Source organism: Pan paniscus, chromosome 11 (assembly GCF_029289425.2).
Source record: "Pan paniscus chromosome 11, NHGRI_mPanPan1-v2.0_pri, whole genome shotgun sequence".
NCBI classification, from domain to species: Eukaryota; Metazoa; Chordata; class Mammalia; order Primates; family Hominidae; genus Pan; species Pan paniscus.
The window spans coordinates 45,572,044-45,644,132 of NC_073260.2; the positions used below are offsets into that span (position 1 = coordinate 45,572,044).

At 43.4% G+C, this 72,089-nt stretch overlaps 1 long non-coding RNA gene across 2 annotated transcripts; it reads right to left on the bottom strand.

Moving 5' to 3' along the window:
- Positions 1 to 320: 320 nt before the first annotated feature.
- Positions 321 to 50,608, bottom strand: LOC134728592 (uncharacterized). 2 transcript variants are annotated; one of them, XR_010109182.1, is made up of 4 exons: positions 50,393 to 50,608; positions 13,554 to 13,669; positions 1,430 to 1,672; positions 321 to 549 (listed from the first exon to the last, which is right to left on the bottom strand). It is a non-coding gene; the product is annotated as an uncharacterized LOC134728592 (long non-coding RNA). The 2 variants fall into 2 exon arrangements; XR_010109181.1 differs by lacking the exon at positions 13,554 to 13,669 and adding an exon at positions 32,351 to 33,155.
- Between the last annotated feature and the right edge of the window lie 21,481 nt (positions 50,609 to 72,089).

Consider the following 72,089-nt stretch of genomic DNA (forward strand, 5'->3'; position numbering starts at 1 on the left):
TCATTTCACACTCCTCCCCTGACCTTGGGCACCTCTATCACTGGGTCCTGAGCTGAGTCCTGCAGGAAGGGTTTCCTGCTCTAGAGGGAGAAAGGGGCCAGCTTGCAGTGACTTTGCTGGAAGTTCTTCCTGCCCTACCCTGTCTTACTTTGCTTTCAGAGCTATTCACCATCTGAAATGTTTGGGTTTACCAAACATGTCTGTTCAGAAGTCCAGAAGCAGAACCGGCCTTAGCACATCTGGGGGATGGTCAGGAGGTCAGTCTGTATGTCTGGGCACTGGTGTGAGGGCTCTGATGGAAGTGGCAAGGTCACTGGGGCTGTGGGCACAGTGAAGAGTTGAGATTTTATTCTAGGGAGCCATTGATGGGTCTATATCAAACATGGTGAAATATAGAGAGGAGTACAGAGAGAAATCTGATGGACCAGATCTGTGTCCTCAAGCAGCATCCAGGTGGTGAAGGTGTGCAAGTAGAACAGATACATTTCTTGGCAATGTCTGTGGTTGTCCAAATACAAACACACAAGGTATGGACCTGTCTTCAAAGACCTAAGATTCTAAGGAGGAAGACAGATAGGCAAATAGAATAAACATTAATTAACTCCCACATTGACATATCCACCCACCCATCCATCATCCACCTATCCATCCACCCACTCATCTATCCATCCACCCATCATCCACTTACCCATCTACCTACCCACTATCCATTATGCACTGATCAGCTCTCCTACCCTTCCGGGTCAGGGTTCCCAGCTGAACATTTGAAAATGGAAAAGATATTGGGCCCTTTTCTCAATGGGCTCACAGTAGAGGGAAAGATTGATAAATAACCTCACAGTTCCCTTTCAGCAGGATTGCTGTGATGACCATGAGAAGGAAGGGCCAAGGGTGGCAAAGAAGAGGAATGACTCACTTTGCCTGGCTTATCAGAGGGCAGAATGGAGCATGGTATATCAGAACAGGGTTTTGAAGGATGAATAGGAGCTTGTCAGATGGACATTGGAGGGAATTTTTTCTGTGTGGTAAAACATATTGTGCAAGCCTGAGAAGGCAGGAAAGAACCAGAAGTGTTCACACAAAATGTTTAGCTTTGGAAGGGTGGGGGCAGAGGCACATGAGATCAGTGGAGGGAGAAGGCACTGGAGATGGAGTGAGACCAACTTATGGAGAATGTTGTGCTCTGGGTGAGGAGCTTGGACCTTGTCCTGTCAGTAGTGGGGAGCTGGGTGGGGGCATGGCCAGGGAATGGGCAGGCTTACATTTTACAAAGGTCATGATGGGGGCTAACAGGCAGAGACCAGAAAGGACAAAACAACATAAAATCATCCTTCCCAAGCATGTTAATAAATGACCTCTCATTTTTATCCTCAAGGAACACATTTCCCCATTCTGTGATAAGAAGACAGTTTTAACAGGAATGAGATACCTAAGGTAGCAAAGGAGTAGAAGCAGCACTGAGATTGGAAGGCAGATTCTGTGAGTCCAAATGCACCCATCATGGCAACTCCTAACAGCTTCCTGGAGGCTCCCAGGCTGTACTGAAGGACTTGGCTTCGCTGGCCTCCTGGCTGTCTGGACAATCCCCTGCGCTTACTCTTCCAAGATGGGAATTCCAGTGGGCAAAAGGCAACATCCCAGGCTCTGGACCAAAGGTTCCGTTACTGTAGCACTGAGTGGGGAGGACAAAAATAAAAAAACATTTTTGAGCACTTACATGATAGTATGGACTTGTAGAAGGCACTCTAGAGGAGCAATTTCATTCAATTCTCAAAGCTGTCTTATGAGGGAAGGATTATCCTCTTTATTTTGCCTGTAAGAAACTGGAGATCAGAGAGATTAAGTCAGCTTACCCAAAGTCACAGAACTAGTAAGTGGCTGAGCCAGTATGCACACCAAGGGTTAGTTCATTTCAAACTCTCAGACCCCTGGTGAGAGGGAGAGGGAAAGGGAGAGTGGTTGGCAGGCTGTGAGGCGGTAGTGCATAAGCTGAACAGGCAAGTCAGGCACTGCCTGCACTGGGGATGTTTACACCAACATTTGAAGAAGTTAATATAAAAATAATATATACACAAGGTGAAAAATTTAAATATAAAATTTGAACAATAAAGAGGGAGTTTGTACCTCCAGCTATGGTCACGATGGAGTACAGAGTATCAGATTTACCCTACCCGTAAGCAGCATAAGCAGCTGTAAAACTAGACCAAATATATATGAAGCAACTACCTTCAAGCATTGGGCAGCAGAGAAAGCAGAGCTGTGATTCTCGGGAGAAGGAAACACACAGGCGAGCCCTGCATTTGCTCTGGCTTTTTGCCTGGGAGCATTTTTCAAACTGTGGCACAGGGATATAAACCTACAAAGCGAGCTCCATGGTCAGAGGAAAGACTGGAGGTTGGGACTTCTGAGGCAGATGGAGTTTGAAGGGCAGAGTACGGGGAAGGAGGAAGCTATGCAGAGAAGTAGTAGAATTCTGTACAGAAGAACTGAGTCTCTAGCAGAATGCTAAGCTGCAAATGCATTAAGGTGAGATTCTGCGAGATTTAGCAGAGAACCACTGCTAGATGGTTGAGAGGTAAATGGAGTTTCTAGAGGCTGGACAATTCTTGGAGACATTGGAATTCTGCCCAGCCAGTGTGAAGGGCTATTCTAGGCCCACCATAAAAAGCCTAACAAGTACCAATCATTTTCCAGTAAACTAAGTGCCTGTCAGAAAACTAGTCAACACTCTTTAAACAACACCCAGGCTCTCAATATCATAGCATCCACAATGTTTAAAATGCAACAAAAAATTACCAGATATGCAAAAACAAAACCAAAAAACAGGGAAAGGGGAACCCAAAACCAGGAGGAAAAAAAGTCAACATAAAGAGATAGAAATAAATCGTTTGTTGGATTGACAGAAAAAAACTTTAAGTAATCAGTTATACTATGCTCAAGAATTTAAAGAGGGGAATGGACACAATGAGTGAACAAATGAGAAATCTCAGTAGAGAAACTGAAACTACAGAAATGGATCAAGTGGAAATTCAAGAACTGATAAATAACATATTTGCAAAGTGAAATTTGGACACGTCAGAAGAAAGGACCAGGCTTGAACTTGAAGACAAGGCAATAGAAGCTATTCAAAATGAAGCATACAGGGGGAAAAGACCAGAAAAAAACAATCTAGAGCCTCAGAGATATGTGGGACAATGTCAATCAGTCTAACATGCATGCAGCTGAGGTCCCAAAAGAAGCAGCAAGAGATTGGGACAGGAAAAAATATTTGAAGAAATATTGGAGAAAATGTTTGAAATTGGATGAAAACTATAAACCCCACAGATGCAAGAAGCTCAATTAAATTCCAGCAGAATAAATAGAAAGAAAACCATACCAGGACTCATCATATTCAGATGGCTAAAAAGCAAAGTTAAAGAGAAACATTTCAGCCAGGCAAAAAACACAATTATAATATGGGGTAGCCAAAGACTTAAAAAACAAAAACAAAAACAAAAAAACACCAAAACACTGCTGAGTATCAGAAACAAGGCAAGTCAATAGAATGATATCTCTGAAATTCTAAAAGAAAAAAAAACTTGTCAATTTAGAATTCTACAGACTGCAAAAACACCCCTTAAAAATAAAGGAAAAATAAAGATATTTTCTTATGAACAAAAGCTGAGAGAATTCATAACCAGTAGATTTGACCTACTAGAAACGTTAAAAGAAGTTTCTTTGAATTGAAAAGGAATGACATCAGGTGGAAACAGACTTGTATGAAGAAATGAGGAATGTCAGGAATGGAACTATGGGAAAATGTAAAAGACATGAAAACCAGAGAAAGAGAATCAATTTATAATGCTAAGAGTTAATTCTATAAAAAGACATATTGACGCTAAACACAAACACAACTAATAACAGACACTCAAAATGCAGAGAAGCATCTTGACAGAACTAAATGACAAAACTAATGACAAATAGAATTAACAAACATAGTTGGAGAGTTAACCTTCCTTTCTAAGTAACTGATTAAGAAATAATTATGTAAAGATATAGAACAATTGAACAACATTAAGAACCAGTTACTCGGGAGGCTGAGGCAGGAGAATGGCGTGAACCCGGGAGGCGGAGCTTGCAGTGAGCCGAGATCGCGCCACTGCACTCCAGCCTGGGCGACAGAGCGAGACTCCGTCTCAAAAAAAAAAAAAAAAAAAAAAAAAGAACCAGTTAACCAAATTGACATTTACAGAAAACTATATTGGAAATATGCATTTTTTCCAAGTGTACTTGGAACATTCACCAAAACAAGTCTTAATAAAGTAAAATAATTTAAAGCATATAGGATATGTTTTCTAGCCTTAACAGAGTTAAATTAGAAATCTATAACAATAAGATACTAAGGAAACCCTCAAATATTTAAATGTGGCACATTTCTATAGCCTACAGATCAAAGAGGAAATCACAAGGGAAATTAGAAAATGTTCTGAACTAATGAAATTAAAACAGAACATATCAAAATTTGTGGAATGCAGGTAAAGTTGTGCTTAAAGGGAAATTTATAACTTTACATGCTTATATTAGCAAAGAAGAAAGGCCTAAAATCAATTATCTAAGTAACCAACTTAAGAATCCAGAAAAAGAAGAGATCAAATTCAAAATAGAAAGAAGGAAATAAAGATAAGAACAGAAATCAATGAAATACTGCAAAGCAAAAAATAAATAAATAAATAAAATAAAATAAAGAGTAAACAGATGACCTATAAAATGGAAGAAAATATTTGCAGATTATGCCTCCAACAAAGTACTAATATACAGAATCTACAGGGACTTAAACAACTCAACAAGAAAAAAAAACCTCATTAAAAACTAGGCAAAGGACATGAATAGACATTTCTCAAAAGAAGAAATACAAGTGGCCAACTAACACATGAAAAAATACTCATCACTAATTACCAGAGAAATGCAAATTAAAATCGCAACGAAATATCATCTTACACCAGTCAGAATGGCTATTAATTAAAAAGTCAAAAAAAAACACAAAAAACCACAAACAGATGCTGGTGTAAATGCAGAGAAAAAGGAAAGTTTATACACCACTGGTAGAAATGTAAATTAGTTCAGCCTGTAAGGAAAACAGTATGGAGATTTCTCGAAGAACTAAAAATAGAACTGCCATTTGACCCAGCAATCCCACTACTGGGTAACTACCCAAAGCAAATCATTATGTTAAAAAAAGACACTTGCACTTATATGTTCATTGATTGCAGCGCTATTCACAATAGCAAAGTCATAGAACCAACTTTTAAGTGTTCACTAATGGTTGACTGGGTAAAGAAAGTGTTACACACACACACACACACACATCACAGAATACTATGCAGCTATAAAGAAGAATGGACTCATGCCTTTTGTAGCAACATGGATGGAGCTGGAGGCCATTATCCTAAGTGAACTAACTCAAAAACAGAAAATCAAATACCACATGGTATCACTTTGAACTGGGAGCTAAACAATGGGTACACATGGACATAAAGATGGAAATAATAGACACTGAGGGTTCCAAAAGTGGGGAGGATGAGAGGGGGAACAAGGGTTGAAAAATTACCTATCACATTCAAGGTTCACTGTTTGGATAATTGGTGCAGTAGAAGCCCAATCCCCACCAGTATGTAATATACCCATGTAATAAACATGCACATGTACCCCCTGACTCTAAAATAATAAAATAAAAAGTGAACAAAAATAGAGCAAATCAATGAAATGGAAAGTTGGTTATTTGAAAAGATCTATAAAATTGATCTCTTTCTCTATCTCAACTGTGAATATATCCAATATAATGAACCATTACAACTCAATAAAAATAACCCAATAAAAATGGGTAAAAGGCTTTAAAAAAGAAAATATACTGATGGTCAGCAAAAATGTGAAAGTGCGCCTCACTTTAAAAACAACATGAGATACCACTACTACACACCCACCAGAATAGCTAAAACTAAACAGACAATACAAAGTGTAGGCAAGGGTGTAGAGCAACTGCATACCTCATATATTGCTGATAGGAATGTAAAACAGTAAAATCATGCTGGGAAAGGTTTGGCAGTTTCTCATAAAGTTAAAAGTATATTTACCACATGATTCAGCAATCGGCTTCCAAGCATTGGCCCAGAAGAAATGAAATCACCTATCCATCCAAAGACTTGTATAAAATGTTCATAGAAACTTTGTTAAGAATTCTCCTGTGTTGGAAACGACTTATATTCCCATCAGCAGGAGACTAGATAAAGTGGAGTGCACCCACACAGTGCACCCAGCAACAAAGAGGAGCCAGCCAACTGCTGACACATGCAGCAACAGGGATGAATCTCAGAAAAATTGTGTTGAGGGAAAGAAGCCAGATACAGCGGATTCCATAATGTATGACTCCATTTACATGAAAGTGAAAAATAGGGATTTGCATGGCTTGATGCAATGCAGCATGTGTTGAACTCTGTCTGCACCTAGTCTTTTCCACCTCACAATACATCCTGGTCACTGGTCCCTATCAGGATGTTTGGATCTGCCTCTGCCTCTTCAACAGCAGCATGGTGTTCCGTTGGGTAAAAGGAGCATAAATTATTTACTGCTGCTATTGGAGGACACAGATCGTTTTCAATCTTTTGTTCTCATGCCACCATAGTGAAACTCATTGTAGGTTTTCTTGTGATTGTTGACAAGTCTAGCTAGCTGGGGACAAACTCCTAGAATGGATGTCTGAGGTCAAAGAATGCACTGACTTTTTCCTTGGGAAGCCAGAACACAGTCCCAGGCAATCTGGGAAGCAAGGGCTCCCCTGGGCCATCTCAAGGTTACAGCCAAGGGCCCTGCATCCAGAACTGCTAGTATGAATAGGCATTATGAGTCACTGACAGCCACCAAGATCATGCTGGCAGCCTCCGGTGACTGCTGAGGTGTACTGGTAATACCCAACTATGGCTATATCATGTACCAGACCTCAGGTGCTCCTGCCCACCTGCAGGTGAGCAGGTAGGAAATGGGCACAGACACATGGGACAGGATATGCCTAGGGCAGAGCCTTGTCTGGACACCAAAGGGGTCTGAGAGGAGTCACAGGTGCCCTACCCCAGAGAGGAGGCAGCCAGAGCCCTATGCAGAGCCCTTCCTGCCAGGTCTCCAACCACCCTGGGCCACAGGGCTGGAGCAGTGACCATGAAAGCCTCCACACTTGTCTCTAGGTCTGGTCCTGCTCCCTCAAACTCTAGCCTTCCAGTCCACACCCACATACCTCCCCAAGGCAGTCATTCTTTATACAAATAAACTTATGAAATTAAATTATAAAAAGCCTTCATCTTCTGGGCAAGATGGAATGATAGTACGGATCTACCTTTCTCCCTGAAACAACCTAAAGAATAAACAGGATGTATGAAACAATGGTTTTTCAAGACACTGGACATCAGGCATTGAAGGACAGTGATCTATAAGAGCCAGGAAATAAAGGAGACAAACTCTACAGTTACTCCAGATCACTGCCTTTGAGAGTTTCCAGGCCATGGTATAGAGAGAGGGAACTGCATGGAGTCTCAAGGTCTCACTGACTTGAGAGACAGAGCTAAGAGTCTGGAGAGACTAGGTGGCTAGAGTTTGTAAGACACAGTACTAGAGAGTAGAGAGGTGCACAGATAGAGAACTCCAAAGAACTGTGGAGAGTCTTTCCGAAGTATTCAACAGAGTCTGGATCAGCACATGCATGTGAAGAAACTACTCAAGGATGGAAAAAGAATCACCTGAAAGGATTAGCAGTAACAATACCCAGTACTCACACAGGACCAAGAATAGTGCCTGTACCCACCAGACAGATTGGAAAACGTCATGATTAACAGGGCATTACGTAGACTATGCAGGAAAGTCTTGCCTCATTAGTAGGGAATAATTTGCTCTAGACTGAACACTGCCCTGTCTCCACCTAAGAAAGCTTAAAAGCTTTCTTAAATCATCACACTGTTTCCAAGTAACTTTACTGTGTTTCAGAACAAAGCTTAATCTTTGCAGGAATAAAAAATCACTCAGCACCCAACACGGTAAAATTCACAATGACTACCATCCAATAAAAAATTACCAGGCATGAAAAGAAACAGGAATATACAACCCATAATGAGGAGAAAAGTTGATCAATCAAAACTGACCTAGAAGTGACACAAATGCTAGAATTAGCAAAGAAGAATATTAAAACAGTTATTGTAATTGTATTCTGTATGTTCAAAAGGTTAAGACATGGAAAATATAAGAAAGACACCAAATCAAACTTTTTTCTGAAAAAGAAAAACAAAATTGGGGGACAAACACTATCTGATTGCAAAACTTATCATAAAGTCACAGTAATCAAAAACTCTGTCACTGGCAAGAGAGAAAATACATCAGTGGAACAGAAAATGTCCAGAAACAAATTCTCACAAATATATTTAGCTGAATTTTGACTACAGATAAAGGCAATTCAGTGGAGAAAGGACAATCTTTCAACAAATGGCGCCGGAAAAATTGGATCAAGTAGGCAAAATACTGAAATTCAACCCAAAATTTATACCCCAAATTTAGTCCTCATATAAAACATACTGAAATGTAAACCTCCAAACTATAAAATGTCTAGAAGAAAACATGGCAGAAAACTTTGTGACCTTGGGCTAGGCAAAGATTTACTAGCTACAACAGCAACAGCACCATACATAAAATAAGACATTGATAACTTCAGCTTCATCAAAATTAAAAACTTTTGCTTTGCAATAGACACTGTTAATAGAATGAAAAGACAAGCTACAGATTGGGGAAAAAAAACTTTGCAAAGGATCTCTCAAAACTAAATAAATAAGAAAAGTTCTAATTTAAAAATAGGCAAGAGCTTTGAACAGGCAGTTCACCAATGAATATATGTGGATAGCAAATAGGCACATGAAAAGGTGCCCAACATCGAACTCATCAGGAGATGCAAATCAAAAACACAATGAAGGTCAGGCAAGGCGGCTCATGCCTGTAATCCCAGCACTTTGGGAGCCCAAGGCGGGCAGATCATGAGGTCAAGAAATCGAGACCATCCTGGCCAACATGGTGAAACCCCCTCTCTACTAAAAATACAAAAATTAGCTGGGTGTGGTGGTATGTGCCTGTATTCCCAGCTACTCAGGAGGCTGAGGCAGGAGAATCACTTGAACCCGGGAGGCAGAGGTTGCAGTGAGCTGAGATTGCACCACTGCCCTCCAGCCCGGTGACAGAGTGAGATTCCATCTCAAAAAACAAACAAACAAACAAACAAAACAAAACAAAAAAACAAAGAAACACACACACAATGAGATACTACTATACATCTATCAGCTGAATAGACTCCATTGGGTATATGTACCACATTTTCTTTATCCATTCATCTGTTGATGGACACATAGGTTGCTTTCAAATCTTGGCTATTGCGAATATTGCTACAATAAACATGGGAGTACAGATATCTCTTTGATATACTGATTTCCTTTCTTTTGGGTCTATACTTAGCAGTGGGATTGCTGGATCATATGGTAGCTCTTTTTTTAGTTTTTTGAGGAATCTTCAAACTGTTCTCCATAGTGGTTGTGTTAATTTACATTCCCACCAACAGCATATGGGGGTTCCCTTTTCTCCACATTCTTGCCAGCATTTGCTATTGTACATTTTTTTGGATAAAAGCCATTTTAACTGGGGTGAGATGATACCTCATTGCATTTGATTTGCATTTCTCTGATGATCAACAATGTTGAGCACCTTTTCATATACCTGTTTTCCATTTGTGTCTTCTTTTGAGAAATGTCTCTTCAGATCTTTTGCCCATTTTTAATCAGATTATTCTATGTTTTCCTCTTGAGTTGTTCGAGTTGTTTAATTCTGGTTATTAATTCCTTGTCAGATTATGTATCTATTAGAATGGCTAAAATGAAAGAGGCTGACGATATGAATTGTTGGTAAGAATGAGGAGAAACCAGAACTGGTGGGAATGTAACAGGGTACAAACACTTACAAAAACAATTTGTCAGTTTACTGAGAAGCTATAGAGGGATGTTAGAATATGAATCTTTGCAGACTCACTTCCAGTGAAAAAAGCAAAACTAGACCAGGTATGGTGGCACATGCCTGAATTCCCAGCTACTTGGGAGGCTGAGGCAGGAGGATCATTTGAGCCCAGGAATTCAGGCCTGTAGTGCACTATGATTGCACCTGTGAATAGCTACTTTACTCCAGCCTGGCAACATTGCAAAACCCCATCACAAAAAAAAAGGAAGACTGTCAACAGCTATTTTTTAAAAAAACATTTCTTTAAGAAGTCATTAAAAGTCTCTGGAAATTGTCCTGCAGCATACAGCAAATAAAGAAATATTTATTCAAGAAAACATATTAAAACTCAGTAAGAATAGCAAGAATCTGTGGCATTGAGCCATGGCCCATTCCCTCCCCGTGTCCCCCCACCCCAGCTTCCTCTCTATTCAGCTTCACAGAAGCTCCACTCTGAGTGAGTGTGATCAAAATATGGTGCTCCCTCTCCCTCTTCCTCCCAACCAAGTCATTCCATGCCTTACTGAGAAGGGCAGACCACTAGCATTTCTAATTCCTTTCAATTCCATTCCAAGTTTAAGAGTTCCTGGTGAATGTGACTGAGAGATACGGAGCTTCCTTCCTCTACCGATAGGACAGAAGCTATACCCTAGCACATCAGGCCAAGGATACTGGCACCCTAACCACCGTTGCCTCAGCTGAAGGCAGAGTGTTTACACCAAAACAGGCAAGCAATGAAGACAGAGGCCATGGCCCATTCGGGGCTCAGAGACTGTGCCAGGGGAGAGGCGGCACATAGAAAAAGCTCTCCACAAAGGACCTGACATTATTTGAAAGAGACTGGAGAAGTTTAAGCCTAAGGATGCTCTCAAAATCAATAGTTGCTCTTAATTAGGAGGAACAAGCTAAACCATAGGCCATCTAGGTCACCAGGGAGAATATGGGAAAGAGATAGCTAAGAAGACTTCCACTGGGTACAGAATAAACCTTAAAGACTGAGCTCACAATCTAGCCCTCTCCAAATTTAATTGGATTGGGCTGCTCAGAAATTAATGTTTCAGGGCATTGTCAAAAAAGACATAAAGCAATCAGTTGGTAATTTGTGGAGTCTAAAGGATGGAGAGTAATACCAAATGAAACAGACAGCTTAACAGAGAGATCAGAAAAGAGACAAAGACAGTATGCTAAAACCACCCTCATCCCAAGGTAACTGTGTGCATGCCCCAGGCTGTGCCTTTTGATGAGCAACACCAAAGACTTCATTCTGTGTGAAATGGACTTCACTAAGACAGTCTAGCCAAGTCATAAAACACACAAGCAAACAAAATTAAGCTTCAGAGAGGGAGAAGGGCAATCAGTCTCCAAAGTTGCTATATTACCAGAAATGTTCTCATTTCCAACAAAATATTATAAGACATGCAAAAAAACAGGAACATGGACCCGTACACAGGAAAAATGTAGGCAACAGAAACTGCCTGTGAGAAACTCCAGATGTTATACTTAATAGACAAAGTCTTCAAAGTATGCGTTATGAATATGTTTGGAAAACTAAAGGAAGCCATGCTTAAAGAAATTATAAAAGATAGGAAGATCATGTTTCATCAAATGGAGAATATTAATAGAGATAGGAACTATAAAAAAACAAAAGTTCTGTGGTTTAAAAGTGTAATAAATAAAATGAAAAATTCATTAGAGGGGCTCAACAGTTTAGCAAAAGAAATACACAGTGAACTTAAAAATAGATCAATAGAGACCATGCAATCTGAAGAACAGAGTAAAAATAGACTGAAAAAAATGAGCAGAGCCTCAGAGTAATGTGGGACACCTTTAGACACACAAACACACATGTAACAGAAATACTGGGAGGAGAGAAGAAATGAACAGAAATAATATTAGATGAAATAATGGCTGAGGCCAGGCACAGTGGCTCATGTCTGTAATCCCAGCACTTTGGGAGGCCAAGGCAGACAGATCACCTGAGGTCAGGAGTTCGAGACCAGCCTGGCCAACATGGTGAAACCTCATCTCTACTAAAAAAACAAAAACAAAAACAAAAATTAGCCAGGCATGATGGTGGGCCCCTGTAATCCCAGCTACTCAGGAGGCTGAGGCAGGAGACTCGCTTGACCCCAGGAGGCGGAGGTTGCAGTGAGATGAGATCACACCACTGCAAGCCAGCCTGGATGACAGAGCGAGACTGTCTCAAAAAAAAAAAAAAATTGTAGCTGAAAACTTCCAATTGCTGAAAAACATTAATCTGCATATCCATGAAGCTCAGCAAAGTCTGATTAGGATGAATACAAAGACAGCCACACCCAAACACATAATAAAAATGCTGAAAGCCAAAACCAAAGATAAAATCTTGACAGCAACAAGAAAAAATTACATGCAAGGGAACCCCAATAAGATGAACAGCTGACTGCTTAGTAGTATGACACACTTAAAGTGCTCAAAGAAAAATATTAACCATGAGTCTTATATTCAGTAAATGTATCTTTCAAAAATGAAGGTAAAATACAACCATTCCCAGATAAACAAAACTTGAGATAATTTACTGCTGTCAGGTTCACCTTATAAGAAATATTAAAGGAAATCAGTCAGGCTCAAAGCAAGTAAACCCAGATGAAAATTTGAACCCACATTAAAAAAAGAGCCCTGTTAAAGGTAGTTATGCAATTATTAATAAATAAACAAATGCATATTTTCTTCTTTCTTCTCTTACCTGATTTTAAAAGCAATTGTATGAAACAGAATGTATATATGTATACATATGTATATACATGTATACATATGTATGACACTAACATATAGGTATTGTTAGGCCTATACATGTGACATGTTTGACAATAACAGCACAAAGGAGTGGGTAGGTACTGGAGTAAGGAAATGATCCCAGATGGTAACTCAAAACCACAGGAACCAATAAAGAGAACAAGAAATGATAAATAAGAAGGCAAATATAATAAGCTAAAAAAATATTTACTTGCTCTCTATACAGAAGTGTCCATATATAAAGTAACAATTATAACAGTGTATTGGTAGGTTTATGACATATTCTGATGTAATATGTATAACAATAGTAGCACAAAAAGGAAAAGAGGACATAGAGTTTTCTAGAAGTAACATTTCTATAGTTCACTGAAATTAAATTAGAAGAACTCTAAGTAGATTCTGATAAATTTAGACTCTATGGAAGCCCTAGACCAACAACCAAAGAAATAACTCAGAAAATATAGAGATTTGGAGTACTTCTGTTTCCAAAATCATGGTGTAGAAGTAAGCTGGCTTCACCTCCTCCCACAGAAAACTAAAAACAAATAGACAGCATGGACATTATCACCAGCAATATCCCAGAACTCAAATATCAGGAGAATATATGTGGTTCCCTGGGCCACAGAGAAGTGAACAAACTCTGAGCAGATAGTAAGAAAATTGGATTTTCATATCCACAATGCCCCTCCCCACAATCCATCCAGCACCTAGCACATAGAAAATTTTCCCCAACTCACAGTTGGAAAAATACTGGAAAAAATAAGATCAAGGTGGTAAACCAACTTCCTCATCCTCTTGGGTTCACTGGCAGGAGACCCATTTCTGTTTCAACCATGGCAAGTATCAGGAGTGCCTGAAAGAAGAAAGATCACTGAGGATAGCCAGAGACAAAAGAGGGAGGCTAGACTATTAGCCCCAGCCTTGGAAACTTAACCCTGTAACTTGATCAAAGGAGACACCAAATCACAGTGGCTGTTCGCCAGCACCATGCTGTAGGAGGTTCATCCCACAGGTCCCCAGGGCATGAGCCTATAGCCAGCAGTCCCACACTACTGAGTCATCCCCTTTGAGACCTCCCCTATTTGAGACCAGTGACACTAATTGTTTATTAGAACTGAGGCAAACCTGGGCTTAAGGCACCATCTAGTACAAAGAAGGAGGCAGAAACCTAGCAGAAAAAAAAAGAAAGAAAATCAATGGGTAAACTACAAAGAATCTCTGAGGAAACATATCCAATAAACAACAAAACGAGCCTGATTAGACTGGGACAAATAACTAAGCCTTCAATGCAAAGATATAGGCATACATCAACAAGAAACAACAGCAAACAGGGACCCAGGATTTCTCTAGATTTACAAAGCAAGAAATCAGAAACTGACCCTAATGAGATGGCAATATGTGAACTCTCTGATCAAAAATTCAAAATAGGCCAGGTACAGTGGTTCACCCCTATAATCTCAGCACTTTGGGAGACCAAAGTGGGAAGATCACTTGAACCCAGGAATTTGAGACCAGCCTGGGCAACATAGTGAGACTTGTCTCTACAAAAAAATTTTAAAAATTAGCTGAATGTGGTGACACATACCTGTGATTCCAGCTGCTCAGAAGGCTAAGGTAGAAGGATTGCTTAAGCCTGCAAAGTCAAGGATAGAGTGAGCCATGATCATGCCACTGCACTGCAACCTGGGTGACAGAGCAAGACCCAAATAAAACTATTCCAATGCATAATCAAACCCTCAAAGGTCAAGGACAAAGAGAGGATCCAAAAAGTAACAAGAGAAAAGAAGCAAATAACATACAAAGAAAACCCAATTTGTCTCGCAACAGATTTCTCAATAGGAACCATCTAGGCCAGGAGGGAGTGGTATAACATTTTCAAAGTGCTGAAAGAAAAAAAATAACTGTCAGCTAATAATACTATATCTAGCAAAGCTGTCCTTCAAGTATGAAGGAAAGATAAAGTCGTCCTCAGACAAACAAAAACAGAATTCACCACCATCAGATCCATCTTCCAAGAAATGCTAATGAGAGTTCTTCAATTTGAAAGAAGAAAAACACTAACGAACAGAATGAAAACATTTCGATGTATAAAACTCACTTGTAAAACTAAGTATACAGACAAACCCAGAATACTCTTAATACTCTAATTGTGGTGTGCAATCCACTCTTAACTCTAGTATAAAGCCTAAAAGACAAATCTATCAAAAACAACAATAGCTATAGAAACCTGTTAAGAGATAGGCATTATATGTAAATTGAGACAACATAAAGTCAAAATGTTGAGAGAATGGAGTTAATTTGTAGAGTTTTAAAAAATGTTTTATTTGTTTCTATTCTTCTCTGTGTTCTCTCTCTCTCTCTCTCCCTCTCTCTCTCTCTCTCTCTCTCTCTCTCTCTCTCTCTCTCTCTCGACAGGGTCTTATTCTGGCCCCCAGGCTGCAGTGCAGTGGTATGATCATGACTCACTGCAGCTTTAAATTCCAGGGCTCAAGTGATCCTCCTACTTCAACCTCCCAAGTAGCTGGATTACAGGCACACATCACCATGCCTGGCTAATTTTTTAAAAAGCATTTTTTGTAGAGACAGGGTCTCACTGTGTTGCCCAGACTGGTCTCAAACTCCTGGACTTAAGCAATCCTCCCACCTCAGACTTCCAAAGTATTGAGATTACAGGCATGAACCACTGTGCACAGCAGTTGTCATCTCTTCAAAATAATTTGTTATATAGCTATGATTTTTTGTAAGCCTCATGGTAACCATAATGCAAAAACCTATAATAGATTCACTAAAAATAAAAAAAGAATTAAAACATAATGCCAAAGAATATCACTTAACCACGAAGGAAGACTGTAGGAAAGGAAGAAAGGATGCGGAGTTACAAAACAACCAGAAAACAAGCAACAAAATGGCAACAATAAGTCCACATTTAATCAATAATAACATTGAATGTCAACAGACTCAATTCTCCAATTAAAAGGCATAGTGTGGCTGAATGGATAAAGAAATAATACCTAACTATATGCTACCTACAAGAAACTCACCTCATATATGAAAACACACATAGACTGAAAGTGAAGGAGTGGGAAAAGATATTTTATACTAACCAAAAATGCTACACATGCTAACCAAAAAAGAGCAGGAGTATCTACAGTTATATTAGATTGAATAGAGTACAAATCAGAGACTGTAAAAAGGGACTAAGAAGGTCACATATGATGATAAAGGGGTCAATTAAGTAAGATAATATAACAATTATAATTATATATGCACCCCATTAACTGTAGCTTCCAAGTATATAAAGCAAACATTAGTAGATCTAAAGGAAGAGAAGGATTGCAATACAATAATGGTAGAGGATTTTAACACCCTACTCTTAGTAATGGGCCAATTATCCAGACAGATAATTCACAAAGAAACATCTAAGTTAAAAAAATACAGGATATCAATGAAATGAAAAGTTGATTTTTTGAAAAGATAAACAAAATCAACAAAATTTTAGCTAGACTAAAAGAGAGAGAAAGAAGTCTAAATAAATAAAATCAGAAACAAAAAAGAACTCATAACAACTGAGACCACAGAATTACAAAGAATCATTAGAGGCTACTATAAACAACTATATGCCAACAAATTGGAAAACCTAGAAGAAATGGATAATTTCCTGGACACATACAATCTACTAAGATTGAACCATGAAGAAATAGAAAACCTCAACAAACCGAGAATAAGAAACAAAATTGAAGATGTGATAAAAAGTCTCGCATTAGAGAAAAGCCCAGGACCTGATGGCTTTACTGCTGAATTCTACCAAACATTTAAAGAAGAACCAATACCCTCTTTTTCTATTGATTGGAATAGTTTCAGAAGGAATGGTACCAGCTCCTGCTTGTACCTCTGGTAGAATTCGGCTGTGAATCCATCTGGTCCTGGACTTTTTTTGGTTGGTAAGCTATTAATTATTGCCTCAATTTCAGAGCGTGTTATTGGTCTATTCAGAGATTCAACTTCTTCCTGGTTTAGTCTTGGGAGGGTGTATGGGTTGAGGAATTTATCCATTTCTTCTAGATTTTCTAGTTTATTTGCGTAGGTGCTTATAGTATTCTCCAATGGCAGTTTGTATTCCTGTGGGATCAGCTTCTGAAACTATTCCAATCAATAGAAAAAGACAGAATCCTCCCTAACTCATTTTGTGAGGCCAGCATCATCCTGATACCAAAGCCTGGCAGAGACACAACAAAAAAAGAGAATTTTAGACCAATATCCTTGATGAACACTGATGCAAAAATCCTCAATAAAATACTGGCAAACTGAATCCAGCAGCACATCAAAAAGCTTATCCACCATGATCAAGTGGGCTTCATCCCTGGGATGCAAGGCTGGTTCAACATACGAAAATCAATAAACATACTCCAGCATATAAACAGAACCAAAGACAAAAACCACAGGATTATCTCAATAGATGCAGAAAAGGCCTTTGACAAAATTCAACAACACTTCATGCTAAAAACTCTCAATAAATTAGGTATTGATGGGATGTACCTCAAAATAATAAGAGCTATCTATGACAAACCCACAGCCAATATCATACTGAATGGACAAAAACTGGAAGCATTCCCTTTGAAAACTGGCACAAGACAGGGATGCCCTCTCTCATCACTCCTGTTCAACATAGTGTTGGAAGTTCTGGCCGGGGCAATCAGGCAGAAGAAGGAAATAAAGGGTATTCAATTAGGAAAAGAGGAAGTCAAATTGTCCCTGTTTGCAGATGACATGATTGTATATCTAGAAAACCCCATTGTCTCAGCCCAAAATCTCCTTAAGCTGATAAGCAACTTCGGCAAAGTCTCAGGATACAAAATCAATGTGCAAAAATCACAAGCATTCTTATACACCAATAACAGACAAACAGAGAGCCAAATCATGAGTGAACTCCCATTCACAATTGCTTCAAAGAGAATAAAATACCTAGGAATCCAACTTAACAAGGGATGTGAAGGACCTCTTCAAGGAGAACTAGAAACCACTGCTCAATGAAATAAAAGAGGACACAAACAAATGGAAGAGCATTCCATGCTCATGGGTAGGAAGAATCAATATTGTGAAAATGGCCACACTGCCCAAGGTAATTTATAGATTCAATGCCATCCCCATCAAGGTACCAATGACTTTCTTCACAGAATTGGAAAAAACTACTTTAAAGTTCATATGGAACCAAAAAAAGAGCCCACATTGCCAAGTCAATCCTAAGCCAAAAGAACAAAGCTGGAGGCATCACGCTACCTGACTTCAAACATATTACAAGGCTACAGTAAACAAAACAGCATAGTACTGGTACCAAAATAGAGATATAGACCAATGGAACAGAACAGAGCCCTCAGAAATAGTGCCGCATATCTACAACTATCTGATCTATGACAAACCTGACAAAAACAAGAAATGGGGAAAGGATTCCCTATTTAATAAATGGGGCTGGGAAAACTGGCTAGCCATATGTAGAAAGCTGAAACTGGATCCCTTCCTTACACCTTATACAAAAATTAATTCAAGATGGATTAAATACTTAAACGTTAGACCTCAAGCCATAAAAACCCTAGAAGAAAACCTAGGCATTACCATTCAGGACATAGGCATGGGCAAGGACTTCATGTCTAAAACACCAAAAGCAATGGCAACAAAAGCCAAAATTGACAAATGGGATCTAATTAAACTAAAGAGTGTCTGCACAGCAAAAGAAACTACCATCAGAGTGAACAGGCAACCTATAGAATGGGAGAAAATTTTTGCAAGCTACTCATCTGACAAAGGGCTAATATCCAGAATCTACAATGAACTCAAACCAATTTACAAGAAAAAAACAAACAACCCCATCAAAAAGTGGGTGAAGGATATGAACAGACACATCTCAAAAGAAGACATTTATGCAGCCAAAAAACACATGAAAAAATGCTCATCATCACTGGCCATCAGAGAAATGCAAATCAAAACCACAATGAGATACCATCTCACACCAGTTAGAATGGCGATCATTAAAAAGTCAGGAAACAACAGGTGCTGGAGAGGATGTGGAGAAATAGGAACACTTTTACACTGTTGGTGTGACTGTAAGCTAGTTCAACCATTGTGGAAGTCAGTGTGGCGATTCCTCAGGGATCTAGAACTAGAAATGCCATTTGACCCAGACATCCCATTACTGTGTATATACCCAAAGGATTATAAATAATGCTGCTATAAAGACACATGAACACGTATGTTTATTGTGGCACTATTGACAATAGCAAAGACTTGGAACCAACCCAAATGTCCAACAATGATAGACTGGATTAAGAAAATGTGGCACATATACACCATGAAATACTATGCAGCCATAAAAAATGATGAGTTCATGTCCTTTGTAGGGACATGGATGAAGCTGGAAACCATCATTCTCAGCAAACTATTGCAAGGACAAAAAACCAAACACCGCATGTTCTCACTCATAGGTGGGAATTGAACAATGAGAACACATGGACACAGGAAAGGGAACATCACACACCGAGAACTGTTGTGGCGTGAGGGCAGAGGGGAGGGATGGCATTAGGAGATATACCTAATGCTAAATGACGAGTTAATGGGTGCAGCACACCAACATGGCACATGTATACATATGTAACAAACCTGCACATTGTGCACATGTACCCTAAAACTTAAATTATAATAATAATAAAATTTAAATAAAAAAATCAAAAAATCAAAAAAAAAAGCCCAAATTTCAGCATCATGCAATATACCCATGAAACAAATCTGCACATGTGCCCTATGAGTCTAAAAATAAATTAAATTTTTAAATTAAAAAAAAAAGAACTAACACCAATTCTACTCAAACTCATCAAAAGATTAAACAGGAGGGAATACTTACAAACTAATTCTATGAGGCCAGAATAAGACAATACAACATAAAAGAACATAACAGGTCAATATCACTGATGGATATAGATGCAAAAATTCTCAACAAAATACTAGCAAACCAAATTTAACAACACATTAAAAAGATTGTTCACCATGATCAAGTGGGATTTATCCTAGGTATGCAAAGATGGTTTAACATATTCAAATCAATAAGCATGTTACATCACATTAACAAAACCAAGAATAAAAACCATATGATCATTTCAATGATGCTGAAAAAGCATTCAATAAAATTCAGCATCCCTTTATGTTAAATTTTTATGCTAAAAAGTTAAGAATTTTTATGTTAAAAACTCTCAACAAACTGGGTATTAAAGGCACATATTTCAAAATAATAAAGGCCATATATGACAAACCCACAACTAACCTCATACTGAATAGGGAAAAATTGAAAGCCTTTCCTCTAAGATTTGGAACAAGGCAGAGTCCCACTTTCACCACTTTTATCCAACATAATACTTGAAGTCCCAGAGCAATTAGCTAAAATAAATATAGAAAAGAGACCAAATTAGAAAGTAAGAAGTCAAGTTAGCCTTGTTCACAGATGACATGATCTTATACTTAGAAAAACCTAAAGACTCCACCAAAAAACTTCTAGGATTGATAAACAAATTCAGTAAAGCGGTAGGATATAAAATCAATATACAAAAATTTGTAGAACTTATATACGCTAACAGTGAACAATCTGAAAAGGAAATTAAGAAAGCAACTCTACTTACAGTAGCTACAAAAATATAAAATACATAGGAATCAATTTAATCAAAGAAGTGAAAGATCTATATAAGGAAATCTATAAAACACTGATGAAGGAAATTGGAGAGGACACACACACACACACACACACACACACACAAATTGAAAGATATTCCATACTCAGGGACTGGAAGTATTAATATTGTTAAAATGACAATGCACTCAAAGCAACCTACAGATTCAATGCAATCCCTATAAAATAACATTGACATACTTCACAGAAATTTTTTAAATACTAAAATGTACATGGAGCCACATCTATTTGATGAAGAAATTTTGAGCAAAAAGAACAAAGCTGGAGGCATCATATGGCTTTTGAAACATATTACAATCAGCATGGTAGTATATATAGCAAAATATACCGCCAAATCAGCATGGTACTGGCATTTAGAAAAGACACATAGACCAATGGAACAGCATAGAGAACCCACATATACGTCTATTATTTTTAACAAAGGCACAAAGAACATACACTGCGGAAGGGGCAGCCTCATCCATAAATGGTTCTGGAAAACTGGATAATCATGCAGAAGAATGAAACTAGACCTCTCTCACCATATACAAAAATCAAATCAAAATGGATTAAAGGCTTAAACCTAAGACCTGAAACTAGGAAACTACTAGAAGAAAACACTGGGGAACTGCTCCAGGACATTGGTCTGGGCAAAGATTTTTGTGTGTGTAAGATCTCAAAAGCACAATCAAAGCAAAAATAGGCAAATGGGATTACATCAAGCTAAAAAGCTCTGCACAGGAAAGGAAACAATCAACAAAGTGTAAAGACAACCTACAAAATGGAAGCAAATATTTGCAAACTACCCATCAGACAAGAAATTAATAACCGGAATATATAAGGAGCTCAAACAACTCCGTAGCAAAAAACTCCAAATAATCCAATTTTAAAATGGGCCAAATATCTGAAGAGACATTTCTCAAAAGGAGTCATACAAATGACCAAAAGGTATATGAAGAAAATGCTCAACTTCGCTGTCAGAGAAATTCAAATAAAAATCACAGTGAGAGATCATTTCACCCCAGCTAAAATGGCTTTTATAAAGAAGACAGGGAATAACAGATGCTGGCGAGAATGTAGAGAAAGGAGAGCCCTTCTACACTGTTGGCAGGAATGTAAATTAGTACAGCCACTATGGAAAACTGTATGAAGGTTTCTCAAAAAACTAAAAATGGAACTATCACATGATCCAGCAATTTCACTACTGGGTATATATCCAAAAGAAATGAAATTAATATATCACAGAGACATATGAACTCCCACATTTATTGTAGCACTGTTCACAGTAGCCAAAATATGGAATTGACCTAAGTGCCCATCGGTGGATGAATGGATAAAGAAAATGTGGTGTATATATACGCAATGGAATATATTCAGCCATTAAAAAAAAATTCAGTCATTTGCAGCAACATGGACGGAACTGGAGGTCACTATGTTAAGTGAAATAAGCCAAGTACAGAAAGACAAATGTCACATGTTCTCACTCATACATGGGAGTTTAAAAAAGTGGGTCTCATAAAGATAAAAAGTACATTGGTGATCATCAAAGACAAGGAAGGTGGAGGCGGGAGAAAAGGGTTTAATTAATGAGTCTAAATATACAATTTGACAGAAGAAAGAAGATCTAATGTTTGACAGTTGGTAGGGTGACTGTAGTTTCTAATAATCTATTGCATATTTCAAAATAACTAGAAGAGAATAATTCAAATGTTTCTAGCATAATGAAAGAACAAATATTCAAGGTGGTGAATATCCCAATTATGCTAAATTCATCTTTATAAATTATATAAATGTATTAATTTATCACATATATCCTGAAAATATGTATATCTATTATGTGTCAACAAATTTTTTTAATATAAAGGAAAAATCATTAAAGGAATTAAAATGTTGTACTATAAAATATTAACTCCACACAAAAGAGAAATCAAGGAGGAATAGAGGAACAAAATAAAGGAGACATATAGTAAACAAAAATGAAATGTCAGATGTAAGTCCAACAATATCAATAACAACATTAACTTAGAATGGATTAAACAATCCAATCAAAAAGCAGAATTGTTATACTGAATAAAGCACATAATCCAATTACATGTTGGCTTTAGGAGATATGTTTGATTCAAAGATACAAATAGGTTGAAAGTGAAAGGATGGAAAAGATATATCATGCATATAACAACCATAAGAAAGCTGGAGTGGCTATATTAATACCATATAAAATAGCTTTAATTTTTTTCCCCTGAAGATAAATAGGGATATTTTATAATGATAAAAGTGTCAGTCAATCAGGAAGTTGTAACAATTATAAACATATGTGCCCCTAACAACAGAGCCCTGTGATATATGAAGCAAACCCTAACAGAATTGAAAGTGGAAATAGACAATTCAACAATAACAATTAGAAACTTCAATACTCTATATAATGGATAGAACAACTTGGCAAAAGGTCAACAAGGAAATAGAAGACTTGAACAGCAATATACACAAACTAGACTTAACAGATATGTATAGAACACTGTGCCTAACAAGAATCACATTATTCTCAAGCACAAATGAAACATTCTACAGGACAGACAACAGGGCAGATCACTAAGTAAGCCTCAATAAATTTAAAATAATTGAAATTTACAGGACCTCCAATTACAATGGAATGAAATTGAAAACTAATAACAAAAAGAAATTTGGGAAATTCATAAATATGTGAGAATTAAACAACATACTATGAAATACCAATGGGTCAAAAAATCACAAAGGAAATTAGAAAAATACTTTGAGATAGGTAAAAATGAAAACACAACACATGAAAATTTCTGGAATGCAGCTAACATACTGCTTAGAGGTAGATTTACAGATGTGAATTACATGAAATAAAAATAAAGATCTCAAATCAATATCCTTCCACCTTAAGAACCTGGAATAAGAAGTGCAAACTGAGCCCAAAGTAAGCAGCAGAAAGGAAATAATGATTACAGTGAAAATTAATGAATCAGAGAGTACAAAAATAATAGAGAAAATCAACTAAATCAAGCATTGGTTCTCAAAAAAAATTAACAAAATTAACAGACAACAAAATTTACACTTAGTCGTGGTACAGAATCCTTTTTACACTAAGGAGTAGTGTAAATTCTTTTTTACACTAAGGACTAGTATAAATCATTTTTACATTAAGGACTAAATCTAGACTGACTAAGAAAAAAAGAGATGACTCAAAATTCCAAAATCAGAAGTGAAATAGGAGACATAACTACTGACTTTACAGAAATAAACACAACTACAAAGGAATACTATGAAAAACTGTGTGCCAAAAATTATATAACTTAGATGAAATGGACAAATTCCTAGAAAAAAGAGCAACTGAAGCTGACATGAGAAGAAATAGAAAATCTGAATATACTTATACAAGTAAAGAGTTTGGCTTAGTAATCAAAAAAAAAAACTTCTGCCAAAAAAGCCCAAGACCAAATGGCTTCACTGGTTAATTCTACCAAGCACTTAAAGAAGAATTAATATTATTTTTTCACAAACTCTTGCAAAAATAAAAGAGGTTGGAGCACTTTCCACCCCATTCTATGAGACCAGTATTGCCTTTATTTCAAAACTAGACAGATACTCCACAGGAAAACCATATTTCATTCATTCTCACTTTTTATGAATATAGACACCAAAAAGTTCAACAAAACACTTTCAAATAGAATCCAGCAATGAACAAAAAGAATTATATACTATGATCAAATGAGATCTATCTCAGGAATGCAAGGTTGCCTTATCATCTGAAAATCAGTTAAAGTGATACACTACATCAACAGAATGAAGGGAAAACCCATACTTTCATCTCAACTGATGAAAAAAAGACAATTGACAAAATCTAACACCTTTTTATGATAAAAACACTGAACAAACCGAGAATAGAAGGAAACCAAAGAAAAACCCATGAAGTTAACTTCATATATAATAATGAAAAGCTGACTTATTTTCTCTTAAGATCAAGAAAAAAACAAGGATGTCTGTTCTCACCACTTTCGTTCAACTTTTACTGGAGGTTCTAACCAGCGAAATTAAGTAAGAGAAAAAATAAAATGTATCTAGATTGAAAAGTAAGAAATAAAATGATCTCTATTTGAAGAAGAAATGAACTTTTATACATAAACTCCTAAGGAATTCGCTAAAAAAACTATTATTAGAACTAATAAACAAGTTCAACACAGTTGCAGAATATAGGATTGATATATAAAAATCAAATATATTTCTAAACAACAATATTTACAATAACATGAACAAGAATAAAATACTTAAGAATAAGTTTAACAAAAGAAGTGCAAAACTTTTACTTTAAAAACTACAAAATATTGTTGAAAGAAATTAAAGAAGACCTAAATAAATGGAAAAACATCCCATATTCATCCCATAATCATGGACCAAAGACTTACTATTGTCATGAAGGCAATGTTATCCAAAATGATGTGCAGATTCAATGCAATCCCTATCAAAATTTCAGCTGATTTATTTTTGGAAATTGATAAGCTGACCCTAAAATTTATAAAGAAATTCAAAGGACCTGAAATTGTCAAAATAATCTTGGAAAAAGAACAAAGTTGGAACAGTCATTCTTTTCCTATTTCAAAACTTACTACAAAGCAATAGTGATCAAGACATTTTGGCAGTGGCATAGGAAAGATCTTTATTTAAATGGAATAGAACTATGAGTCCAGAAATGAGCTCTCACTTTTATCGTCAATTGATTTATGATGAGGGTAGCCAGATGATTCAATGGAGGAAGAAAAATCTTCTTAGCAAATGGTACTAGGACAACTGAATATCCACATGCAAAAGAATGAAGGAGTATCCCTACCTCACACCGTATACCAAAATTACCTCAAAATGGATCAAAGACCTAAATGTAAAAGATAAAAGTATATGTCTTAGAAGAAAACACAGGTGTAGATCTTCAGAATCTTAAATGGGAAATAGTTTCTTAGATTGACATCAAAAGCACAAGCAGCAGAAAAAAAAAAACAGACTGAACATCATCAAAATTAAAACTTTTTACACTTCAAAAGACACCATCAAGTAAAAAAAAACACAAAGTGAGATAAAATATTTGCAAATCATATATCTTATAAGAGATTTGCATCTAGAATATAAAAAAATTACTACGAAATAACAAAAAGACAAGTAACCCAATCTATGGATGGGCAAAGGGTCTAAATTGACATTTCTTTAAGGAAGATATACAATAGACATTAAGAATATAAAAAGATGTTTGCTATCATTAGTCATCAGGCAAATGCCAGTCAAAATCATGAGCTATACCACTTCACATCCACTAAAATGACCAGAATAAAAAAGACAATAGCAAGTATGTAGAGAAATTATAACCCTTATGCACAGTTGGTGGGAATGCAAAATTGTGCAATTGCCTTGGAAAACTGTTTAGCAGTTCCTCAAGATATTAGAGTTTCCATATTACCCAGCAATTATATACCTAGGTATACACCCAAAGAGAAATGAAGACTTGCATATGAATGTTCAGAGAAACTATTTAATAACCAGAATTAATAGCCCCAAACTGGAACCAACTCAAGTATCCTTTAGCAGGTGAATGATCAAACTACTGTGTGGTGTATTCACACCATGGAATCCTACTCAGCAGTAAAAAAGAATAAAGTATTTATACATGTGACAGCATGGATAAATTTCCATGCAATTAGGCTGAGTGAAAAAAAGATACACATGAAAAATTTTGGGGGGTGATTTATATGTTCAGTATTTTCATTGTGGTGAGGGTTCCATAGATAGATAGATAGATAGATAGATAGATAGATAGATAGATAGATAATAGATAGATAGACACAAACACATACACATATGTACAGAAGCATATCAATTTTTATTAAGAAAAAGACAAATTACAGAATGGAAGAGAGTTATTTGTAAACCACATATCTGATAAGGGTTTAATATCCAGAATATATAAAAACCCTTACAACTCAACAACAAAAAGACAGTCCAATTAAATAATGGGCAAATAGCCAACAAGACATGAAAAGATGCTTGACATCATTAGCCATTAGAAAAATACAAATCAAAACCAGAACGAGATACCACTTTACACTTACTAGGATGGCTATAACTAAAAAAAACAGAAAGTAGCAAGTGTTGACAAAGAGGTGATGAAATGGAACCCTCATACATGCCTGGTGAGAATGTAAAATGGTACCAACACCATAGAAAAGTTTTGAAGTTCCTCAAACAACTAAACATAGAGTTATCATATAACCCAGCAATTTCAATCCTAGCTATATACCTAAAAGAATTGACAACAGGAACTTGAACAGATACTTGTTTGCCAGTGGTTACTGTAGCATTATTCACAATTAGCCAAAGGGTGGAAACAACCCACCCTTAGAGGAATGTGGTTTATCCATACGATGGAATATTATTCCACAATAAAAAGGAAGGAAATTCTGATACATACTACAGCATAGATGAACTTTGAAAACATGCTAAGTGGAATAAGCCAGACACAAAAGGACACATACTCTGATTCCACTTACATTAAATATCTATAATAGGCAAAATCATAGAGACAAAAATCAGAGTTTACTAGGGGCTAGAGGGGAGGGGAAATGGAGAGTTACTGTTTCATGGGTACAGTTTCTGTTTGGGGTGATGGTTGCACAACAATGTGTATTACTTAATGTCACTGAATTATACACTTAAAACAGTTAAGATGGCAAATTTTGTGTTATATATACTCTACCACAATTTAAAAAATAATAATGTAATATACCAAAAATCACTGAATTTTACACTTTAAATGGGTGAATTGTATGGTATGTGAATTATATCTCAAAAAAGCTGTTCTAAGAACTTATCAACTTTCATACTTTACTTGTTTGCATTTTACTACGTATCAGTTATACTTCAATAAAGCAGTTAACAAAATGCTGCAATGCATGACTTTGATAAAAATAAAAATTAAATCGTAAGGAAAAAATTAAATTCCAAATGCAGTCTCTTAATCATTCCAATAATACGGATTGATACAGTGCAGAAACATGCAGTCCCTCTTCATTTCCCTGCTTCCCTGAAATCCATTCATTTAAATAAGAATAGTGTGTGCCCCACTCAGCACGTGCCAGTGGGCTGTGACCTCCAGCACACCATGCCTGAGTTTATTTACACTGTCTTAGGAGGTGAGTGCTGAGGCACTGAGATTCAAGGGACATAGATGGGACAATGGTGACTTAAGCTCAACAAGCCTTGGTTTCTTTATCCATGAAATGGGAATAATAATATCTGCTTCTAAGGATTAATGAAGGCATCTTTCCAAAAGGGTGGTGTGTGGCACATGGAAGAGGCTGCCTACACACAGCTTTGAGTAAGTGGGGGTCTGATATCCTCCCGTGAAGAACACATCGTCCTTGCCTGGACTTCCACATCGAGGGAGGGAGGAAAGAACTCAGAAGGGAAGGGCGAGGGGAGCAGAGTGGCCTGGGATTGGTGTGGAGTCCATGTGCTTCTCAGCCCCTAAGAAGTTGTGGAGTGATGGGTGAGTGTGACTCGAGAGGGGTGGGCAGCACCTGGAGGAGAGTGGGGAGCTGAATATCAGAAAACAGAGGGGCCCGAAGTGGAGACAGAGTCCCCTGGACAGTAGGCTTCTCAAAGTCCCTTCGGGCAAACGCTGGCCTCTGTCCCCAGGCCCACTGTTAGTATTTTATTCCATCCCATCCCTGCAACTTGCCTCCTATCCTCACCTGCAAGAGGCAGTGAAGCTACCTGGCAAGGGGGTGCAGAGGAGGAAGGGGCTCAAGTTGCACCCCCACCCACCCTCTTTCCAGCCCACAGGCTCTGCTACTATAGCACCCCCTTCCCGCACATTGTCCCCTCAACCAGGGAGGCTGTGCAGTGCCAGACATCCCTGGCTGGGCAGTTGGTGGCAAGGGGCTCTCTCTCTGTCCCTCGGTCTCCCCACCCCTGGGCTGTGATCTCCCCACACCTCTCCTGGCTGGGACCTAGCCATGCCCCCTGCCACCCTCCCAGATTTGTCCATCCCTCCAGGCCTTCAGCCCCCCAGGACCTAGCTCTGGACAGCCAGGCTGGGCTATGAATAGCACACAGCCCTTTTCCTTTCCAAATATAAAATGTTTGCTTTCAATCAGGGGCGTCTGGGGAAATGGAAATTATAGGATTGGAGAGTGTCCTTGGGTAAAGAAATACCTCGAATGCCGAAACCTCGCAGGGCCTCTGATTAGGGCTGGAATAATTCCTGCTGTAATATAAACAAGCCTCACTAGGCTAATGGGGGGCAGGGAGCGGGGCCGGGAAATAGGGGCACATGCCTCGTCTTTGTTCTCTTTCCTCCCAGCATGCCAGTGCAGCAGGGCCCGGGGGCCTGGGGCGTGGAGCAGCTCTGGGGGCCCCTCAGGACATCAGAAACCTTAGCTTTGTGGCGTGCTGAGTGACCACAGGCAGGTGGCTGTCCTGAGGCCTGGTGATCCCACAGGGGTGGGTTGGGATAGATGGGGCATCCATCTTAAAGGCTGTCTGGTCTAGTCCTGGCTCCTTGAACCCCTCCATGCTTCTGGGCCTTAGGCTGGCTCTGGGATTTGGGGGAGTGACCAGGGCTGAAGCCAGCAAGGCAGATGGTCTGGGGCCAGAGAGAAAAGAGGGGAGCCTGGGGAAGCAGTGCCAAGCAGAAATTTCCCAAATGGTCAGTCAGTCAACAGACATTGGTTGGCATCTTCTCGAGGCACCAGGATGTAGTGGGGGTGAAAACGCTGTCCCCATCCTCAAGGGGCACAGAGTTGAATGAAAAAATAAACACACCAACCGTAAGTGTTAGCAGCGTGGCACAGGGTGGAGGCCTGGGGAGGGAGGGCCTTGTTCCCAGGGTGGGGACAGGAGGGAGCAGCTCCCCGTGCCTTGGAGGGCTTGGCCCTCTCCTCAGCACTGTGCTGCCACCTCCTCATGGCATTCCCTGTCAAGAGCCCCCATTAGACTAACACCTCAACTTCCCAGAGCAGGGAGAGTCCTCGGAATTACCAAAGATGTTTGATAACACCCAGCGTCAAAGCGCAGACTCATTATTTGTTTTCTTTTTTGCAGAGTGAACTCTCAGGCTAACTGCTCTTGCTTGGCATCCAGTGCTAAGGTGTGCAGCCACCTCCACGCAAAGCATTCAGAGAAAGGAGGCAGGCCCAGGTGAGCACAGCTAATGAAACTTAGAGATTGGGAAACTCTGGAGAGCATTCATAAAAACTCAAAGGTCTCAAAATATGTGGTCATGTAGTTTAGGAACCTCAGAGGCCTGCAGAGGAACAGGACACGGTGGGTGTTGGGTTGCAGGGGTCGGGTGGGGGGGCCTCGTTTCAGTTCTGGCTCCCTGTCTCTGTCGCCTCAGGCAGCTCCTTCTCCATTCTAAACCTCAGTCTCTCATCTGTAAAATGGGTACGGTTGGTAAAGAAAAAGCCATCTGAGGTGATACTGAGGAAGAAGGATCATCAGGACATTGGGGGTGAGCAGGCTGAAAGTCCTGGAGCCCCCCAGTCCACGGCACAGGCTGGCTGCGGTGTCTTGGTCAGCACCAGCTCTCCGAGAGGCCACCCGGCTTGGCTCAATGTATACTGGAGGCCCAGACAGGTCAGGGAGGAGGCAGAGGGCTCAGCTGGTATCTTTGGAGAGAAGTGGAGGTGCCAGCAGTGTGCGCAAATCACCTTGTTTTGTCCTTGGGATAGTCTGGGGGGAAAGTTGAGAGCCCCTAGGTCTTGGGGTTGGGGGAAGCCTTGGGAACTGGGACCCACAGGTGAGGGAGGGGCTGGGAAAGTGCCCCAGCTCCTCCTCCCCTGCCTCCAGGGGCTGAGCTCTGTCAGGATGAGGATGAGATCCACTGTCCAGAGCAGGAAGGAGGAGGGGAAGAGGCAGCCAGGCCCAGAGTGGGACACCTGCCCAGTCTCCCCCTGGGTGGAAAAGAGCCCTGCCAAGGCCTGCCAGGGGCTGCTGCGGACCCCTGCTGAGTGACTGAGGCGGGACTCACCCTTCACGCCCCTGTTCAGCATCTTGGGTGAAAAACTTGAGAACGTGGCAGGCTGCAGCCGCAGGCCTCAGAACCAGCAGGGCCCAGCAGGAGGAAGCCGGCACCTGGAGGAGCAGGCTTGGCCGGGGATGAGGGCAAGGGGTGGGACCCCTCCCCAGGAGGGTGGGAGCGGGAACACGCCCCAGGAATGTGATGGCAGCCTCGGCAGATGGCCCCCTGCCCGCCCGCCCGCCCTGGGCCGCCAGCGGTTCCGTATTTACACTACATTAATAATGGTTTAAACGTTCTCATAAATAGATGCTGATTAATTGGCAATCCATTTGCTGAAGCCCGGCCTGCCAGACGGTTTCCTGGAGGCCCGTTCCACATCCCTATAAACACCATCAGCGAGCAAAGCAGGCGCTAATGTACCGGGCGCCCAGCCCGCCCCCCGGCCCCCGGAGCAATTCCTCAGGCCTGAAAGGGCCACCGACCCGCAGCTGCACCGGCTGCCTGGAATTCCCGGCCTCGGCCGTGGGAGGACGACTCCAAGGGCCCCTTCGGGGCAAAAGGGTTCCACTGGGTGGCAGAGAGGGCAGAGGCACGGTGGCCCGGCAGCCGGTGCAGTGGGGCGCAGCTGGCCCCCACAGGCTGTGCTGGCAGAAGCTTGCTGGCTGAGCTTGTCCCGCCTGAGCCGGGGGCGGCTCCTCTCTGCTGCCCCCAGTGGCCTGCAGACCGCCATTGCGGTGGTCACTCTATACCACCGGGTCCAGGCCCTTGGGTCTCTAGGGATCTGGAGACCATTCTGGGACAGTGGGCTAAGTCCCTCCATGCCGGGGTGAACCAAGCCCGGGCTCATGGCTGCTTTAGGGAGCAGTCACTGCCCTTCACTGCCCGTGGGCAGTCCGGCCCCTCCCTGCTCTCTCTCGGTCTCCCTGGCCTGCGTGTGCCCTCTCTTTTGTTCACCTGGCAGAGGCCTCTCTTCTGTACATTGCGAACCAGGTTGCGCCTTGTGCACAGGGTGTCGGGAGGAAGGGTACGCATTCATGCAAAAAGCAGAGCCGCTGCAACCTACCTGACCTCTTGGCCCTCCTCTACAAAGCTCCTGTCCCTTAGGGGGAGGGCTGAAGGAGGGCTCGCCCCCTGCCCCTGCGGCCCCGCCTCCCTCAGCACCTCACCAACATCAACTCTTCTCTGCGTGCCTCCTGCATCCATTTCGCAGATGGAACACTGACGCTTGACAGTCACCTGCCCAAGGTCGCCGGCTGGCCAATGACAGTGTCAGAACTCAAATCCGGCATCTGCCCCAGGGGCCCTGACCAGGGAGTCCTGCTGCCCTAGGATGGGTTGTTGAAAGAATGAATGGGAGTGAATGAATGAATTTTACAAACCCAGGTCCAGGGAGGGAAAAGGATGGGGGAGGGGAGAGCTGAGGAGAGGGAGCCCCTCCCACCCCTTCCCTGATGATTGGTTTTTAAAGCTCGGGCAGACCCAGCCCGAGTGGGGAGGTCAAAGGTGGCCACTGATGGCTGTCACTCAAGCAAAATAGCCCCGTTTTCATTTTTCACTTGGGCCCAGACCCCTCCAAACAGACAGTGATTAGGCCCTGATTGAGCCTTTCCTCTGCCTGATGACTCCCACATGTGACCCGCTCCCAAATTACATGCAAATGTTCCGCGGACGAGCTGCTGAAAGCCCCCGCCCGCCCCTGCCTCCGCCCGCACCCCCGGGAGGGGCGGCAACCCGCCCCGCGCATACCCCCTCCCCCGCAGGTGCGCGTCCAGGTTCGGGTCGGCCTGGCTTTACCTTACCTGCGTCCTCTCCGCCGCTTCCCGTGCAGGTGCGAGGCCTCGCGCACCGCAGCGCCGCCTGCCGGTGACGTCTGGCCTCCGTTTGCTCATCTGTGAAGAGGGCGCGATGATGGAGGCCGAAGGGTGCCTGTGGGCTTTGGCACAGCCTGTGCGCGGTGCATTGTGTTCTCCAACCTGAACGGGAATGGTGGCGGCGGCGAAGGCCATGACTGTAATTGCTGTTAGAGTCATACAGCTGAAATGCTACGAGCACCGACTGTGAGGCCAGAGTGCTAGGCTCAGAGGAGGCGCAGCACGCAGTGCCAGCCCAGCCTGCGGCAAGTTATTGGATCTGGCTGCCCCCGATTCTCGCCGATGGAATAGGGGTCACAAGAATGCCCACCTCACAGAGGTGTGGAGAAACAGAATAAACACACTCATCTACAGTGCTTACAACGGCACTGGCCACACAGTATTACGTTTATAACTGACGCTGCGCAATTCTGGGGGCGCAGCGCATACAGAGGGGACTTTGTGGGCAACAACCTGGGACGGGGCAATCATGCAGCGGGAACAGCCGCGATGTCTCACTGCCCCACGCAGTGATCCCAGCAGCTGTTGTCCTGGAGTCTTCTGGGCACCAGTCAGTCCTGGAAGCACCTCTGTGGCCAGCTCCTTCATCCTCAGGTCGGTCCCGTGAGGTTGGTAACACCACGATTTTCATTTCAGAGGAGGACATTGTGGCCCAGAGAGGTTCGGCAGCTGGTCAGTGGTGGAGGTATCCTGAGGCTGACCTCACCTGCAACTTGGGAGCTGAAGCCCTGGCCTGCAGACAGCAGAGAGGACAGCTAGAGGAGGCTGCCATGGGGTCAGCCTAGAGGCCTCAGCTTATCCTAGGCCAACACCTCCTTAGATTATCCCACCTAGGCCCTCAAAGGACAGGACTCCTCTCTGCAGCATCCTAGGGGTGCAGCCGTACAGGCCCTGGTTACATGCCTCCTGTGAGGGGGAGCTCAGTCTCATGCCTGGGAGAGCACTGCAGCCCTGAGCCAGGGAAGGGAAAGGCCTTCCTAATGCACAAAGCCTCCTTAGCTTCAGGAGGCGTGCTTGTCTCACTGCCTTGGGTCAATCACTATGAAAGACACACTGAACACACATACACACACATGGAGAGGAGGAGGGAGAGGGAGAAAAAGTAAGACAGAGAGGAGAGAGACCCACTCATGGACCCAGGGAGAGGTGCAGATCTGGGAGGGAGATGATCAGGGTGTGCAGTAAGTCCCCAGGGCAAAGGGCTTTCAGAGAGAGATTGGGTTGGGGATGGGAGAATTTGTGCTTTGGACTGGGGAAGAGGGGAGTGAGGCTGAGGCAGAGAGGAAGGCAGGTCTTGGAGGCAGCAGAGCTCAAGAAAGAAGGAGCAGGCAGGTGGGGGGCAGAGAGGTGGGGCCTTTGACTTCACCCATTTGAAGTGACCAAGAGCTCTTTCTGGGGACAGGCTGAGTGGGCAGAGTGAGGAGGAAGGAGATGAAGACATGAGCACAGCCAGGCTGCAGAGGGCTGTTGGGCAGGTTGTGCACTGCACACAGGAGCTCCAAGGAGTCCAGCCAGCTCCTGCTGGACACACTCAAGGTTGTAGCCTGCGGCCAAGAGGGGCATCTTCCCCTGAATCCCACAAAGGTACCCTAAGGCTAGCAGGTCCTTGGGCCGGCTCTGGGGGAAGGGAGGGCACTCGGGAAGACTGAACTGCTGGCTGGTGGGTTTGTCTGTGAATTTTGAGGTGAAAAGGACCAGGGCCTGTGCAAATACTGGTTGGGGAGCAAGTCAGGACAGAGAAGGGACCCTGTGGTGACTTGCCCTGGGTCACAGGGCCAGCAATGACACAGGTGGGAATTGCCCCCACCCTCTAACCATGCTGGCCACCCCTGCCCCTTGCACAGTGGCCCTCCATTCCTGGGCAGGAAGCCGGCCGAGCCCCTCCCTCACCGGCAGGTGGGTGGCCCCTCATCAGCCTGATGTGGAAAGTGAAATAACTTCTCCCAATTACCCTCGAATCTGGAAACTTTTTGTGCCTCCGACATTTCCTCCAGCCTGGGAGTTAATCAGCCCCTTGGCCGTCCCCTTGCTGGGGCCGGGTGTGGGGGCACCAGGGGCAGTCGTGCCCTAGAAAATTATTTCTCATCACCAATTATTGCCCATTAGAGCTAATGGTTGTGCTTAATCACCGTACACTTATCTGGGGTTTTTTAAGCCACTGGAACAGCCTCCCCTCCACCTTCTCCCCCCAACCCAGTTCTCTCTTGAGCAAAGCTGAAGCCATTGCCAGAAATATATATTTTTTTAACCAAATCACACATCTGATACCGTTTTGTTTGAAAAATGAGCTGCCCTCCCCTTTCTCGTGTCTGCTGGTCACACAGCCATGAAGTTGTGGGACAGCAATGGGACCTCTGTGGGGTGCATTCCCAAGGCCTCTGGGGGAGGTGAGACTCTTCCTCCCCAACAACTCTGCAAGGGGGAGGGGACTTAGCCCCAGTGACAGATTAGGAAACTGAGGCTTGGAGGGATGTGATGAAGGTCACCAAGGAGTGATGTGAGGCGGCATGAGTCAGCCCCGCGCTCTTTCTGCTTCGGTCTAGGTGCCAGAGATGGAGCAGGAAGGCAGCCCTGGGGAATTCTCACACTGTTGGAATTGGGACCAGGTGAGTCAGGTGGAATGTGGCTCACCCACAGCAGCCCTGCTAGGCCAGGACATCAAATCAAAAATTCTTTTGAAAACATTATTCACATGTCCAACCAAGAAATGGACAGGCTCAGATGTTCCACTCTGCACACACAAAACCTTTGGCTCATGAGGGCAATTCATGATTTTCTTGGGCAGAAATCTGCTCCACAGTCTCTTTCCAAAGAGGCCAGAGCCTCTTTGAGCCTTGGTTTCCTAATCTGCAAAATGGGGCTCTGATTCCTGAAAGAGCAGGACTGCTGTGAGGACTCCAGGTGCTGCCTTGAACCTGTAGCTAGTGTAGAGAGTCAAGGAATGGGCACAGAGGGGCCTGGGAGCAGCTCTGTCCCTAGAGGGCTGGCTTGAGGAGGGCTGGAGACAGGTACCAGGGACATAGGGCTGTTGCCTACTGCCACAAGCCAGGGCCTGAGACCACACTGTCCAACAAGCTAACTTGTTCCATGGACCCTTGCTGGGAATCTGAGAGCCTCAGGCAAAGCCTTGTGGGGCCTACGGAAGTGGGTTCACTCATTCGAAAGTTCTTAAAGATCTCCAAGCTGGGCACACAGCAAGAGAAAAGACTGGAGGCCAATCCCCACTTCCAGGGCACTTAGGAATGGATCAGGGAAAGGGAGGATAAATAGATGTCAGATTAGTCACCCGGATCATTCCAGCTCAACCTACAGAAAAGGATGATGGAATGACAAGCTATTATAGAATACGATGTGGTGTGTGTATGTAAGGTCTTGAATGCATGCACACATCTTGTGTATCTGGCTCTGTCTGCTGAGAGAGCTCTGAAGCAGACACCTCAGTGGCAGTGAGCACATCCTGTACCCAGATGTTGGTCTCTAATACCATCCTTGGGAATGGGATCCGGGGCTCCTTGGAGAAATGGCTGATTCCAAACTTGGGACAGGATCAATACATTATAAGCCTGGAACATGTTGTTATGCACTAAAAAGGAAGATTATACACTATTTATACAGGTATGTAATACCTGACCTCGGATCAGATGTGGTGGTGAAGGGGAAAGACATGCTATAAAGGGCAGCATTGCATCAGGGCAGCATTGCATCAGTTGACAAAACTGTGGCAGGCTTGTGGCTCGAAAAAAAGGCCTCTCTCCTCCCCCATTTCCCAGTTGAGAGCCAGCTGGGAAATGTTGAGGGAGGATTTGGGTGGAAAAATCAACGTTTTGCAAGCATTGTGGCAAAGATTGGCTCAGGCAAGAGTCATCAATGGCTGATAAAGCCGGTGGAAAGCTTTGACAAGGAGTAGGGTGTTTGCATGCTCTGCAGGTGTCTCCTCATAGACCGGGTATTCAATGCAAGGAGGGGGGAAAAGTTATACAGTGGAGAAATCAGGACCCACCCTGGCAGGGTGACAAAATCGACCACTGACCACCATGGAGGTGCATGCGGGCACCGGGGGCCACCAGTTGTGATGCCCTACAAGTGCACATCCCTAACACCACTGACACCAGGTAGGAAGGCACAACCCACACCCAAACAGGAGGAAATGCAGACAAACTCCAAGTGAGAAACATTTCACTAAAAACACTGTGTTCTTCAAAAATGTCAATGCAATATAAGACAATGAAAGATTATGGACACCATTTCAGGCTGAAGGAGACCAAAGAGACAAAACAACTGAACACAATACCTGACCCTGGATCAGATGGGGTGATGGAGGGGAAAGACATGCTATAAAGGGCGGCATTGCATCAGGGCAGCATTGTGTCAGTTGACAAAATTGGCACATGGATGGCAGATTAAAGTGTTTCGTCAATGTTAATGTTAATTTCAATATTACCAAAGTCAAGAACGGAGCTGTAGTTACATAAGAGCATAATTCTATTTTTGGGAAACCCACACCAAAGTATTTTGGGGTCAAGGGCTATGACATTTGCAATTTACCCTCAAAATATGTGTGTTTGTGAGAGAGGCAGACACAGAGGAGAGACACAGTGATAGAGACAAAGAACAAGAGCAAATAACACAGTAAATAATAAAAAGTTAACAGTAGGTGAGGAGTATGCAGGTGTTTTTGGTCCCATTCTCATCCCTGCAAATTTTCCATAAATTGTATATTGTTTTCAAATAAAATGTTTCTTTAAAAGTGATGTGGGTAGGGGACGCCTTGAGATGCAAGTGGTCAGGGATGAATGCTCTGAGGAAAAACATTTGGGCAGAGGCCTGCAACATGAGAAGAAATCATCCAGTGCTGCAGAGAAAGGGAAAGGCATGTGCAAAGGCCCTGGGGTGGGAAGATAGGCTGGGCGTGCTTGTGCTCGAGACAGGGTGGTGTGGGGAGGAGCAGGGAGACAATGAGGCTGAGGATGTTGGTGGGGACCAGGCAGGTCCTGGTAGGGAGTTGGGGATTTAGTCTTAGTGCAATAGATGCAATAGGTGGCTGCCCATAACCCCAAGGATGCCACTGGGTGAGAGACAGTTCCTCCTTCATTCGCTTATTCAACAAATATGTATTGAGCCCCTCTCATATCCTGGACTACTTGGGAAAGATGACGGTGCAGAGAGAGCTTCCAGTGCTTTGGGAACAGCCACTAGGTAGTTGGAGAACATTCTGCTACGAAAGAGGGGCAGGGATTTGCCCTGATTATAGTTTCAGGGTCTAACAGTCAGGGTGGGCTGGGTTCTAGTGCAGCAACAAACAAGCCCAACATCTCATGTCTGCACACAGAAAAATGCATTTTTCAGTCAGTTACATGATGTGCCTTCATGGGCCAGCCCATCAGTCACCCAGGGAAAGGGGACAGGGCTTCTACTCTGAAGCTGCACGTGTTCCTTCTGCTCACATTTCATTTGCCAAGCAAGTCACACAGCCACACCTAACTTCAAAGGGACTAGGGACATGACCAGAATGAAAGGGAGAAGCAGGTGTTTAGGAATAGCTGCAAAGACAGCCACAGGGACAGAAGGAAGCTTGCAGTCTATACAGCTGTCCCAGTCTATGGCTGGGAATGCGCCATAGGGACTAGCGGTAATGCTTCAGTCTGGCACCGAACAGATTCCAGACCAGCAAGGCTTTCTGCCCCCAAGTGGTCGAAGTGGGCAGTTAGGTGAGCTAAATGAGCGTTAGTGGGAAGGAGAATAGCCTGGGACTGGGACCCTGGGGAGGGACACCAGCATGTCCACAGCAGGCAGCTAAAGTGACGAGGGGCCTGGACACCCCAACCCCTGGGGAGCTGGGGCTGCTAGACTCAACTAACAGCCTAAGTAGAAAGTAGTGAAATCTACTCACTGTCCCCCACCTCTGAGGGCCAGTCCTGGGGCAGGAAGAGCTGATGGAGTCCTAGGGCCAGGAGAGCAGAGCTGGGTCCCCAGGAGGGGTGGGGGCATGGCAGAGATCAGCAGTAAGGACACAAAAATGGGGAGGGCTGCTTGACGGGTGATGAGCTCCCCGTCATGCAGGGCATGCAAGTAGAGCAGCAGATGCCCAACATCTAGGGAAGCTGTAGAGGAACTTCCTGGGATCCAAGGGCCTTCCTTTCTCCCAGAGTCTACATTTCTAGCGAGAATGGTGGGGGACAGCCAGGTCAGAGAGGGAGCGTGTGTTTGGAGAAAGCAGGTAGTGGGAAGGGCAGTAAAACTAGGGCCATTGGGGGGAAATGAGGAATCATCTTAGCCATCTCCACCAGTTCTCTACCTCTCCCCACCAGCTTGGGGGCCACCCCTCCAACTCAGTGACTGTGGGTCACCTCTGTCTGTGGCCAGGCCCTCCGAGCTTCCTGTCATGAACAATGCTGCTGAGAGACCCTAAGGCGTGTTGCAGGAATGAGCAGAAGACAGGCTGCTCACATCATCCCTTCTAACACCATGGGGCATGGCCTCAGCATGTTTCAGTCTTGCCCTGAGTGCCTTAGGGATGTCAGCGGCTCTACATAAAGTCAGGCCATGGTGCTATCCAAGGGCTGTGATGTGCGGCCAGCAGCAGGCAGTCAGTAGAGCCTGGTGAGTTCATTATTTCTCTCTCCAGCCCTCAGTTCAGAACACAGGGGTACAACCCTGAATGCCAGGAGGAGGAATCAGCCAGTTATCCGTGGTCAGACCTGGAGGTTGCAGAGAGATAACTTTGTTTGGTTTGTACAGGGGTCCCTGGAGAAATCAGAAAAAACAGCCGTTCTGAATTCAGACCCCTGAGTGGCCTGGCTGGCCATAGTATTGCCACTTTCTACTGCCCCAAGAGAAGCCCTGTGCTTGGCTGGGCTGGCGTTCTATCTGTGACCAGGAGAGACACAAAAAGGCTACAGCCATAGGGGAGGGAGCAGGTTTCTGTGGAACTAAGGAAACTCCAGAGAGTCTATTGTACAGTGTGTCTGGGTCACCTCCATCTGTAGACCCTGGAAGCACTTGGCTTCATTACCTCACTCTCAGCTCTGAATCCCACAGTTCAGGGCTGCAGCCACAGCAGAACAGCTCTGCCTCCACCCAGCTGTTCCTGCTGAAGCCCCCGGCGTCACCCTCAGGGCGTCCTGAGCTGTGGCACCTCCACAGTGGAGACCCATCCATCACAGAGCCCATCAACGGCCCAGCGCCACCCGGAAGGGGCCAACGCCGATGTCAACTAGGGCCACTCTGAAAGCCGCCAGGGCACGGCCCCAAGGGCAAGATGGATGGGCGGAACCAGCCACTTTAAGGCTGTGTTTATGGGACACCCAAACAGCTGGTCAATCCCCCGGGACCATCACTCACCCAGCTACCAGGGGTCCCTGACAGGCTTGGAGATTGCGTTGCCATCTTAACTCCAGCAGCACTTAGAGTCTTAGCCTATCAGGCTGAGGGGTCCTGTCCCAGCCACCGGCGCTTGACAGATGAGGCACCTGAGCCCCAGCAAGGAGGGCACGTGGCTGCCAGGATCACCCAGGCTGTGAGCAGAAGATGGGCTTGAACCTGGTCCCCCCTCCAGCCAGGGCTCCGAGGGCCCTCTAGTCTCCTGTGCACACACGCAGGCCTTGGCTTGTCTCTGGCACTTTTAGTAATGGAGGGCTTGTCCACCTGGATGTACGAGCTCTCTCTAGAGACATACCTGGTTTTTGGTTTAGTCATGTTCTCATGTTCTACTCAGGGGAGACCAGAGAGGAGCTGCACTTTTACTTCCTCTAGGAAATGACCTCCCCTCCCTCCCTCCATCCCTTCCTTCCTTCCTTCCTTCCCTCTTTCCCTTTCTTCCCTCTTTCCCTTCTTTCCCTTTTCCTTCCTTCTTCCTTCCCTCTTTCCTTCTTTCCTTCCCTCTTTCCCTTCCTTCCTTCCTTTTCTCTTCCTTCCCTCTTTTCATTTCCTTCCTTCCTTCCTTCTTTCTCTTCCTTCCTTTCCTTCCTTCCTTCTCTTCCTTTCCTTCCTTCCTTCTTTCCCTCCCCTTCCTTCCTTCCTCCCTCTTTCCCTTCCTTCTTTCCTTTTTTCTTCCTTCCCTCTTCCCTTCCTTCCTTCCTTCCCTCTTTCCCTTCCTTCCTTCCCTCCCTCCCTTCCTTCCCTATTTCCTTCCCTCCCTCCCTTCCTTCCTTTCATCCCTTTTTCCCTTCCTTCCCTCCTTCCTTCCTTCTTTCCATCCCTTTCCTTCCCTCCTTCCTTTCTTCCTTCTTTCCCTTCTTTCCTTTTTTTCCCTTCACTTTCCTTCCTTCCTTCCTTCCTTCCCTCTTTCTCTTCCTTCCCTCCCTCCCTCCCTTCCCTCTTTTCCTCCCTCCCTTCCTTCCTCCCTTCCTTCCTTGCTTCCTTCCTTCCCTCTTTCCCTCCCTCCCTTCCTTCCTTCTTTCCCTCCTTCCCTTCACTCCTTCCCCCTCCCTCCCTCCTTCCTTTTGACAGATGAGTCTGTTGATGTAGGAAAAAGAGAACATAGACTATCTAGCCCAGAGTCACTACCTACACCTCAAACAGCCCAAAGAAGTCAGTAGATCGGGGTTTCTGAGGAAGAAAGAATCTGGTGAGTAAGGAGGTCACCCCACTTCATAGCAAAGCTCATTTTTCCTGGGGAGGAGGGCAGGAGGGTTAAGGGAAGAACACAGGCTCACCTCATTCTGTCCCTTTGATTTTACCTCCTCCTCACAAGTGTCCATGTCCCCACCTATGAAGTGGGGTCACTAACATGTATAGGGCTGGGTGAGCGGGGAATGAAATGATGGGTGTGCCATTGATTTCCTTATGATCAGACACCTTCCAAAACCAACAAGTATTGTTACTAATAAAAACAACACGAGCCAGACACCACAACTGTTTCTCATAAAGTGCCATTTTAAGGTAGTCAGCTTTAGAAAGAAATTTGTTACAAAGAACAGTATACAAACCCACCATATGCAAAAGTTATCTCAAAGTGGATCAAAGACCTAAATGTAGGAGATAAAACTACAAAGCTCTTAGAAGAAAACTAGAAGTAAATCTTTGTATACTTGCATTCTTAGATATGACACCAGAAACATAAGCAACAAAAGAAAAAACAGATACATTGGACTTCATCAAAATTAAAAACTTTTGTGCCTCAAAGAACACCATCAGGAAGGTAAAAAGAGAACTCACAGAGTGGGAAAAAATATTTGCAAGCTATATATCTGATAAAGGTCTTTTGTCCGGAATATAAGAAGAACTCAACAGTAAAGGCAAATTTTCTTCAGTGGGCAAAGGATCTGAATAAATATTTATTCAAATATTTTTCCAAATATTGGCAATACAAATGCCAATAAGCACATGAAAAGAAGCTCAATACCACTGTGCAAATGAAGTCCACACCGAGATACCACTTCATACCCACGAGGGTGGCTAACATCAAAAGGACAGATGATAACAAGCATTGGTGAGGATGCAGATAAGGTGAAACCCTCATATATTGCTAATGGGAACACAAAATGGTGCCGCTACTATGGAAAACAGTTTAGCAATTCCTCAAAATGTTAAAAAGAGTTACTGTATGACCTCAATCCACTTCTAGGTGCATGCCCAGGAGAAATGAAAACATCCACATAAAAATGCATACATATATTTATTGCAGCATTCTTCACAATAGCCAACAGCTGAAAACAATCCAAGAGTTAACCAACAGATGACTGGATAAGGAAAATGTGGCAGATGCATACAATGGAATATTATTTGCCCACAAAAAGGAATGAAGTGCTGATTCATGCTGCAATGTCAATGGACCTTAAAACATCATACTAGGTGAAGGAAGCCAGGCACGAAAGGACAAATAGCATATGATTCATGAATACAAAATGTCCAGAATAGGCAAATCCATAGAGGCAGAAAGGAGATTGGGGGTTGTCAGGGGCTTTGGGGACACAGGGTATGAATTAGGAGTGACTGCTAATGGGCATGGTGTTTCCTTTTAGGGAGATAAAATGCTCTGGAATTAGTGATGATGACTGCACAACTCTGAATACTAAAGCCATTGAATCGTACACTTTAAAAGAGTGAATTTTATGTTACAGGAATTATATCTCCATAAAGCTATTATATCTATTAAAATGTAGTTATCTGAGCTGGCGCTAGGCAGTGCCTCAAAGCCATTTTTGAGAATTCCTGCTTTTTTCATTCTGGCTGCAAGTTGCTGTCAGGTGGGTGAGGGCTGCAGGATTTTATAGGCGCGTAGGGATTCCTCCACCATTTGGTTCCAAACCTCCTTTAAAACCCTGCAATCATTGGGAATAATTAATGACTACTTGGAATTTTTTTAACAGAGAGACCAGCCCACATGTGGTTAATGAATAAAGGGAAAAATTGTCCATCAGAACCTACAATGATAAGTGAGTTTAGCGTGCTTCAATATTTGCAGTGGAGACATTAAAAACATTGGAAGCAGCCCTCCCAAATGCTCATAGTCCTTGGCAAAGTAATCCCCCTCTTGAGAATATTTGTCTTATCATAATTACTTAAAAAGCAAAAAGCTGTATGCATATGGTGACCTATCTTAGGGCTGGAGGAACAACAGACCCTTCCCATGTCACAAATCAGAGCACCGAGGTGTAGAGAGGTCGTGGCCGGCTTGGGAACATCCAGTGGGTGAGTGGCATGGCTGGGGATGGCCATGGTGTCATAACCCTTTCTGAGCTATGTCCACCTCTTCATGTCAAACAAGCTTCACAGAAATTAGAGGAAGCCTAAATCCCAGGGGGTGTGGCAAAGTCAAGGGTGGCCTACAGATTAGGCAGAAGAGCATGAAAACTTTGAAAAGGCAGGACGGGAAAGCTTTACAGCAGAGGAAAATGCCCATGGAGGACTTGAGAGGGACAGACGTTATGCGTGTGTTGGCTTCTCACAGCATACCTGAGGCCAGCAGGGGCTGGAGAATGGGGCTCAGCCCACAGAGGCTTTCACGGAAAGCCCTCATGTGTTTAGAATACAAGGCATTTAATGCAGAGAACTGGTTGCACATCCTAGAGGAAGGTGGGCTGCACTTAGTGCAAGCAGGAAGCTGCTGCCACCAAAGCTGGAGGACAGAGAGCAGTGGCACCACTGGTTCAAATTATTCAGGGCACCTGCAGAGTGTTTGGGCCATGCACATCTCTGGGCACAGATAAGAAGGAGGGACACCCGCCGGCTTCTCTCATCCACCTCCATCTCCCACAGGGAAGGGAGGTGAGGAAGGGCTCGAAGGACAATGGGCCAGTGGAAAGGGGAAGTGGCAGGGCCTAGAGGAGAGGAGCGTGCCCCTTCTGCTGGGCCACTGTGCAAATCAGGGTCCCAGACTGGGTTTGGATGCAGATTGCTGGAGCTAGGGAGGTCAGGGTGACTGACCACTGTCTATGTCTCATGTCACAAGCCCCTGCAGGCTCTGCCACACCCTCCACTATGATTCACCCCTTTTCTCTTCTATGGATTTCTTTATTTTCCTTAAATGAATTTACTTCAAAGGAGCCTTTTTACCACTACTATAAAACCCAACAGAACTTGCCATAAACTGAAGCATAGCCAGGAAAGTGAAGACAACAGGAAGCAAAGGATGAGATTAAATTCTAGCATTGCAGAGCTTGGAGCCTGAGAGATTGGTTGCTGTGGACTTGCTCTCAGAGGTGCCCAGAGGGTTGGCAGGGGTGCTGCCCCCTCTGCAGGGCCCACACTGTTAGGACGCCCTGTGTCTGTGCACTCTGAGCTGATGGGCAATGCCACAGGCATGAGTTCTCCACTCTACGAAGCACCGAGGTCAGGGAAACCAGAGAGAGAGAGGGAAGGGGACCCAGTCAGGGCTGCAAGCCAGGTGCTGCCAGTGCTAGGACACAACTGGGCCCTCCATGTCCCCTCATGAGGTTGAAGCATTTCTTTTGTGGGTGTGTCTGCTTGCTCTGCTCCTCTGCTCCCCTTCCTGAGAACATCCACGTCCCACTGGAGGATGAAGCATCCCCCAGTGCTGTGGAGCAGAGCTCTTCCTGCCTCCATGCAGGGCATTTTGTTCAGAGCCATCCTTTGTGTGACTCTGCAGGTGGGGGTGGGGGCTTGAAGGAAGAGATTGTAGCCTAGTGTCACTGGGAGTCAAAAGCCTTTCCTGAAAGCATCCTGCAGCTGTCAGAGGGCCGGCCTCAGCAGGCGGCTGGTCCATTAGTGGAGGCAGGTGATTTGTATTGCTGGCTGCTGCTTGTGTAAACAGAGGGCTTAGGGAGCTCAAGGGGGACGAGGAAGGTGGGGGTTGCACCCTGTGCACCTGAGCCCGGAGGGCTTGGCCTGGCAGCTGCCCCAGTCGCTGGGTGTCTTCCCTCAACACCAGGGTCTGTCTGTGCTCTGCCCACATCAGCACTTGGGCACAGCGACAAGGCCAGGTGCCACATCAGGGTGTGTGGCTGTACACTGAGAGAGAGCCAGGTAGAAATATATGACCAGTTCAACCACACCTATGTTCCTGTTAGCACCTGGGATGGAGACTCCAAGCCTGTGGGGATACCCTGCAGGGTCCTGATGCCCCAAATCCTCTCCCACCTCCTGGCCTGGACACCCTGCAGAGATCTCTGCATGAAATTGGTGTCCAGTTCATTTCAGCTCAGCTGGGCTTCACGTGGCAGCTTCTCTGTCCTCCCCCGATCCAAGGGGGGGCTCAGATGCCTCCTCCAGGGTCTCTCATCAGCCTGTGCCCCCACTCCCAGCACTTACAGCAGGGCTTCATGATGGTCTGTTTACAAGTCTGTCTTCCGCAGCAGACTGAGCGGTTCTTGAGGGATTTTAATGACCTCCACCTCCCACCGTCAGCACTAATCAGTGTTTCTTGAATGAATGGATAAAGGAATGAATGAAATCTTGAACATGTACCATTTGCCAGGCTCTGTGTGGAGACTGCAAACAAGACAGAGAACCGTATGTTGGATGGTAAGGTGGTGGTTGATGGGGTGCAAGATTCTGGGAGACATGTTGAGATGGGGTGGGGGCTTCCTGAGCAAGGAGCTTGGAACAAAGACCTGAGGAGGTGAGGAAAGGAGCTTTGTGAATGGACATCTGGGGAAGAGTGCTCCAGGGAATAGCACGTGCAAAAGCCCTGGGGCAAGATCAGCCTGGGGGATTCAAGGATCAGTGAGAAGGTGAGCTAACATGACCAGAGTCCAGTGAGGGAGGGAGGAAAGCAAGGTTCAATTCCCACCCTGGAGAAGCTCCTGGCCTAGTGGGCTGATCCCATTCCATCCATTCCATCTCATAGGAAATGTGGTTTTAGTTGGTTTCACCTGTAATTTGCTAGCCCTGGATAGGAGCCATAGGAATGATATTGAACTTCATTAATCCTAGTCCATCAGATCTGTGACTGGTTTCCTCAGAGCTGTGAAGTGTTTTGTTTCTTCTCCAACCACAATTACATGTGTGAAAAACGTCTGGAGAATCTGCTGGGGCCACCTCTTTCCCGGAACCTGCCCTACCTGGGCTCCTGAGTTCCTCCCTGGGCTCCTGGGCTCCAGGCCATCAGCACTCAAGAGAACTCTTCTCAAACTTGGGCCCCAATGGGCTGGGCCCTTGAGAAGAACCAGCAGGAGGCTCCTACCACTTTCAGTAATGTTTCCCCAGGGGAGTGATCCCAAGAACGTGGTCCTATGAGATGCTCTTGGAGAAAAAAAGAGTCAGATACCTTTAGGAAATGCCTGGCGGTAAGCCTCACAGATTCTGACAGGTCCTGCCCAGAAGCCTGTCCAGTCCACCCCTACAGCCAGCCCCACGTCCACTCCCCACTCACACTGGAAGGGCAAGAGAGCCAGACCCTCACTTTAATTTTCAGTCAAGGAGGGTGGGAAAGGGGCAGGCAGTTCTGGCCAGTGAGACAATGTAGAAAAAACTCCCTCTGGAGGAGGTGTCTGAAAGAGATTCATCCTCCCTAAGGAGATGAAAGAGGCTGTTCCAGGTGCCACCTCCAGCCTCAGATACACACACTTCATGTCCTTGCCTTTGGCTGCGGTCCTGTGTACATGTGATGTCTGGAGCTGTGGCAGCCACCTCATGCCCATGAGTGAAAGGCCAGGAGTACTTCAGAATTCCTGGCCTGGCAGCCTCATGGGGAGAACAGCTGCATCCCCCAATGCTGTATGAGTCCCGGCTCTGGCTTGTGTCACAGGATTCTGACCCATGTCACCTCCCCAGGAAGCCTTCCTGGGCCACCTGAGCCAGAGTTCTTGACCTCCTGGTCCATGACTTGTGTGACTTTCTTCAACTCGCTCTCTCTTTAAAAGGATTGTTTTCTGTCTAGATGTCTCCTTTTGACTTTCCTCCTCAGAACATCAGTTCAGGGGCTCAGAGCTTGCGCTTGTTTTGCTCACATATACCTCTGCTACTTGGAGCAGGGCCTGGCACAGAGCAGGTGCCCAAATATTTGTTTAGTAAATGAGTGAGTACTCTGCCTGCAAGAGTGCGCACTGGGTGAGACCATCACTAGGTGGCTCTCCCACTTCCTCTGCTCCTGTTGGAGTTGGGAAGGGAGATCTGTGAGCTGAGCACAGTGACTCCCTGGAGGCTGCAAACCCATAAGTGGTGGGAGGGAAAGGGGAGAAGTTTGTGGACCCCTCAGCCTGCCCACCTGCCCAGTCAGAACCAGCACCCACCTCCTGATGAATTTTCTGACATCCTGTTACCACATAATACCTCAACTGCAATTGAGGAAGGCAAAGGAAATTAACACTTAACCTTTTAAAAGGTGCATTTCAAGGCTGGGCGCGGTGACTCATGCCTGTAATCCCAGCACTTTGGGAGGCCGAGGCGGGCAGATCACAAAGTCAGGAGTTCCAGACCAGTCTGGCCAATATAGTGAAACCCCGTCTCTACTAAAAATACAAAAATTAGCCGAGCTAAAAATACAAAAATTAGCCGGGTATGGTGGCAGGCGTCTGTAGCCCCAGCTCCTGGGGAGGCTGAGGCAGATGAATCGCTTGAACCCGGGAGGCAGAGGTTGCAGGTTGCAATGAGCGGAGATCGCACCACTGCACTCCAGCATGGGCGACAGAGCGAGACTCCGTCTCAAAAAAAAAAAAAAAAAAAAAAAGATGCATTTCAATAGACAAGTGTCAAGGCGTGGAGACACTAGACGACGTCAGGTGGCCCTCAGACGCCTACACAACGACGCAAGTAGAAGTCGGAATTAAAGGAAGTCAGAGGCGCAACCGCGTCCCGCCAACACCTTCTCTAGGCATGTGCAACCTGGGAACTGCGGCTGGTGACAACAACGGCGCAGCTGTGCGGGCCTTGCGTAGTGCCAGGCACGCTGCTGTTTCCCAGGAGACCCAGCAGCGCTTTACAAAGCAGGGAGTGACTGTACCACGTCTCCCATAGGCATTGCCTTCTTGGAAAAGTCAGAATACATGGGAACCATGGAAAAACCACTCATGTTTTTGTATAAAACAGTGTATAAACAGGAATGCAGGCATGGATACTGACTCCGCTGTACTCTCCCCAAGTGGGTGTATGTGGGACCCTGTCTAGGGGAGGACGCTGAGCTGGCCCCGGCACTGGGAGCCCTGCACCTTCAATGTTGCAGCCCCTCTCAAACGGCCGCCGCTGGTCTCCAGCCTGCCCCTGCTCTGGACCCCCCAGACCTGTCTCCCCTCGGCCCTTTCTTGCAGCAGTCCCTCCCCTACTGGGGTGCTGGATCCTAGTCCCCCAGCTCCCAGGAGACAGGCCGGGCCTACCCTGGCCCAAGGCCAGGAGCCCCTGGTGTCAGGCTGCGCGAACCCCCCTGCTGGGGCTGGGCACTGGCGGAGCAGGCTTCCGGCGCCCCCCCAAGCTAGGCCTCCCAGAGGCGCACCCTGGCCTGCCCGGCACAGTCAGGGGCTCGGCAGGCGGTGATGGATGGGTTGAGGAGGCTCCGTTCCGCTGGCCTCGCAGACATTCCTCCCCGCAGATAAACGCGGAGGCAGCGGACGCCCCTGCAGGTCCAGGGGAGGGGCGCTCCTGAGAGGCAGGAGATGAGGGGCCTCTGTATATAATAAAGGTGAACGATTGTCATCCAGACATTTTTATGCTCTTTTCGAGGCCCCAACTGCCGTGAGGCCGGAAGGAAGGACCCAGGGCTCTTAGCGAGTGGCTGGAAAAGTGGCTGCTTTGAGGAAGCCGGAGAAGAGCTCGGGAATGGAGGCACAGCCTGGGGCCCCCTCTGCAACCCGAGTCAGCTCCAACCCCTCCTCTGCAGGAATTCTGGAGATGCCTGCAGGTGCCGTTGGCGGCTTGCTGGGGCACTCTGAGCTGGTGTCTGTGCACACTTAGCCAGCGGGACCAGGTCAGTGGCAGTTCCAGCCCAGCTCCCCACGTGGGCGCCTCAGGCTGCCCCTAGCAGGGCTGTGGGCCAATTGCCTGAGCCAGGTTTGAGGATCGCCCAGCTTGTCACAGCGTCACGGTGCCGAGCATCGTCCCGTAACACAGATGCTCAGAGGTCTGGGCCTAATCTACCTGTGACTCGAGGCCCATTCTGGTACGGTGTGGGGTCGGTGAGACCCCCTTACAATGGGGCTGGCACTTAGTGGGTGCTCACTAACATTTTAGCTCGCTCCCCTTCATTGCCCCCTCCCTCCCTCTCTCCCAGGTCTGCAGTGGTTGGGGAATGGAGTCTCGCACATGAGAATCCGAGGCTCAGGCCACCTGAGGCCACAAGTAGGGAGAGGACCACAGAGCTGGGGCTGAGGACTCTCACCAGCAGAGGCCCCAGCCGTCTGAGTGTCCAGGGCAAGGGACTCGTTCATCCTCACAGGCCTGGTGCCCTCTCTTCAGCCAGCACCCAGGTCTGTTCAGCCCACCCACTGCCTTGATGTCGGGATCCTCTCAGTCCATCAGCCTGTTACCCTACAGCTCTGGGGCAGCCCCCAAATGTAAGGGTAAGATAATGTGCAAGGAACCCCAGGGGCAGGGGTGGAATGGACCCATGGAGAGGAGGGGCCTCAAGCCTGGAGCTGCTGGAGGCAAGGGTCCTACAGGAAGATCCCGAGGCCCCATGCGAGGCTGGGGGACAAACATGCCCTCAAGGCAACCCCGCAACACCGGCATTATTTATTATTCCCATTTTAAAGAGGAGTAAACTGAGGGACAAGAAGTGAACAGCTCTGCTCAAGATGTCAAAAGGACAGGGTTTTGGATTCAAACCTGTGTGCATCTGCCTCGAAATCTAGGATTCTTTGCACCACCCCACACAGCATGATCCCCCAGCCAACAGACATTAAGTGCTTGCTAAATGAATGAAAAAGAAGCTCCTCTTGGAAAAGGAAATTGGAAGTGGTCTAGCATTTGATCAATAGCACAGAGCTGACCCAATGCCAGGCAAGGGCCTATATAGAGCTCAGAGTTCTCCAGAAAAGCAGCTGAAGGGATATTTGTTATGAGCCACTCAGGAGTGGAAGAAACAGCATATTCTTCAGCTTTTTAGTACCGTCCTAATCCTGATGGCGAGCCTCATCCCACTGGGCCAGATCAGTATTGGGATCCCGATCTTCAGGGGTCCCCAGCAATGGGCCCTGATCCTCTAGGGACCCCTGAGAAGCCAATGGTTTCAGCTCCTTGCCGTCCCAAAGCAACCCGACTATGTAAGTGGGAGCAGGTGGGGCTCCTGGCTCCTTCAGAGGAGGACTGAGAGGGCCCCAATCCTCTATAAACTCTGCTGCCTTATCCTCTCCTTGTCCCCAACAGCCTGAGCTTGTAGAAGACCTGTGGGATGTGGCTGTGAGGTGGAGAGTGAGCCTTTCCCAAGGATATTGTAGCTGGAAACTGCTGCACCTGCAGCAAATCCCACCCCCCCACCCTGACTTCTCAGCCCAAACCCCACCCCCCGACCCCGACTTCTCAGCCCAAACCCCACCCCCAACCCTGACTTCTCAGCCCAAACCCCATCCCCCTACCCCGACTTCTCAGCCCACAGCCAATCGCTCCCTCTGTCCTTTAACAGTGGAGCTGGGTTCATACCAGGCAGGTCACAAAACCATCACCATGGTCCTTTCTTAGAAAGTCCTTGATGCTGAAAGCTCTGCTGCTTGGAGATAACAAATGGCAGTGGGTTCGTGTTAGGGCCATTGGGTCTGTCCTTGATGACACAGAGTGAGCAGACCTAACTTTTAAAAAGTGATAGGTCCATGAAATCCCATGACTAGGAGCTCCTGGGCCCGCTGGCCCTAAGAGCCTTCAGAGGGGAGGGTCAACAGATTGAGGCTGTGTTCATGCCCTGTGTCCTCACAGTGAGGTCCTGGCCAAGTGGCCTTGGCAACAGCAGAGCCCCATGCTGTCCACTAGATACTTTTACATCAAAGCAGGTGTCTCTGACTGTCAGGAGCCATCCAAACCTTAGCTGAAGAGGCAATGTCTTGTTTATTTTAAATTTTGGATCGATAATGCAGTACCTGGTTCAAAATGTGAAAAATACCAAATGGCAAACAGTGAACAATCTCCATCCCATCCCCTGGTCCAGCCACCTTCTGTGGCTGTGGGGCAATTGCTGTCCCTCTGGGCTTTAGTTTCTGAGGCTCTGAGATGAATTAGGCCCGTCCCTCACACTCAGTCTAGAGGAACCCATGGATACCGCACTGAAGCCCCCCAGCCCTGGAGCCTCCAGCACAGGCCAGCAGGGCCTCTGCCAGCTTTGGGGACTGGACGCTCGGCTCCAAGCAGCCATCACCACCCACCCGCCCGCGGCCACGGGTCAGGTTTCCATCCGCCGTCATTAGGCAGATGTCAAACTGGAAGGGGCAGCAGTAATTTGGACAATTACAGCCGTTATTATTGCTTCCTCTTCTTAAACGGGGGCCAAATTACTCACTTAAACACAACCACCAGTCACTCCCCACAGGCGGAGGGGACAATGGATGGGGGAGGGGACACATGGGAGGGGAAGGGACAGCTGGCAGGGGAGGATTCAGAAACTCCAGCAGCCCATCTGTCTGTGACTGTCCTGTTTGAGCGCCCACTGTGTGACATCAGCATGTCTGTCCGCACTGCCTGGGACTTGGTGGTATCATTGGCAGGGGAGGTGAAGACTGGTGCCCTGGGGGAGGGGGCAGTCACGCTGCCCTGCTGGTCACTGCAGGACCAGGCTGGAAGCAGGTTAGGGTTCCAAGTCTAGAGTGGCATTGCCCCCTCTGAAACCTCTACATGGTGTGAGCTGAGCATCCGCCCAGGGCAGGCTTAAGAGGGGCCAGGAAGCCTCAGGCTGGCCCAGGATGCCCACTGCCCAGGAGGAGATAAACCTGCAGCCGAGGCTCATTTCTCAGGGACCAGGCAGGCCAAGGTGGCTCTTCTGTGGATGTAGGCAGGCAGACCTGGGCACCTGGCTCCCTGGCTGAGTGACAAATGGGGACAAGGACCCTAATGGGCACCATGCAGGGAGGGAAGGTAAGTCCAGGCCTATTCCACTTCTTAGAGCTAATCACATCCACACCCGAAAGTACAGACAAAAGTCACTCTAATGACAGGAAGCACTTATGTAGCACCTGCTATGTGTCCAGCACTCTGTTTATATATAGTAGCTAATTGAGTCTTCAGAACAAAGCTTTGAGGTAGGCATTCTTATCACCCTCATTTTACAGAGGAGGCTGAGGTACAGAGAGCCTAATTAACTTACCAGGGGTCACACAGCACCTCAGCAGAGAGCTGACCCCCTTCCTAGAGCCATAGGACTGAGCACCTTAACCTGCTGAGTTGCAGGCTGCTATGAAGCAGAAGGAAACCTTGCAAGGTATTTCCTTTTTAAAAAATTTTTAATATATTTATTTATTTATTCTAAAAAAAATGGGATACATGTGCAGAATGTGCAGGTTTGTTGCCCAGGTATACATGTGCCATGGTGGTTTGCTGCACCTATTGGTCCATCCTCTAAGTTTCCTCTCCTCACCCCCTACTCCCCCAACAGGCCCTGATGTGTGTTGTTCTCCTGTCTGTGTCCATGTGTTCTTTTATTTATTTATTTTTTTTGAGGCGGAGTCTTGCTCTGTCACCCAGGCTGGAGTGCAGTGGCGCGATCTCGGCTCACTGTAGGCTCCGCCTCCTGGGTTCACGCCATTCTCCTGCCTCAGCCTCCCGAGTATTCAACTCCCACTTATGAGTGAGAAAAGGCAGTGTTTGGTTTTCTGTTCCTGTGTTAGTGTTCTGAGGATGATGGCTTCTAGCTTCATCCATGTCCCTGCAAAGGACATGATCTCGTTCCTTTTTATGGCTGCATAGTATTCCATGGTATGTATGTGCCACATTTTCTTTATCCAGTCTATCATTGATGGGAATTTGGGTTGGTTCCATGTATTTGCTATTGTAAATAGTGCTGCAGCAAACATACATGTGCATGTGTCTTTATAGTACAATGATTTATATTCCTTTGGGTAGATACCCAGTCACGGGATTTCTGGGCCAAATGGTATTTCTGGTTCTAGATCCTTGAGGAATCGCCATACTGTTTTCCACAATGGTTGAACCAATTTACATTCCCACCAGCAGTGTAAAAGCATTCCTATTTCTCCCTAGCCCAGCCAGCATCTATTGTTTCCTAGCTTTTTAATAATCACCATTCTGACTGATGTGAGATGGTATCTCATTGTGGTCTTGATTTGCATTTCTCTGATGATCAGTGATGTTGAGCTCTTTTTAATATTTGTTGGAGGCAATGTTTAATGGAGGCAAAGTGGAGGTCCCTGAGCTTCCAGGCCTGCATAAATGTCTTCCTTTGAGAAGTGTCTGTTCATATCCTTTGCCCACTTTTTGATGGGGTTGGTTTTTTTTTTCTTGTAAATATGTTTAAGTTCTTGTAAATTCTGAATATTAGGCCTTTGTCAGATGGGTACGTTGCAAAACCTTTCTCCCATTCTGTAGGTTGCCTGCTCACTCTGATGATACTTTCTTTCTTTAGTTTAGTTAGATCCCATTTGTCAATTTTGGCTATTGTTGCAATTGCTTTTGGCATTTTTGTCATGAAGTCTTTGCACATGCCTATGTCCTGAAAGGTATTGCCTAGGTTTATAGGTTTTCTTCTAGGGTGCTTTATGGTTTGGGGTTTTACATTTAAATCTTTAATCCATCTTGAGTTAATTTTTGTATAAGGTGTAAGGAAGGGGTCCAGTTTCAGTATTCTGCAAATGGCCAGCCAGTTTTCCCAGCACCATTTACTGAATAGGAGATCCTTTCTCCATTGCTTGTTTTTATCAGGTTTGTCAAAGATCAGATGGTTGTAGATGTGTGGTGTTATTTCTGAGGCTTCTGTTCTGTTCCATTGGTCTACATATCTGTTTTGGTACCAGTACCATGCTGTTTTGGTTACTGTAGCCTTGTAGCGTAGTTTGAAGTTAGGTAGTGTGATGCCTCCAGCTTTGTTGTTTTTGCTTAGGATTGTCTTGGCTATATGGGGTCTTCTTTGATTCCATATGAAATTCAAAACGGTTTTTTCTAATTCAGTGAAGAATGTCAGTGGTAGCTTGATGGGCAGTATGGCCATTTTCTTTCTTTATTAAAAATTATTTTTATTATATTTTAAGTTCTGGGATACATGTGCAGAATGTGCAGGTTTTTTACATAGATATACATGTGCCATGGTGGTTTGCTACACCCATCAACCCATCATCTACATTAGGTATTTCTCCTAATGCTATCCCTCCCCTACCCCCCCACCCCCTGACAGGTCCCAGGGTGTGATGTTCCTCTCCCTGTGTCCATGTGTTCTCATTGTTCAACTCCCACTTAGGAGTGAGAACATGTGGTGTTTGGTTTTCTGTTCTTGTGTTAGTTTGCTGAGAATGATGGTTTCCAGCTTCATCCATGTCCCTGCAAAGGACATGAACTCATTCATTTTTATGGCTGCATAGTATTCCACTGTGTATATGTGCCACATTTTCTTTATCCAGTCTATCATTCATGGGCATTTGTGTTGGTTCCAAGTCTTTGCTATTGTGAACAGTGCCACAGTAAACATATGTTTGCATGTGTCTTTATAGTAGAAGGATTTATAATCCTTTGGGTACATACAGAGTAATGGGATTGCTGGGTCAAATGATATTTCTGGTTCTAGATCCTTGAGGAATCACCACACTGTCTTCCACTATGGTTGAACTAATTTACACTCACACCAGCAGTGTAAAAGCATTCCTATTTCTCCACAGCCTTTCCAGCATCTGTCGTTTTCTGACTTTTTAATGATTGCCATTCTAACTGGCGTGAGATGGTATCTCATTGTGGTTTTGATTTGCATTTCTCTAAAGACCAGTGATGATGAGCTTTTTTTCATATGTTTGTTGGCTGTCTAAATGTCTTCTTTTGAGAAGTGTCTGTTCATATCCTTTGCCTACTTTTTGATGGGGCTGTTTGTTTCTTTCTTGTAAATCTGTTTAAGTTCTTTGTAGATTCTGGATATTAGCCCTTTGTCAGATGGATAGATTGCAAAAATTTTCTCCCATTCTGTAGGTTGCCTGTTCACTCTGATGATAGTTTCTTTTGCTCTGCAGAGTCTCTTTAGTTTAATTAGATCCCACTTGTCAATTTTGGCTTTTGTTGCTATTGCTTTCGGTGTTTTAGTCATGAAGTCTTTGCCCATGCCTATGTCCTGAGTGGTATTGCCCAGGTTTTCTTCTAGGGTTTTTATTGTTTTAGGTCTTGCATTTAAGTCTTCAATCCATCTTGAGTTAATTTTTGTATAAGATGTAAGGAAGGGGTCCAGTTTCTGTTTTCTGCAAATGGCCAGCCAGTTTTCGCAGCACCATTTATTAAATAGGGAATCCTTTCCCCATTGCTTGTTTTTGTCAGGTTTGTCAAAGATCAGATGATTGTAGGTGTGTGGTGTTATTTCTGAGGCCTCTGTTCTGTTCCATTGGTCTATATATCTGTTTTGGTGCAGTACCATGCTGTTTTGGTTACTGTAACCTTGTAGTATGGTTTGAAGTCAGGTAGCGTGATGCCTCCAGCTTTGCTGTTTTTGCTTAGGATTATCTTGGCTATATGGGGTCTTCTTTGATTCCATATGAAATTTAAAATAGTTTTTTCTAATTCTGTAAATAATGTCAATGGTAGTTTGATGGGCAGTATGGCCATTTTCATGATATTGATTGTTCCTATCCATGAGGATGGAATGTTTTTCCATTTATTTGTGTCCTCTCTTATTTCCTTGAGCAGTGGTTTGTAGTTCTTCTTGAAGAAGTCCTTCACATCCCTTGTTAGCTGTATTCGTAGGTATTTTATTCTCTTTGTAGTGATTGTGAATGGGAGTTCATTCATGATTTGGCTCTCCTTGCCTATTGTTGGTGTAAAGGAATGCTTGTGATTTTTGCACATTGATTTTGTATCCTGAGACTTTGGCAAGTTCTTTTCAACGTCATCACAGGCATACAGGTGGGACCTGAAGGCTCAGGGATGGTGGTGCTTCCCAGCATCACATGGGGCAGGGCATGATGGGCAGAGGCTGCTGGCCCTGCCAGCCCCAGGCATGGGAAAGGGTGAACCAGTGGCTTGGTGAGGGGTTCAGAGGAGATGAGGAGCTGGATGGTATTGACAGGTCAGGGAGGGGCCGAGGGTGGGGACAGTCAAATTGCAGGCCAAGGAAGGGCCACGTGAGCAGGTGGAGGGTGGGGCCTGCCTAGATTGCATTAGGGGCATCCCAGGGACCCAGGACTCTAGGAGGGTGGGACCAAGGCGACCTTCAGTTCCTGGAAGTCACCAATCATGGATGGTGCAGTCATCCCAGACTTTTCCAGGAAGCAGGGTCACACCATGAACCCAGAGCTGGCCCCATCACAGGGAGATAGTGCAGGACCTCTTCCCTAGAGGATGTGTGAGCTCCAAGAGAGGCTAGAGAGAAACCTAAGAAGCTCCAGGACAGCGGCTGGGCCACCACCCAGCAGGTGTGGGCAGGGCTGTCCCTGTGACAATGACTGCTGCTGCTGTGGGGCTGATTACATGACACCCACAGCAGCCTGGGCAGCCTGGACACAGGGACCACTCTTCCTGGAGTCCACAGAATGAATGGGCTTTAGGCTCCGATCTTGGCCCAGCCTCTTCTGTCTGCTGTCTGCCTGGGGAGAGGTCATTCAGCCTTTTCAAGCCTTGCTTTCTTTGTCTGAATCTTCAAGCCCATTCCTGAGTTGACTAGGTGGTGGAGACCAGCACACCTCCCAGGCTTAAAGGTGGCAGCTGTGGGACCCCAGGGAGGGACTTCATCTTCCTGAGCTCTTCTGAAAATGCAAAAAATTTTAGGCTTGTGCTTCATGGGATTTTGTGTTGATTCAATAATATATTGAAGGGTTTCAAAGCAGGGCTGGGGACTTAGCATTTACTGTGTGAGGCTGGTGGGCCATCACTACCACTATGATTACCATGTGCAGAATGGAGGCAAAGTGGAGGTCCCTGAGCTTCCAGGCCTGCCCCATCCCACCACACAGCAAACCCCCATGTGAGGACTGTGAGGCTGGCACATGTGCAGCTGAGGACCTCGAGGCTCGGGCTGACCACAGCCAAGGTGGCAGAGCCAACGTTAGAGCTGGGACTGTCCCCCTCCACACACCCCTGGGCAGGTGCCATTGTCTCAGGGAGTCCCCTGGAGCCTGACAGCTGGACTTCCAGTAGCCAGAGAGAGAAGAGCTGTCTTCATCCTGCCCTGGAACTGGTGTCACTCCTTGTACTTTCCCCCAGTAAGTCGCCCTTATGCCATCCAGACTGGGGATGAAGCTGGGCCACCCAGCCCTGCCACAGTGTTAAAGTGTCTGACAAAGTGCAGGCCTCAGGACACTTGTTCTGAGCATGTAAACACTTGCTGCTTTGAGAGCCTGCAAGGCACAGCTTTGGAAGCGGAGCCCACATAGCCCTGCCATTTATCAGCTCCTCATTAACTATGAGTCTGGAGGGCAGGCCTGGGGCCATTGCCCCTGCACCCTCCAAGGGCCAACAGGAGAGGCCAGGCACCTCTCTGCCTGGGAGGGGGATGATGACAACTGCGATGATGGCTGATGGTGATTAAACCCTTCTTGTGCACTGAACACTTCCACTGCATGCTCTCGTGTCATTATGACCCCATTCTGCGGGTGGGGAGACTAAGGTCAGAGTGGGGGTGTCACATGATCAGGAGAGGGCAGATCAGGGTTTGGCTGGTGCATCTCCCTGACTCAGAAGAGATGTCAGCTGGAATAGGCAGCTGCTGATTGCTGGCTGTCCAGCCCCTGAGCAGCCTCCATCGTGGCTTGGCTGGCCTGGTTCCACGGGAGGCAGGATAGATTCCAGCCATCTCAGCCTCTTGCATCATGGGAGAAAGAGCTCCCCACTGCCCCCAGCCCCTGGCTGAGGCATGGCTTTCATGGAGCTCCCAGCCTCGTCCAGAGGAGAGTTAGACCTGCAAACAGACAGACCCAAACACTAGGGTGTGCAAAAGACTTTCAGGATCAGAGAAGACAGTCAGTAAAGGCTTCCTCAGGAGGTGACCTCAAAGCCAGAGACAGAGGGTCCTCAGATGTGCCCACCCAGAACAAAATGACATTTGTCCCCTGGAATGCCTGCACAAGTGGGAAGAAGATTAGGGCTCATATAAGTGGATTACATGCCCAAGTGTACATAGTAGGACTCCTACCCCACCACCTCAGACCAGTGCCTTCAAGCACTGAAAATCCATAGTCCCAATTTTTCTACACATCCCTGCTGAACCACCCTTCCCTTATAGTATATAAGCCCTGGGTCAAGGGGGTAATGGTGTGGGGATTCACCATCTTGTCTCCCTGCTGCCAAAGACTCAGACATGGTTTCTGTTAGTAAGACCTTATTAAACATTTCTTTCCAAGAAACTGGGTTTCCAAGAAACTGACCTCTTTCTTTGGCCTATCAGCTTCCTCTGACTTTGGGGAAGGTGTGCATAGGCCTTCCCACTGTGAAACACACCCCAAAGCACAGACGATAAGCCAAGTTATATCATCATCCTTAAGCACAGATGTGGTATCCAGTGATACTATTGCCAAATATACAGATGAGGAAATGAATGATCCTGCTACTACCTCATTGTACAGAGGCTGATCCCAGTGATATCACTTAACCTGATTTATGCCACTCAACCCAAAGTACACATGAGAAACTAGTGGTTCTACTACAGGCTGAGCATCCCAAATCTGAAAATCTAAACTCCAAAATGATCCAAAACTTTTTGAGCACCAGCATGATGCTCAAAAGAAATGCTCATTGGAGCATTTCAGATTTGGGATTTTTCTATTTGAGTTGCTCAACTAGTAAGTATACAATGCAAATATTCCCAAATCTGATGTACAGATGAGACATAGAGTGATCCTATTACCATGCCAAGGTATAGATGAGAAATCAAGTAATATTACTATTATCCCAAGGCATAGATTACCAATCAAATGTTGTCCCATCAACCCAATGTACAGATGAGGAACACAGCGATATTATAATCACTCCAAAGAACTAATGAACTTAATGACTCTACTATTATCCCAAGGAGCAGATGATGAATTCAGTAATACTGTGATCACATCAACGTACAGATGAAGATGTGACTGATGCTGTTGTTAACCTAGTATATGAATAAAATCCTGAGTGATACTGCATTCACCTCAATGTACAGAGAATGAATGAAGTGGTACTATTGTCAACTCAACATAGAGAAAAGAAAGCAAATCATGCTACCAACCCAATGCAACATGAGGAACTGAGGGATACAATGATCACCCCTACACACAGATGAGGAACTGAACTTTCATCCAGAGAACTCTTGGGAAACTTATTAATACTATCATCACTTCTGTGGACAGGCAACTAACCTCAAAAATAGAATAGCCAAATTAACTTGTTAACTGTACGTAATGGATAAGTAGGGATGACAGAAGAATGAATCAGAGAACTTGAAGACAACAGTAGTATTTACACAATCTGAATAATAAAGAGATACTAGACTGAACAAAATAAATAAAGCTTCCAGTATTTGTGAAAGAATAACATAAGTTTCAACATTCATCACTGATGTCCCAAACGGGGAGAAGACAGAGTGTGTGACAGCAAATATATTTAAAGAAATAATGGGCCAGGCACAGTGGCTCACACCTGTAATCCCAGCACTTTGAGAGGCTGAGGCAAGCAGATCACTTGAGATCAGGAGTTCAAGACTCACCTGGCCAACATGGTGAAATCCAGTCTCTACTAAAAATACAAAAAATTTAGCCAGGCATGGTGGCATACACCTGTAATACCAGCTACTTGGGAGGCTGAGGCAGGAGAATCACTTGAACATAGGAGGCAGAGGTTGCAGCCTGGGTAACAGAGCGATACTCTGTCTAAAAAAAAAAAAAAAAAAGAAAGAATGGCTGAAACTTCTCAAATTTGGTTAAACACCTAACCCTACAGATTTTAAAAGCCGAGCGAATCACAAATAAAATAAGCCCAAAGAAATCTCCACTTAGTGTATTAGTCAGCTCCAGCTCCAGTAACAGAATATCACATACTGGGTGGCTTAAACAATGGATGTATATTTATCATCCTTACGGAAGCTGGGAAGTACAAGATCAAGGTGCCTGCAGATTTTATTTCCAGTGAGGGCCCTCTTCCTGGCTTGCAGGCACTGCCTTCTCTCTGTGTCCTCACATGAAGAAAGAGAAAGAGGAAAGGAAGGAGAAAGAGAAAGAGGGAGGGAGGGAGGGAGACAGACGGGGAGAGAAAGAGAGAGAGAGTGTGTGTGCATGTGGTCTGGTCTCTCTTTCTCTTCTCATAAGGACACTAATCTTATCATGGGGGCCCCACCCTCATGACCTTATTTAAGCCTAATTACCTCCCAAAGTCCCTACCTCCAAATATTATCACATTGGTGGTTAGGGCTTCAATATATTAATTTGGGGGAGGGACAAAAACATTCCATCTATAATACTAAGACTCATCATAATTAAAATTCTGGAAACTAAGATAGAGGGAAAAAGATCTTTAAAAGCACCAGAGAGAAGTTATGTATTACCTATAAAGAAAAATCAACTCAAATGAAACAACAGCAGATTTTTCATCTGAAACCATGAAGGCCAGACGAAGTGGCACAACATTGTTCAAATGCTGGAAGAAAAGACCTGGAAACCCCAAATCCTACATCCAGTGAAGCTATCTTCAAGACTGAAGGGGAAATACACTAATTTTTTAAAATGAAAAAACAGTAAGAGGATCTGTTCCTGGAAGACCCACCTATCCTGAAAGAATAGGTAAAGGAACATATCTCTAACAGAAAAATAATATTAACAAAAGGCTGGGTACCTTCAGAAAGGAAATAACAACAGGGTAATGGGCAAAAGTAGAAGTAAACATAACAGACAATCCCTCACTTCTTGAGTATCTTAATCATACTTTATTGGTATATTTGTTTGTTTGTTGTTTTCTTAAGATGAGATCTTGCTATGTTGCCCAGGCTGGACTCAGACTCCTGGGCTTAATCAATCCTCCTGCTTCAGTGTCCTGAGTAGCTGAGACTACAGGCATTCACCACCATTCCTATATATTGTACTTTATTGTTGAAGCAAAAGTTGTAACACCATCTGATCTAGTGCTGAATTTATGTAGAGGACATACTTAAAACCATCATATTTAAAAAGTGGAGAGTGTAAAGGAAGCTAAGTGGAAATAAAAATAGAAGAAGAGGGCTGACTTCCCAATTCATTATATAAGCCCAGTATTACCTTGATGCCAAATCGGCAAAAAAAAAAAAAAAAAGAAAAGAAAAAAAAAAGAAAAATACACCAATATCTCTGATTAACTTAGACCTAGAAAATCTTCAAGAAAATATTAGCAAATTGAATTCAGTAAGGTATAAAAAGACTAACAGGCTATGACCATGGGGGATTTATTGTAGGGACATCAGCCTGATTCAATATTAGAAAAATCATTTGGTGTAATCCAACATAGCAACACGTTAAAGAAGAAAAATCATTTTACACCAATTGATGCAAAAAAAGTATTGGACAAAATTCATTGCCAATTAATGATAAAATTCTCAGTACAGTGGGGATAGAAGGGAACTTTTTCAACCCCATACAAAGCATTTATTTAAAAAAACCTACAGCTAGGTGTGATGTCAAGAACGATGGCCGAGTAGGAAGGTTGGGAATCTGTCTCTCCACCTACACAACAAATATACAGGCAGAAACTATCTGGAGTAACTATTTTGGAACTTGGGAGTCCATTTGAACACTTACAGCTTCCAGGAAAATGCTTGGCTAGTTAATTTCAGTCAATTTTAGCCCTTAATGTGGTAGCAGCCATTCATCCCCCACCAACCAGGCACATGCCCTAGTTCCTGGTTGCAGCTTGCTAGAGCTAGGGTACAAAACAAGAATCTTATCCTTCAAATATTGGGATTTTGTGTTCTGATTGCTGATTGGTGCTTTTAGTCACTGGGATGGATGCACAGAGGCTGGCTGCCATTGTTTCAACTCCACCGGTTGAAGTACCATCCAAGAGGTTTAAAGATGCAGTATCTGAGGGTTTTTTTTTCCTTTTTACTCTTTTGAGACTTACACATTTAAGGAATAGGACATTCAAAAGCAATTGCATATATGGGGAACTACAGAAAGCCAACATACATGCCTAGGTAAAGATGCAGGCTTTGCTAGGCACAGTGGCCCACGCCTGTATCGCAGCACTTTGGGAGGCTGAGGTGGGTAGATCACTTGAGGCCAGAAGTTCGAGACCAGCCTGGCCAAAATGGTGAAACCATATTTTAGTACAGACTATGTTTAGTCTCTACTAAAAATACAAAAATTAGCCAGGTATGCTAGCACACACCTGTAATCCCAGCTACTCAGGTGGCTGAGGCACAAGACTTGCTTGAACCCAGGAGGCAGAGGTTGCAGTGAGCTGAGACTATGCCACTGCACTCCAGCCTGGGCAACACAGTCAAAAAAAAAAAAAAAAAAAAGATGCAGGCTTACAAAAGACCTAAGAAAACCTTAAGCTTTCACTTCAGGATGATCCCTGGTACAGAGGCACTGTACAAAAATAAAACAAAACAGGAAATCCTGAGGAAGGGAGAGAATATAATTTTCAGAGTTGCCACATTATAAGATTTAGTTGTCCAGTTTTCAACAAAAATATCACAAAGGAAACATAAAAATAAGAATGTACGGCCCATTCAAAGAAACAAAATAAATTGACAGACACTATTGCTGAGGAAGCTCAGATGGTGGACTTACTACAAAAAGACTTTAAAACAACTGTTTTAAAGGTTCTCAAGGAGCTAAAGAAAGACATGAAAAAAACAGGAAAACAAATACATAAACAAATGAAAATATCAGTAAGGAGATAGAAAATATACAAATAAACCAAAATGAAATTCTGGAGTTGAAATAAAAATTTACTTGAGGTATTCAAAAGCAGATTTGAGAAGGCAAAAGAAAGAATCAGTGAACTTGAAGATAGGACGATGATTGGAATTATTGATAATGAAGAGGAAGAACAGCAGAAAGACTGAAGAAAAGAAAACAGAGCTTAGGGGACCCATTGAGACACCATTGAGCTAGTCCAGAAGGATAAGAGAGAAAAGGGGACAAGCAAAAATATTGAAGAAAGAATACCTGACAACTTCCCAAATTTGATGAATGACATTAATCTACAAATCCAAGATCAACAAACTTTAAGGAGGATAAACTCAAAGAGACCCACATTGTAATCAAACTGAGACAGATTGTAGTTAAACTGTAAAAAGACAAAGACTCTAGAAAGCAGCAAGAAACAAGAAATTCATCACATAAAAGGGGTTCTTCAATAAGATTATGAGCTAGTTTCTCATCAGAAATCTTAGAAACCAGAGGCAGTGGGTTGATAGTCAATCAACTGATAGAGAAAATTTTTCAACTGAGATTCCATATCTGGCAAACTGTTGTTCCATAATGAAGGAGTAATTAAGGCATTCTCAGATAAATAAAAGCCAAAAGAGTTTGTTACCATTATATCTGCGCTTCAAAAAATGCTAAAAGAAGTCCTGCAAGGTAAAATAAAAGGAAACTTGACAGTAACTCAAAGCTGTATGAAGAAAGAAAGAGTTTTGGTAAAGGCAAATACATGGGTGATTATAAAAGTTACGATTATTTTTACTTTGTAAATCCATTTGTTGTGTATCCGGATCATAATCCTGAAAGACACAATCCCAAATGCCATAATTCCAAATTTTTAAAAATCCCAAAAGATAAAAATCTCTGAAGTCTAAATGCTTAAAATCTAAAGTTTCTAATGTCTAAAATTCTGAAAATTACAATCTCAAAAGATTAAAATCCCAAATGTTGAAATCCAAAAAGCTGAGTTAGGGGATGGTATTAGTGCATTTGGAGTTGTACACAGGAGGCCGAGGCAACCCCATGTTGCATCATGTTAATTGCATTTGTATGTTAGGTAGAACTATTACATTGTTATTGTCTTTATTTAAAAATTAAATATAGTCTAAGGAAACATGTATGGGTGTCAAGTTGACAAGGGATGGACTTTTGGACTTAATTTTCAATATCGACTTGACTGAATTAAGAAATACCTATGAACCTGTTAAAGTATTCTATTGGGTGTATCTGTGAGGATGTCACCATAGGAGATTAAAGTGTGAGTCTGAGCAGACTGGGTGGGAAAGATCTATACTTAATTTTGGCAGACACCATCCCATCAGTCAGGTATCTGATGACAACAAATACAAAAGGCAAGTTGGTCTGTCTCTGAGAGCTGGGCAGCTTTTTCTTCTGCGGCTTGAACATCAGAAATTTGACTCCACAAAAGTGCATTGTCACAATGTTGACTGTGTGTAAGCATTATGCATGCACATAAAAACATTGAACCTTCCTCAATAAATGAGAGATGTCCTTTTGTACATCTGCATGTGTGAAAGATAAAATTCTTCGAGATCTCAGCTCTTTGAGTGGCAGCATATGTTGTGGCAAACCATAATGATTTTTTACTGATCTCCTCAAAAGATTTAGGTTGTTCATCACAGCATTTCAGATGACCACAGTTGTAAAGCTGAGTGCACACAATTACCAATCATAGTTATATGTGCTTATATCTTATATATTTCCCTTTCTGATCTATTTCTTTATGCATATAATTTATCTGCTCATAAATGATTTACCTATGTGGCTGTTATTAGTATACCTGAGTGTTTGTGCTTGCAAAAATGTGTATGTTAATATTGCCTATTTTATTGTGTAAAATGGCCTATAAATTGTTCTGTCATGTTTTCCTATGTTTCCAAAATAAATTCCCTTTTGTACAACTTGAGGCTCAAAAAGTAAACAAATACCTTTTAATAAATTTTTAAATTTTTTTTTCCAGAATTATATTTTTAAGATTTTGATCTTTTGGGGTTGGGATTTTGGGGATTTTAGACTTGAGGGATTTTGATCTTTCAAGATTTCAACATTTGGGTTTATGGTGTTTGGGATTGTCTTTCAGGATTATGATCAGTTCCCTTTTTTTCCTAAAAATTTAAAAGACAAATGTTTTTAAAAAATGATTACTAATCTATATATTGGGCACACAATGTATAAAGATGTAATTTGTGACATCATCCTAGAAAGGGAGAGACAGAAGTAGTGTGTAGGAGGAGATTGTTTGCATGCTATCAAAATTGGTAGTATTAATTGAAATTAGATTGTTGTAACTTTAGGAAGTTAAGTGCAATTAAGTTTCTTGATAACAACAAAGAAAATGTCTAAGGAATAGATACAAAAGGAAATGAAAAAGGACTCATTACAAAAACATCAAATAAGCATAAAGGAAGTCAGTAATGCCGGAAGTGAGGAAGAAAAAAGTCATAAGGTGCTTAGAAAACAAATAGCAAAATGGCAAAATTAAGTCCCACTTTATAGATAATCACTTTAAATCTAATAGATTAAACTATACAATCAAAAGAAAGAGATTGGCAGAACACATAAAAAAAAGATCCAACTATATACTGTCACAAGATATTTACTTTAGATCCAAAGACAAAAACAGTTTGAAAGTAAAACAACTTTCAAATCCCAAAAGTTTACAGGAGACAAAGAAGCAGATTTTATATCAATAAAATGTTCAATAAAGCAAGATGATGTCATAATTATAAATATTTACAAAGCTAATAACAAATCCTAAAAATTTATGAAGCAAAAATGAACAGAATCAAAGGGAGAAATAGATATTTCTACAATAATAGTTGGAGACTTCAATAATTCACTTTTATAATAGGTAGAACAACTACATAGAAGACAAGTAAAGAAAAATAGAACTTAAAGAACACAGTAAACCAACTAGACCTAATAGACATATACAGAATAATCCACCCAACAACAGCAGAATATATATTTTTCTCAAGTACACAAGAAACATTCTCCAGGATAGACTGCAGAATAAGTCTCAAGATTTGGAAAGATAGATATCATACAAGGCATATTCTCTGACTACATGGTGATGAAGTTAGAAATCAATAACAGAAGAAAAACTGGAAAATTCACAACTATGTGAAAATTAAACAACACACTCTGAAACAATGAATGGGTCAAAGAAGATATCACAAGGAAAATTTAGAACATGCTTATAGACTACTAAAAATGAAAATGTCACATGCCAAATCTTATGGGAAAGAATGAAAGCATTACTCAAAGGGAAATTTGTAGCTATAATGCCTACATAAGAGAAAAATCTCAATCAATAACCTAACATTACATCTTAAGGAAATAAAATAAAATAGGAACAAACTAAATCCAAGGTTACCAGAAGGAAGAAAATAATACTAATTACAGTGAAGATAAAATAGAGAATAGAACAGAAAAACAATATTTCAAATCAATAAAACTGGCCAGGAGCATTGACTCATATCTGTAATCCCAGCACTTTGAGAGGTCAAGGTAGGAGGATCACTTGAACTCAGGAGTTTTGAGACTAGCCTGGGCAACATAGGAAGACCCTGTCTCTAAAAAATATTCAAAATATTTAAAACAAAAAAAAATCAATGAAACCAAAGTTGGTTTTTTGAAAAGATCAGCAAAATTGACAAACCTTAAGCTAGACTGACAAAAAAAGAGCGAAGATGGAAATAACTGAAATCAATATTACTACTGACCTTGCAGAGACAAAAGAATTGTAAACGAATACCACAAACACTTGTGTGCCAACAAATCAGATAACCTGGAAGAAATGCCAAATTATTAGGCAGACTCAAGAAGAAATAGAAAATCTCAACAGACCTATTACAAGTAAATAGATTTAATCAACAATCAAAAATCTCCCAACAATGAAAAGTTCTGGGCCAAGTGGATTTACCAGTGAATTCTACCAAACATTTAAAGAAAAATTAACACAAGCCTTCTCAAAGTCTTCCAAAGGGTAGTAGACGAGGGAACACCAAATCATTCTATGAGGCCAGCATTACTCTGATACCAAAGCCACATAAAGATTTCAACAGAAATTACAGACAAAAATCTTTATGAATATAGATGCTAAAATCCTTAACCAAATATTAGCACGTATCTAAGAGCATATTGGAAGAATTAGTTACCATGGCTGTCTTAGTCTGTTTTATGCTGCCGTAAGAGAGTACCACAGATTGGGTAATTTATTTTAAAAAACATACATTTATTTTCTCAGAGTTCTGGGTGCCACTATCTGGAGTCTTCTTGTTGTGTCATAACATGATGGAAACAACACATGGCAAAAGGCCAAAGAGTGGGCAACAAAGAAAAGGGGGGTGGAACACTTTCTTTTAATAAGGGAACCCCGTCTCTCAATAACAAACCCATTCTTATGATAATGGTGTTAATCCATCCATGAGGGCAGAGCCCTCATTGTCTAATTACCTCTTAAAGGTCCCATCTCCTAGTGTTGTTACAATAGCAATTAAATTTTAATATGAGTTTGAGAGGAGAAAAACATTCAAATTATAGCAATGACCAAAAGAGATTTATCTCAGAAATACAAGGGTGGTGCAGTATAAGAAAATCAACCAGTGTGATACATCGCAGTAATAGAATGAAGAAATAAAACCACATGATAATCTCAATTGATGTAGTAAAGACATTTGACAAAATTCAATAGACTTTCATGATCTAAAAAAAAATCTTAGAAGACTAGGAATAGAGAGAAAATTGTTCAACATGATAAGGAGTATTAAGGAATAACCCACAGCTAACATCATACTCAATGGTGAAAGATTGAAAGCTTTTCCCCTAAGATCAAGAACAAGACAAGGATGCCTGTTTTCACTGCTACTATCTAACATCGTGGTAAAAGTCCTAGCCAGAGCTATTAGACAAGAAAAAGAACTAAAAGATTTCAAAATTGGAAAAAAAAAAAAAGAAATAAAGCTACCTGTATTCACAAGTGGCATCATTCTATATGTAGAAAATCCCAAAGAATTAAGAAGAAAGCTACTAGAGCTAATAAATTAAGAAAAGTTGCAGGGTACAAGATCAAAACACAAACATCAGCAGTGAATAATTCAAAATAGAAATTAAGAAAGTAATTTTATTTATAATAGTATCTGATATGGTTTGGCTCTGTGTCCCCACCCAAATCTCATGTTGCATTGTAATTCCCAGTGTTGGAAGTGGGGCCTAGTGGGAGGTGATTGGGTCACGGGGATGGTTTCTAATGGTTTAGCACCAGCTCCCTAGCACTGTCTCGTGATATAGTTTTCACAAGATCTGGTTGTTAAAAAGTGTGCAGCACCTCCCCTCTTCACTTTTTCCTGCTCCACCATGGGAAAACGTGCCTACTTCTTTGCTTTCTGTCATGACTGAAAGTTTCCCAACCATGCTTCCTGTACAACCTGTGGAACTGTGAGTCAATTAAACCTCCTATTTTATAAATTACCCAGTCTCAGGTAGTTCTTTATAGCAATGTGAGAATGGACTAATACAATATGTAAAAGAATTAAATGATTAGGAGTAAATCTAAGCAAGGAAGTGAGAGACTTGCACATAAACACTACAAAACATTGCTAAAAGAGATTCAATAATATCTAAACAAATGAAAATATATTTCATGTTCATAGATACAAAGGCTCAATTATGGTAAGATGTCAATACCACCCAGAGATCTCTAGAATCAACACAATCTTATCAAAATTCCAACAGCCTTTTTTGCATAAATGTAAAAGCTTATCCTCAAATTCATATGAAATTGGAAAGAGTTCTAAATAGCCAAAGTAATCTTGAAAAAGAACAATAAAGTTGGAGGATTCAAACTTCTAAACATTAAAACATACTAATTAAAACAAAATGGTACAGCCATAAAGACAGATACACAGCCCAGTGGAATAGGATAGAGAACCTAGAAATAAACTCTCATAAGTGTGGTCATTTGATTTTTGGCAAGGGTGCCAATACCATGCAATGGGGAAATGACGCTTGTCTTTGGGGAAAAGACATTTGTCTTTTCAACAAGTGATGTGGAAAACTAGATATCCACAAGCCAAAGAATGAAGTTGGATTCTTACCTTATATTATCTACAAAAACTAATCCAAAATGTATCAAAGACCTAAGCTTAAGAGCTAAAACTATAAAACTCTTAAAAGACAACATTAGGGAAAAATCTTCCCAACATTGGCTTTGGCAATGATTCTTAGATGACATAAAAAGTTCAGGCAACAAAATCAAAAAATAGATAAATTGGATTTCATCAAAATCAAGTATGTTTGGGAGAGGGTGGAGCAAGATGGTTGAATAGAAGCCTTCACCAATTGTCTCTCCTGCAGGAAGACCAAAGTTAACAACTATATACACAGAAGAAACATCTTCTTAAGAATCAAAAATCAGGCAAATAATCACAGCATCTGGTTTTGACTTCATATTGCTAAAAGAGACAATGAAGAAGCTTGGAAAGACAATCTTGAATCACCAATGCCGCACCTCTCCCATCCCGACAGTGGTCATGTGGCATGGAGAATCTGTGCACTTAGGGGAGAGAGAGTTCAGTGATTATGGGACCCTGCACTGAACTCAGTGTTTCTCTGTCGCAGCAGAAAGCAAAACAGGGCTAAACTCAGACAACACTTGCTCACAGAGGGGGAGTTTGGACCAGCCCTAGCTGGAGGGGAATTGCCCATCCCAGTGGTCAGAACCTGAATTTTGGCAAGTCTAACCACTGCGGGCTAAAGGGCTCTGGGATCCTAAATACACTTGAAAGGCAGTCTAGGCTGCAAGGACTACAATTCATAGGCAAGTCCTAGTGCTGTGGTAGGCTCAGAGCCAGTGGACATTTTGGGGCACATGACCTAGAGAGACACCAGCTAGAGTGGCTAAGGGAGTGATTGCACCAGCCTAAACCTCCTTCCCCAGGGAGCACAGCTCACAGCAACAAAAGTGGCTCCTTTCCCCTAGAGAAGAGGAGAGGAGGGAGTAAAGAAGACTTTGTCTTGCACCTTAGAGACCAGCTCAACCACTATAGGATAGGGTAACAGGCAGAATCATGGGACACCCATTCCAGGCCCTAGCTCCCAAATGACATTTCTAGGCACACCCTGTGCCAGGGGAACCTGCTTCTTGGAAGGCAAGGACCCAGTCCTGGCAGGATTCAACATATGCTGACTAAAGAGTCCTTGGGCCCTGAAGAACCAGCAGCAATACCCAGGTAATATGCCATGGGCCTTGGGTGAGACTCTGAGACATGCTGCCTTCAAGTGAGATGCAGCACATTTCCAGCTGTGGTAGCTGCAGTAAAAGATTCTTTCTGCTTGAGAAAAGAAAAGGGAAAAGTAAAGGAGATTTAGTCTCGCATTTTAGGTACCAGCTTGGCCACAGCTGGCCTGGTAGAGCACCAGGTGGGCTCTTATAATCCTCGATTCCAGCCCTTGGCTCTTGGATGGCATTTCTGGACTTGCCCTGGGCCAGAGGGGAGCTCATTGACCTGAAGGGTAAGTTTCAGGCCCGGCAGCATTCACCACAAGCTGACTGAAGAGCCCATGAGTCTTAAGTGAACATCAGTGGGAGCCTGGCAGTACCCCCCATGTGTTGGTGGTCATGATGACCATAAGTAGAGGTTCCTCTGCCTGTGGAAAGGGGAGGAAGAGCAGGAAGAACTTAGTCTTGTGGTATAAGTACCAGCTTAGCCACATTAGAATAGAGTAGCAGGTAGATTTCTAAGGTTTTTAACTCCAGTCCCTGGCTCCCAGATGGCATCTCTGGACCTGCCCAAGGCCTTGGGTAACTTGCTATTGTAAAGGGAAGGACACAAGCCTGGTTGGCTTTACTACCTGCTGATTGTAAAACCCTAAGGCCATGAGAGAACATAGGCAGTAGCTAAGTAGTAGTTACAGCAGGCCTTGGGTGAGACCCAGTGCTGTGCTGGATTGAGGTCTGACCCACAGCAGTTCCATCAGTGGTGGCCAGAGTGGTACTTTTGTCACCCCACTCCTAGTTCCAAGTGGCTCAGCAGAGAGAGAGATAATTCATTTGTTTGGGAGAAAGTAAGGGAACAGAACAAGGGTCTCTTCTAGATGTTATTCAAGACCACCAAGGCAGTAGCTCTATGAGTCTGCAAGAGCCACAGAATTACTGGGTTTGGGGTACTCCCTAATGCAGATATGGCTTAGACCACAACACTCAAGTCCCTTCGATTATCTGGAAAGCCTTCCTAAGAAGGACAGGTACAAACAAGCTTAAACTGTGAAGACTACAATAAATACCTAACTCTTCAATGCCCAGAAATTGGTGAACATCCACGGGCATCAAGACCATCCAGGAAAACATGACCTCCCCAAACAACTAAAGAAGGCACCAGGGACCAACCCCAGAGAAACAGAGATATGTGACCTTTCAGACAGATAATTCAAAATAGCTGTTTTGAGAAAACTCAAAGAAATTCAAGATAACACAGAGAAGGAATTTAGAAGTCCAACAGATAAATTTAACAAAAGATTGAAATAATTTAAAAGAAGCAAAAATTCTTGAGTTGAAAAATGCAATTAACATACTGAAGAATGCATCAGAGTTTCTTAATAGCAGAATTAAGCAAAAGAAAGAATTAGTGAATTTGAAGACAGGCTATTTGAAAGTACACAATCAGAGGAGACAAAAGAAAAAAAAGAATACAAAAGAATGAAGCATGCCTACAAGATCTAGAAGATAGCCTCAAACGGATAAATCTGAGAGTTATTGGCCTTAAGGAGGAGGTTGAGAAAGAGATAGTGTAGAGAAGTTTGTTCAGAGATAATAACCAAGAACTTTCCAAAACTGGAGAAAGATATCAACATTCATGTACAAGAAGGTTGCAAAGCACCAAGCAGTTTTAACTCAAAGAAGACTAACTCAAGACATTTAATAATCAGATTCCCAAAGGTCAAGGATAAAGAAAGAATCCTAAAAGCAGCAAGAGAAAAGAAACAAATGACATGTAACAGAGCTCCAATATGTCTGGCAACAGACTTTTCAGTGGAAACCTTACAGGCCAGGAAAGAACAGCATAGCATATTTAAAGTGCTGAAGGAAGAAAACTTTTACCCTAGAATAGTATATCTGGTGAAAATATCCTTCAAATGTAAAGGAGAAATAAAGACTTTCCCAGACAAACAAAAGTCAAGGGATTTCAACAGCAGGCCTGTCCTACAAGAAATGCTAAAGGGAGTTCTTCAATCAGAAGGAAAAGGATGTTATTGAGCAATAAGGGATCATCTGAAGGTACAAAACTCACTGGTAATAGTAAGTAAACAGAAAAACACAGAATATTATA